Below are 69,483 nucleotides of genomic sequence, written 5' to 3'. Positions count from 1 at the left end.
GGACACTCTATCAGAAGATCAGTGAAATGATTCCAAGCATCAGAAAAAGATTCATGTGGGTTTTGGCGAAAGAAGTGAATCTTTTGAAGCATTTCATCAGTCTTCTGTGGTGGGTAGAACTGTTCCTTGAATAACCCAACTAGTTTTTCCCATGTATCCACAGAGTTCGACTTTTGTGTTGTTAGGCAAGCAGCCGCTTTGTCAGCTAGGGTGAAAGAAAACACCCTAAGCTTTATTTGTTCAGTTCTTACGTTAGGATGATGAAATGTAGTGAGAACTTGTTGTATCCTACATAAGTGTTGATAAGGCTTCTCATGGTCTAAACCATGGAAAACTGGTAGCAAATTAAAGATATTAGGGGGGATTCTAAAATCTCCCGTTATATCTGCAAGAACTATGCAGGATTCAGGTCCATCATTCAAAGCCTTGTAAAAGTCTAAGAGGGGTCTCTCTGCTACTTCTTCTCCCATTGCTACAGATGTAGTGGGTGTGGGTGTGGGTGTGGGTGGTGTGGGTGTGTTGTTGTGTGAATTTCTAGATAGGCAGTTGTTTTTGTGTCTACGATAAACTATCAAGACAGGTTTATGTGTACCAAATTTTAATCTCATACAAATTTTAAGTCTAATATGCAATCAGCCTAAGCATGCAAAAATAGCCTGATTATTGCTAGAAATATAACCCTCTTATAGTAGATTTGAGGATGTAAAGAGGTGTTACCTGGAGCGTCCTTTCTACGCGTAGAAATAGTGCCTTTAACAGCCTTGAAGCACGTCTTTTGCTACTGGAACACTTATACGAGTACTGGTCCTGGTCCAAGAGGTGGATTGTGAAGTCCTGTAAAAAATTTAACCTTATTGGCTTTTTACTGTGGGCTTCGTGTTGGGCTTGTATGTCAGGCCTGTGGTTGGATAAATGAATGGGATTTTGTATTGGATGTGGTGATATCCTAATTTCACTACTAAAATCTTTCCAAACCAACGGCCAAGTCACTTAAGAATTAAGGGAGGTTGTCTGTGCGTGCACGTTCCTTAATATGGAAAAACTTCGGTGAATCTAGGTGTTGTGTGATGGGCTTTGTTAGTAGGTGGGCATACGAGTACTGTATTGTACTCGTGAGGAAATATTACAATTTATGTAAAAAAAATTAAATTATTCTAGTGGAACTAGGGGGCGGTCGCGCCTTGAAACAGGGCAATAAGGGCACGGGTTGCGCCTAGTTAAGGGAGCGCGGGGCGTGCTCGTGATAGGCAAAGTAAGGGTACAAGCGCGCTCTCAAGTAAGTACAGTCGGCTGGATTTTTTCCAGGCAGGTCACTGTGGTGCAAGGAGGTGCATTGTGAACCTGTATCCACTCAGACAATAACATAAAATTTTCTAGAAATTAGGAACAGTACAAACAGTAAAGAATCCGGAAAACAATGAACATTATTTTATAGATTTAATCATGCTAAAGAAAACAAGATGGCAAGCAGCGCCATTTGATACTTATTATAAAACACATTTGTATATATATCTATGTACTATTCTTTGCTATCAATCAATAATAATACTCTCATAACACGATCTATAGCATAGATGAGTCACGAGCTCGTTCCACTATTGCTTCTTAAACACTTAATGAATAAACATGGAAAATAACTAATAACTAGATGATAAGAGTAATATATGGGTGTTGGAAAACAGTAATTTATTATGCTAAAATAGTGAATTAACGATACGAGAAAGGTAATAGTCCACCTATATGATTTAAACAACTATTTAATCTAATCATTGATTTAGTTTTCTTGATCCCTAGTGAACACCAAGTTATCTCTAATCATGACTTCACTAGCATGAGAGATTAGCACTCCCACAAATCTCTTTGATGAGAATTCCAGTTTCTAGTTCATTATTAAGAATTTTATCTCTAAAACTCATAACAATGAACTTGCAACACTTATTAAAACAACAATAAAGATTAACTAGCCATACTCCTCACATAGGCTTCATAAACCCTTTCTATTTGAGGGTTTAACCTCGTTTCATTGGATTTTCTATACTAAAACAATGAAAGGAAGACATAATGTATAGAACAGAATTGAATAGATAACTAAAGCTTTTACTAAAAGGTTTTAATGGAGGCTACACTACAAACTAATTAACTAGACCTAAACTATCTTATTCTAAAGGAGGGTATGGTATATTTTGAGAGGTTAGCCTTAATCTTCTTTATATATGAGAAGATTAGGTTACATTTTCGTGCATAGGCCTAGAAGGGGGACTTTGGGCCTCTAAAAGATCCAATGCTGCTGTAAATTACTTTAGTGCTCTTTTTGTCCACTTTTACATCTCTTACTGTGGCAAGGCTAGGTCTATTGGAAAACTTGTTCTGAGGCAATCATTTTGACATAAAGTAGGCCCAGTTCCGAGGCCCGAGTTCAAAGATACGCCCCTTTGAAATTCTGATGGTTTTTTGTCATTTTTCTTCCTGAATTGACTTTGACTTCCCAACTTTGATTGAGCTTGAAAAAGTTTTTTCTTCTTGATTCTTGGGCTTTAAACATAGAACTCTCTCAGCAATCATCTTGACTCGTTTTCCATGCAAAAATGGTGTCTTTAGTTACATAATCAGCTTCAAGACCTGAAATACACAAAAGCACGTAAACAGTACTAACTCTCATTTATTGTAAACATAATTGACCTAAATATAATATTATATATTAAGGGGTTAAAACTACAATTTTAGGTGTTTATCAGTAAGCTACGTAATTATTCTACTATGAAATTTTTGGGTTTTTGTATTTTTGAAAACATATGTAATGCAAAAGAAAATAGAAATTTTGGCATGATGTATTTGTATTACCTTCTAGTCATATTCCAAATTCGACATATGAAAAAATTAAATAGGTAGATAAAATTAAGATTATACTAATAGTTATACACGTAAGTGCTGAAATAGAAAAAAAATAAAATAAAATAAATATCTATCTATACGAACACTAGGGAGCTTCCTAGTTAGAATCCGTGCGTGATATCTAATGTCGAGGCTATCTCGAGCTACCCTATCTTGCCTCTCGTTAGACTCTCTGAGATCTGGACTCAGGATTAATCGCATCTTGTAACTCGTTAAGAGTTGGAGTGAGACATTCGTGAAAAGCGTCTTGGTCCTCTCTGGAAGCGGTTACTTGTCCTACATGTTGAGGACACGCTGGTTCAGGCGTCGCTGACCCTCGTACATTATGTAATTGGCCTCCAGCGGGCGAATAAATTGTTGAGGACATGTTGGTACACAGTTCACTTTTTGCTTTTGCTTTTCCTTTTGCTTTTTGATTTCTTCTTGATCAAGATAGGTTTTGGATAATGCCATATTTTGAGATAAGGACCTCCATCTCTAGTCTTATGAGTTGAGGGCTTTGACCTTTGACTTTGACATTTGACTTTGACTTTTTTAGCACTTTTTCATAGCAGCTTTTGGTCTTCATAATAAGCGTGATTAAGGCTCCTTTTGGTGCTAAGACGCAACTTTTATGATAAGTGGTCTAAAATTCTCTGTAACCTGAAAAAGGCAATAAAAGCTGTGAGTTCGTTGTCTTTTCATTAAGCGTAAGAAGGGCTGTAATGCAGTAATATAAGGGTAATAAAATGCACATTTGGGAGCTGATCACCACCCCCAAATAGCATCTTTCTTGTCCTCAAGCAAGGATGAGAGAAAAAACTAAGATCACAAATGAGTGATTTATTATAAGTTATACTAATCTCGTTTTGCATAATGTGATTGTATTAATCATATGCAACAAGGCCTTAAACCATTAGGAATTCCCTAGTAGACGAGCTTTAAGCCTCGTGAGAGTTTTCTAGTGAAGGTACTTACAAACTTCTTCTATTTAGTACAAAGGGTCTAGTCCATACATCTCATTAACAGGGAATAAGGATAAGCTCCTTTGAACTTAGAATAACATATGTACAGTAATTCAATCATCTAAAGATAAATGTGCAAAACATAAGCAATGAAATGCAAAAGCAGAGTTGTTTCCGAAACTTTTGGAAAGCGTCCTTAAGGTGGGTTCTCACAGGGGTGTGTTGCAATCACAACTCTCTGCTAGATTCACTCAAGGTTCGTTCTCTCAAATGCAGCGGGCACTTATATTCCTCGTATACTCAAATGATGTCCAAAGAAACCGGGGTCGATTGATCATGCTTGATGCTTACTATCACACCATCCTATTTCTAATTGAGCTAGAGGTCTTTTATTAGGAGTTACGGGGCTAGGGTGATGGTTTAGAAAGAAACAGGGAAGGTAAAACAAAATCTGATAAGTTGAGAAACTGGGTCTTCAAGATACTTGTAACCAGAGAAGAACCTCGTTTTGTTATTTGCTTCCGAATTGTGATACATTCTTTTAGCCCTTTGGCTTTGTGACTCCATATGATTTTGAATTTTGAGAGTTCTAACTTTGCTTTTGTTTCTTTTTCTTTTTGTTTATGATATCATCTCTTTTTAATTTTGAACTTTTGGGAGATACGATTTTTTACTCCTTTGATTTTTTTGGAGTTTTGGTTTTTGATGGGTCTTTCTTTTCTTTTCTTTCTTTTTCTTTTCTTTTCGATGCAAATAACTGTTCTGTTTTTGTACAAGGTCTTCTCTTATCTTTTTTCTGATATCTATCCAGTTCTCAACTCATCAGTTGGGTCAGCTTTTTATTGTGTGTTATAATAGGTTAGGAATTTTTGGTGAAAAATAAAAAAGCTTTTAGAAAAGGTTGAAGGCTCAATAGGGGTAATTATAGGAAAACTATATTTTTAGGTTTTTAACATTTATTTGGCTATATCGATCCAAAAAGGACCTAAATTCTCTTTTAAGATATGGCGTGGTGATCAAGCAAGTGAACATGTGGTCTTTCTATCCGGACATCCTTTGTGTCATCACTCAATAATCATTCAAATGAGGCTTTTGGCTGGATTCTCACAGGATATGGAACTTAATTGTTCTAACCTTGGCTTCGGAAACTTACTGTTATATACAAACAAATGTTGATGCATGCCATTCATGAAAAGATGCAGAAATTATTGTACGTTTATTAGTCTAAGTACGAAGAACGAATCCTTACTCCATTGCTATAATGAGACTTCTAAACTTTTTATTCATCATAGAAAAAAAGAAACAAGACTTTTTAATACTAAACATAAAAATATTTTTGGTCTTTTTCGAAATTTTTTTAGAAAGGAAGAAATATACTATTATATCTACTATATAGAAAATGGCTAGTTTTTGCAAAATGTTACTATACCACCCCAAAATAGAACTATGTTTTGTCCTCAAAGTATGAAGAGATAAGGAAAGAGATTACCATAGAAACATGAGCGAAAACAACGATAAACCTGTATTCGGTTCTTCATGACGAAAATACGCCACCCCCAAATAAGTTTAGGGCGTGGGTTGTTTGATATTGAACGAGAAATACATGGTTTATTATACTAGGGATAACTATTCTACTATAAAATCTTTTTGAGTTTTTGTATTTTTGAAAACATATATGAAATGCATGAAAGAAAAATGGAAAATTTTGGCATGATGTATCTGTTTTACCTTCTACTCATGTACTAAATTCCACAAGAAAACAAATAAAACAAACATATATTAAATATATAATTAAACTTATACTAAACGTCATAATAAAGAAAAATAAAACAACAATAAAACATAATAACTATCTATACGGACAATAGAGCGCTACCTAGTCAGAATCCGTGCGTGACTCGTCTCGATGTCTAGAAGATCTTTCTCCTTGATGACGTCGGATCCTAGCATGTCTATCACTACGCGGGAGCACGTCTCTAATGCTCTACAGTGTTCTAGTGACATTGTGCTAAAAACGTTGCTGCTCTTGCTGGAAAGACCGCTACTCCTCTCTGAGGGTATGTTGTTCTGCTGTTCCGCTATGATGTTCCCCTGAGTTTGCCTGAGCCGGTGGAGGTACGAATGCAGAATCCTCTAGGCTCCATCGAAGAAGTGAATTCTGTCCATAGGCTGAGTGAACTGTCGAGTGGCATCTTTTGCGAGATAATCCACTTTCTCAATAGGGCGTGCTTGCTCGGTGGCTCTAGCAATAGGTGGAAGCCATAATTCCTAGATGCAGTGGGCATAGATAGGACCTATGGTAACATCCTTGACCTCCACTAGGGCGTCTGTGGCCTCGTAACCCCAGTGTTGCATGGTCCTGGTGACCAGCACTAGTAGAGGAGCGGTAGACTTCTTGGGTTTACAGAGTTGCTCCCAAACGAAGGTGACGATGCATAAGCTATTCTTCTGCTCTTGAAGAATCCATAGAATATGGAGCATCGCCTTACCGATATCAGAAGGCTTGGCTGAGCCTAGCAGGTTGTAGGCTGTCCACTAAGATACTGCCAACTGATTCCTTTAGAGCAAACTTTGAAATGCGTAGTGAGACTTGGGGTTATTCGCCCCTACGGGAAGTGTCTCTACCTTCATCACATCAATGGTCTTGTTATTTGGGGACTGTTCCGTCTGAACATAAGCCTTCAGAGGAATCCCCAGAACTCCACTCACCAACTCCTTGGTGAGCTCAATCGAGTGACCATCCTTGACAACCGTGATGCGGTCATCCTCCCCTCTAACCATGCAGTTATAAAATGAAAGAGTAAGAGAAGGAGATTAAGCCACACCTTCCAACAAAACCAAGGGTTCCCATCTTCTTCTTCTAATCTCAGCCTTGTAGTACACTTCAAATAGATCGGAATTGAAGAGGTTTTGAAAATTTTGCTCCGGCACAACTTTAAGAACTCGAGCCATTTAGAGTAAGGATTAATAAAATTGGGATTTTTAGTTGGAATGGGGGTTGGAGCAGGCTGTGAAAAAATTGGGTGGTGGTGTTTATAGGCGAACGGGCGGTCGCGAGCTGGTGTGGGTGGCTAGGGTTAGGGATTTTTGTAAGGAAGAAGATGGGATGTGGGCGGTCAGGTAAGCTAAATAGATTTGATGGCACATGCAAGGCACGTCCTTTTTAAGTGAAAATGAATTTTTGGCTGGAGCCCAAATTAAATTAGGAAATTCTGATCTTGTCCTTAGTGCCTTGCCAACTTCAAGAGCCGATCCGTGCTTCATTACTCTTCCGATCTTGACCCGTGAGGCGCAAAATGATTAGCATCGAAACTGCAACGTAACGGTATAGGGTACACTCACATCGAACAGTGGATGAAAAACAGATGATGGAAAAAAACGAAAAGGAATTGTAGGGAAATATGTACAAACAACAGAAGAAATTTTTTAATTAATTATTATTTATTTTTATTTTGGGTTTTGAATAAGTTTGACTAAAATTTTAAAAGGTGGGTCGTTTTAAGTCAGATCCCCAAGACTTCGAAATTTTTGAAAACTTGAGTCAATCCCAACCAGATGGTTGGATTACTCTCTTAGACCAAGCGTAATGTACTGGAGGATAACATGTGTAGACTTTATGAATATAATTATTATGAGGTTAAAGACAGGGGCAAATTGGTGTTTGACAGTTCAAGCACCAGCCTTCTCTCATAGCTTGTCTCTTACGTGCGTATGAACTTTTACCTAAACCAGGAATGATTTTAGGTATATATGTCCATATCTTCAGCTGTAGTTCTCTAGAAAGTGCTTACACAAGATCATTGAAACTTATCCATCTAGTCTTGCTAGGTGGAGGATTTTTGTTTGTTACAGAAGACATTTTTGAAAGCTTTTTTAGAAAGAAAGAGATTGAGAAAGGGAAAAGATTTTAAACGAAAGGGGAAAGATTTTTAAGAAAGGAAAATTTTGAAAATTTGTACAAATTTGAGTCTTTTAACGTTAGATTCTTCAGACAAAATACAGAGATGGAGGCAAAAGATAGAATTAAACAGAGAATAGTATCACTTTGGGTTACTTTATTTGTTTAATTCTCGTTTGGAGACGCCTCATTTTTTTTTTTCAATCAAAATATATCTCTAACCATATAGAGGCTTTGACAAGAAGATAAAATTATATGTGAATCCGGTATCATTTTGGTTACTCCGGGGCGTATAAGTTTTATTTTTATATCCTCTAGTTTTGAAAACTATGGAGAGATGTTTTAAGAAACTCGTACTCAAAAGTTGTGACTCTAGACGCTACTACTTGAAAACAAACCATAACAAGATGTTTTAAGAAACTCGTACTCAAAAGTTCTGATTCTAGACGCTACTACTTGAAAACAAACCATAACAGATACTCTTTGGTAACTTTTGTGGCGAACCCAATCTAGACAGAGAGATTCAGCTATGTGACCCGGGCTTTTGGAATGTCTTGACCCGGGTGAATAGTGGGGGATTTATTGCGCAAGACATGAAATGTCCTGACCCGGGCGAATAGCTCGGTGATATAGGCGACCCTTAGTAAGCAAAGTTGATCTCAAACACCCTTAGATTGCGTTGTTCTAGGGGTTGGTCTATGTAAAATTCATTGCCCGTTTTGCTTTTGGAAAAATCACATAACTATTGATGTATTGAGAATCATCTATTATAAGCGTGGTGAAAACAAACAATTTTATTAAAGAAATAAAGAAAGAAACATTTGTTTTTGGATTTTTGGTTTTTATGTTCCTAAATTACTATGACAGAAAAATATAAACTATAAAACTACTAAGAAAAATCACTATGACAAAAGTGATCCTCCTAATAGAAGGTGCTTGAAATAAAGTGATTCTAATTGAGAACCTGCATGGGGTTTGGCTTGCCCTAGATTGTGCACTTCCTTGTTTTGCAAGAAAGCGAATCTAGTGAAGATGATTAGCTCTATTGCTAGATAATCTAGTCTCTCCTCTCCTAATCTCTAGTTAACCCTATTTGCATATTTGGTAGCTATTCCAACCAGAGAGAAAGACGAAGCTCGAAACAATTAGAAATCACCCATAGAAGGAAAAAGTTTTCGAAATTAAGGGCTCCAGCTGCTAGCCATCCCATGGTATGGCATGCCTATGGAAGACGAGACATGCTAAACAACCATGAGAGACAACCGTAAGACACCTTCACTCAATCCCCATTGCCCTTTGCTTTCTTTCACATCTCTTCATTGTAGAGGAAAGACTACTCAGCTTCAAAGGTGAAGATTGAAAGAAAAATGCATATATAAAAACAAAAAACGTAAAAATAGAAAATAAGGAAATGAAAATAAAGACAGGAATTGTAAACGATAGGAATAGAAAAGCTATTCTAAAAAGAAGTGTAAAATAAAGAAAAGAAAAATTGTATACTTGCTCCATAGGGGTACACTACTCAAACGGCTAGTAAAAGTGCTAACGTGGAATGTGCAAAATATACTGTGGACTCAAGGTTCCGATACTTACAACCACACCCTCCAAGTGGAGAGGTATGGTTACCTTATTGATGTATTCCCTTAAAGCAAAAGATGAAATGAAATGGGAAAGGAATACATCAGAAAAAAGGATTTAATCCTCGTAGATGGGATGCTTAAGAAGGAGTTTTTAGCGCTCCAACTTCGTTCATGTCACTTGTTGCTTCAAAGGTTGTGTTTGTTGGTTTAGGGTTTGGAATAGCTTGTCATGGGAACACACATTTCTGGGTTTTATCTTTGGCTAACAAGTTCAGAGATTGTTGCATGGATGCTAGGATTTGGGTTTGTTGTTGCATGACAGATAGCATTATTTCGGTGAGCTTATCTGTTTGGACACTAGCTGATGGTGTAACTGGAACTAGGTCTCTTTGGTTGTTAATAGGTGGGTTTTGGTAGTTTTGGTTGAAATGGAATGGAACCAATGCTCTATTCTGATTGTTATAGGTACCTTGTCCTTGTCCTTATCTGAATGTATTTGGTGGTTTGTTGAAACCTAGAGGTGGTTGGTTTTGTAGATTGTTCGTCCATGCGAAGTTCGGATGTTGTCTCCATGGTGCATTTGGTACATTGAAAGTGATAACTAATATTTTTAGTTATCAAAATAGTTATGAGAAGAGGGGAAAACAGTAGATATATGATGGAAAAACAATAAATATAATACTTTCAATATTGTAGGATATAGAGTAGAGTAGTCGTGTTTGCCCACTCTAGTCGTACACTACTTGGATGCGAGTTTAGATTAGAAGTATGCTTCACTAATGAGAGTCAAAACAGTAGATATGATGTGAAAACAGTGAATTTAAATGATGAGTCAATCTTGGATAGGCCCATTTAATTTGTCAAGTTCATCTTACATGGCGAGCTCCCATCAGAGACAAAGAATGCTCGTGCCAAACAATTATGAGCTCCCAGATACACCGTAATCAACGGGCGCTTGTTACGTAAATCCGCAGGCAGACCCCACCTATGGTGTATCACTCCACGCGAAGGCCAACTCATCTTCGACGAAATACACAAGGGTGAATGTGGCAACCATGCAGGAGCAAGATCCTTGGCACATAAAGCAATATCCCAAGGGTACTACTGGACAGGCATGCATATCGAAGCAAAAATGTACGTTCTCAAATGCCATCAATGTCAAACATTTGGCCACAACCACCTAAGCCCAACACGGGAGTTGGTCAACATAGCCACCCCTTGGCCTTTCCACATGTGGGGGCTAGACATCATGGGACCATTCATCCCACAAAAGAAAACATGACTCAAATACGTCCTAGCAGCTATAGATTACTTCACCAAATGGTTAGAAGCAATCCCTCTAGTTCAAGTCAAAGAAATCAACATCATCAACTTCATATGGACCAATATCATCACAAGATTTGGTATCCCCCACACCCTTGTCATGGACAACGGAACTCAATTTGCTGGCTCGCAAGTCAAGGCATTTCTATAAAAATGGCGCATCATTCAAGCATTCTCTACACCTAGATATGCACAAAGCAATGGCCAAGCAGAAGCTACCAACAAAGCAATCAAGGAGAATCTCCAAAAGAAGTTGGAAAGCAAGAAAAGCCAATGGACGAAACAACTCGAGAACATTCTATGGGCATACAGAACAATAGCCAAAGCTAGTACCAATGAATCTCCTTTCACACTTTGCTTCGGAATAGAAGCAGTCATACCATCATAACTCATAATCACAACCACACATTCTGACATTGTCGAATCAGGGGAAAATGACAGCATCTTGGTAAAAGAGGTCGATCTCCTAGAAGAACAAAGGGAAACATTTCCAATATCCCTAGCTCGGTACCACCAAACAATCCAACGATCTTACAACAAGAAGGTCATCCCAAGATCTTTTCAAGCTGGCAACCTAGTTCTCAAAAAGACATTCGCTCCTGCCAAGCTCGACCCAACATGGGAAGGCCCCTATATTGTTAACAAAGTCGTTGGAAATGGCGCATACTGGATCAAAACTCGGCTCGGTGATATGCTTCCCCGACCTTGGAATACAGCTCTTCTCAAGCGATTTTATCAATAAGTTTTTTTTCCAGATATATCAGTCAATATGAATAAAATTTCATCAACATTTCGAGTACAGATGTCATCTTTTGCTTTACATGAGTACCAAGCATCTTGCACTATGCAACCCGACCTTGGACATCACAATATTAGGTCGTACATCGAAGGCGGAGTCAAGAATGACTCAACTACAAAAACCATGCAGTGGCTAATTATCAATCAATTCAACCCAAGGTCCCCCAAAAAGGACCATAAATCAATTTAACACCAATGCCAGGGTTAAGTATGATTCAACTGTAATTGCCACTCAAAGGCCAATTATCAGACAAATACAATCCAGGGGGTCCTCCAAAAGGACCCTAAGCCAGCTTACGACCTCGACATGGTTTAAGTTAGACTCAACTATAATGGCCATTCAAAGGCTAATTGAAGTTCCCCCAAGAAGGAACGACTCAGCACACACACCTAAGGGCATGAGAAAGCCTAGGTGTCAACTACGCAAATATATCAGGTCATACACAAATACTCTACGACCTGTTATAACCAGACGACCTATCAAAGTCCAACAGTTTATCAATTCTGAACACAAGTCGACATACAACAAATCAAAAACAGCAAAAGCAATCATATGCATGCAAACATCAATCACAATCTCAGCAAGTAAGTAATTTAAATATCGCTACTTAAATACAAATTTGGATAGATACTAGAGGCCCCCAGATTATCCCGGGAAACCGACCTCAGTATCCCCATCATAAAAAATATAGTTTATCAGTAGCAAAAACACAAATGTTTAAATATTGTTCAAAAAACCTGCAAACAAAAACTCAAACTAGATAAGCTCAATACTACACAACACAGGAAACTTGCTCTACATTCAAAGGATCCAACTCACAGCCCTCTACAGCAGTAGCTAGCCAGATCGTCAACCACTTTCAACACATCTATGACAACATCATCAGGATAGGTAACTGGAACAGCACCTAGGTCGGAGGGCAGATCAGATCGTCTACTAGCATCTGCAGCGGTACTTTCACCAGTTACCACTGCAGCCCCTCTTTCGACAGATCTTTCCAGGGTGTTGTACTTACGATCCAACTCCATAAAATGATCTATCAGAACGTACTCAACCCCACTCTCCACCAAATCAACTAGGTCATTATACTCAGCCTGAGCTTTTTCAAGAACGACACATTGCTTTTCAACTCACCCCCATTCGGTCTTTGAAGTCTAGCTTTGAAACATCAAGAGCAGGTCGCAACAAGGCCACATTCCCAGGCAGATCGTGCACCTGAGCCCTCAGCCTAACAACCTCAACCCTCTCCACCTGTTGCACAGCCACCAGCTTGTCATAGGCCTCCTTGGTGGCATCCAGCTCTTTTTTGTACAGGTTGGAGATGGTTGTCATATCCCTCAACTTCCTGTACATGGCCAGAACCTAACAAAAAAACAAAATAAGTTAGATCAATAATACTTACAAAGCATAAAGAAAACAAGCTCAGATCAGCAGAGCACTCACAAAGCATAGCGACCAATCCATCTCTTTCAGGTGCACATCCAAACATTTCCCAGAATCCAACTTACGCCTATCTCTATCAAGAACAATGCTCTCCAGGAACCCTCCAGCCACCAATGACTTAAAACTACAGTCCCCATTCTTCACAAACTTCCTCAGCCCACTCGCAGGGTCCTCATACATGACAAGCCTACTCAGAACGTCATCTCCACTTTTGTCACCAAATGCACTCCCGACCCACGACATTTTTGGGCACCGCCTCGAATCCCCAACTTTTTTCTTACCACGGGACTCAGCCACCCCAGCATCAACAGCCAAATCACTCAAGTTCATCTTCTTCAGAGGTACCCGACCTGAAAAAGTACGACCTTCACAAGCACCAGGTCGTTCTTCAGACTCAGTACGGGACCTCTTTGCCCCCTCCGTCTCAACCACTTCAGATTTGGACTCCGGAACGAAGTGGGAGCATCACCACTTCCACCAGCACTTCCAACAACACTACCACTAGCACTTCCACCAGCACTTCCACCAGCATTTCCACCAACGCTACCACCAGCACTTACACAACCCACCTCAGAGCATTTGGATGTAGAACGTTCACCATCACCCACCTTAGAGCGTTTGGATGCAGAACAACTTTCAGCAGCTCCTCCAGCCGTCCTCATTGAAGCAGAACAGCTATCAGCATCCCCTCCAGCCATTCTCCCTCCAGAAACAGGTGCCTTTCTTTGGCTCTCCCTCTCCATTATAGGATCCGAGCTAGAATCAGAGATATCAACAACAACTTTGTGAGCCCTCTTCTTTTGCTCCAGTTTTTTTACAGTTGATTTTCTCTCCTCCATGCCTCTTAAAATAATGTGCAACCTCCCCTAACAAAGCTCGTTTCTCCTCCAAGCTCAAACAAGCAAACATTTCTATAACACCGGTCTCAGTACGACCAAGAATATTAACCTCTGCACAAACAAAACAAATAAGTCAGAACGTCCAAAGTATAATATAACATACACACAATACGACCTAGAACAAACGACATACCATCCAACTGTACAACACGAGTGTTCAACTCCCAACGAGAAGGACAATATCTACCCACAACCAACAATATCTCATTACTCACTCCCACAATAACAGGAGGCTTCCCCTTCCCGACCTAAAAACTAAAGTTTAGAGCAACCGACCTCTTCACAGTGAAATGCTCCAACACAACTGATAAGCAGATGTTATAGCCCCTCTCATTCAACAAATCCAACACATGAAAAATCCTCCAACTGTTCCCTACGAATTGACAAGGGGCTTTTCCCAAAAAATTCAACACCTCAACAGTAAGATGGTAAAAAGGCAACCTTATCCCAGCCTTCAACTGCCCATAACAAACCACTACTCCTCCACCCCAAAGAATGTTGTCACTACTATACAAATTCCCTTCCCCACTCAAGTCGTACATGGCCAGGTTGGCTTCCACCCAACCAAACTCCTCCCTCAAAGAAGCATAACAATCCTCCGACCTAGGCATCCTCGCATCATCAGCTATCGTCTCCAATAATGAAGACGATGAAGCCTCATCACCACTACAAACCCTAGCTTCAACTTATTCAGCACTTACTATTCTCTCTTTCCACTCATCTATCTTAACTTCACCACTTAAACTATCACTGGTCATAGACATTATGAAAGCAAAAAGAAACAAAGAAGATCAAGTTTTTTCAAAGAACGCACCTGGAAAACGAAAAAGCAAAGAAAGGTTGTTGAGTATTTTTTTTTTCTTTTTCTCTCTGCCTTTTCTTCGTTGAACTGGTAGAATGAAGACACAAAATGACCTTTCCAACATAACAAAACCCTTTGACAATGCAAAACCTCGAAGAAAAACAAACCTTTTCGTATTCCCACAATTGCAATCATGACTCGCCCACAAACCACCGCGATTTTGGGTCCACAAATCCAGCCTAACAGTTCCCGCACATTTTTCAAAACCTGATTAAAATAACTAACTGTCTGACACGTGTTGTAAAGCTTTATTTTACCCATACTTTTTCCACAATGGTTGTACACAAAACGTATAAAATAAAGGGGGATGTGTAAGTACCCTCCGTTCTACACTACAGTACACGTGTCCACACACTAAGTCGTAATCCATCAGCTCGTACCAATTCATTAGAGCGTACCAGCGACCCAAACCCAGAATGTCCACAATATCAGTTACAACCATTTATGAAAGCAAATCAGCTAGCGCAATCCTGGAGCTCAGTCAACACAACAATCAAGGAGACATTTACTTTGTAACATCAAAGTAATGGCAAATCTCCATGATAGCACACAAGGTGTATCTCCACTTCATAACGGCCTGGAGCAAATAAGGAAGGTCAGCTCAAGCATCTATAAGTAGAGAGAGATAAACTACCTAAGGCTTAATTCAAGTTTACCCCAAGAAACTTGATACTTAGACAACTCTTATCCCAAGAAGAGTGCAGCCATTCCCTATCACACAAATCATCAGGTCATTGTCCAGTAAACTAACAAATATCTACATGTTGTGTCCTTGATTTATGATTTTTTTTTTTTTTGTTTTATTGAGTTTGTTAGACTTGACTTAGTTAAATAGATATACAGAGGGTTTTTCGATCTGGATCGCTACATCCACAGCCGAAAGTTAGTTTTTTTCTTAATCCGGTTACTACATTTTCATGATAAGTAGAATCAGATATTGGTGTAGGAATCAGCTTTTAGTGTAGGAATCTTTTACTAACATCCGATGACATATTTTATATCTGCAGGGATCTCCTGATGGATTTGAACAGTGAGTTCTGATAATTCTTGATTACTATTATGCTCATCAAATTGGATTTCCCCTCTGAAAGATTATTTTCGCAGATATGTTGCAGTAATGAATTCCATTTTCTCAGCGCAGTGTTCCATGGTGCTTCTTCAGCACCAATTTTTTTTAATATAAGACTTCCATTCCCTTTTACTGTTTAGAAACATAGGATGGCTTTTAACATGGACTTCCTTTTTCGTAATTTACTAGTCATTGTTAGAATTGAAATGACATTTTTTGTTTCTCTCCATATTTTTTCTTCTATTTATTTGTTCCTATCTTTTTCTTTGAAACGTTAATATAGGAATGCACAAACATGTATGTTAATTGAAGTGGAACCCTGTATCGTAATCTTTTGAATACAAAGATTTGGACTAATAACCTTCTCATCCATTGTCTTGCCATAATAATCAGGAAGATGGTTCTTTAAGTTCTGGAAAAAGGGTTTTAGTTTCTGGAATGCCTAAAACACTTTATGAAACTAATGTGTTTTTGGGTGTTGATAACTTGAAGACCTTACTTTTTCAGCTCTGATTCTATTCAGAATAAATTGATCGATTGATAGTTCTACCCAGTGCAGTGAGGAAGTCTCTTTTGTCGAATCAATCAAGATGATATAGGATATATTGTTTCTTGTGCCTAAAGAAACAACTAGCAAATAAGACCGAACTCACTGTGGTGAATAGTTTGCATTGTTAATTGTAAGTAATAATATCTTGAATTTTAAGAAGAAAAAAAAAAAAAAAAACAAAAAAAGGATTCTTAAAACAAGATTTAGTTGGAAGTGCATGTGTTTTAAGGAAGACCTAGGCTGTATGTGATAGTTGGGAGCTACTTTCCCTTTTGTTAGACGCATGTTCACAGCTTCTTACATACCCCGCTCCGCTTAAAGTAGGATCTTCTGCAAGTAATGTCCAACACCTTCACAACCTAAAGTGTGAGATAATTTTGACGCCTAAAGCAACACTAAGTCATTGTCAGTGTTGGTTTAGCGGTGAAGATATCAATGACATTCAAGGTTTACTTGATACCAATGCCAAATATGGAAAGAGAGAAAGGAATAAAGTAAATTAGTGGAGGTTGAACTGGTTGTTGCTCAAGAGTTCCCCAACATTAGAGGAACTTAGGAATGCCTTACGGTTGGAATGGGGAGGGAGAAGAGTTAGAGATAGGAGGTTACAAAAGGATTCGGAGGGATTTGGAGGAAGTGAAGGTTGGATATGGGTAGGGCTGTCAATGGATCGGTTTGGGTCGGATTCTGGAAAATATTATATTTTAGAAAACTGAACCAAACCGATAATATTATATTTCATCTGAAACTGAACCGAACTGAAACCTATAAAATCAATTAAATCCTAAATCAAATCAATTAATTTTGGACACACAAATGATAAAACCTATACAAAATTAAGGGTTTTTTAGACTTTGGTACCACTTTTTAGTACAATATTAGGAAATAGTACCACTTTTCAAAAAAAATTAGGAAATAGTACCACTTTTTTTCTTGACTGTCAGTTGACCGAGTTGACCACAGTCAAACTGACAATATTTTCAATATGGCGATATTACCCCTCTCATGACTCTCACGTGTTTTATGTAATTAGGTTTTGGTACCACTTTTGAAGGTGTCCCAGACACCACGTGTTACAATCTTAGTGGTTGCGCGATGTATTGTAATCTTGGCTGTTATTTTGTTTTTTTGTTGATCCCGATAAATTAAGGAGGGAAACTCCCACAGTGGACATAACAGTTCATCAAAAACCAAACATTAAACAGTCTACAAAAATTGATCAATGCAGAAAGAAAGAGTCGAATTTCTGAAATTTGCAAAGATGAATGAAATTAATCGATACCGATACTGGGGGCGACATCAAGACAACAGAAAATCAATTACAAAAGGCGGTGTCAAATTTGTAGCTGTTGATTTCGACATTGGATCAATAACTTGGAATCGATATCAATATCGAATTATGGCAATGACTTTGGGACAACTCTTGAGGGCATGCAATGTCGATACTGGACTTCCTTCTTTGGATACTCCTGTTTAGAAAATCAATTTTTTGAGATTGCTTGGGAAGAGGGGTTATTAAAGCTTGATACAATTTCTTGGTTTCAAGAGATTCGGTGGAACATTGAGAACTGAGGAAAAACCAAAATCAAGCAGAATGAACTTTGTGAATTGGACTTGACATCAACCCCTCAGGTGAGAACTCCACTCAATATGGAGAACCGATGCTGAGATCAAGATGGAGGGTGTCGCGATACTCAAGTAATTAATCAATTGGAACCAATACTGATACTGGGGGCGATTTTCCAGTCAAATACCAATACCCAAGTTAGAAACCGAATCAATCAACAACATTCCAATTTCGATACCAACCCAATTTGGATACCCAAAAGCTTCATCAAATGGTCTAAAATTCCGATATTGATTTGTATAGAGTTAAATTGGTTTCAAAAGTTAGCATCGGATTTCGATTTGGGTATTCAGTTCTTGCAGTTTATTTTCTCATTTTCTTCTCTAGTTCAATCTCTTTAGAAGAATTCTCCAATCACATCATTCGATTTGAAGAAGAAACTTGAGAAAGAGATGAATTCAAATAACTTGGGTGGTGATGGTTGTTATAACCATTATTAGTAATATAGAAATTGTTGTTAGTTGATAAAGAATGAAAATTGTGAAGATGGGGTGTTTGGAATTATTGGAAATAGTAGTCTGGCCTGTGAGTGATGAAGAGAAATCAAAAGGGGTAAGTGGAGATTAGTTTCACAGATCGAAAAAGAACCCTTTGTTGTTATTCGGAAAATGGTTTTTTTTTATTTGCTGGAAAACTTGGTGTTGGTGTTAGTGTTGGTTTTCGAGGTAATAACCACATTGAGGATATTGTGGGCATTATGAAAATACAAATAGTTTGATTTTGGTCAACTCGGTCAACTGACAGAAATGGTACTATTTCCTAATTTTTTTGAAAAGTGGTACTATTTCCTAATATCGTACTAAAAAATGGGACCAAAGTCTTCCATTGAAAGCGATACAGAACCGCTTGTAGCTTCAAGCACTAAATCATCATCTTCTCCAATTCGTCGATTGGGACGACCTATTGTTGATGGAAGTGGTCCGATTTTGAATCCCACTGATCGGGGTCGATTTTTTCGTGCTGATTTGGCCTTCCCGAATCAAGATCGCAGATGCAATCACACAATTCGAGTTCCCCATGTTGATCAAACTTTTCAGCATAAAGATTTTGCTCCCGAAATTTATTATGATGCAGATCTCGATGCAAATCGCATAAGATATCGTCGAAATCCGTCAGGCCTTGGCCATGGTCAAAGACATATTGATGCTTTTGTTACTCTTGGTCATCTTCTCCAACAGAATTTCGATCGGTCAAAGAGACGATCCTATTTGCCTAATTCACGGGCTGGGCAAACTAATGCTACTAGGGCTTCTAATGTGCAGGCCCATGGAAGACCTCATGATACTTTCAGGGCTACAAATTATATTCCAGTCCAACATAATACTAGGCCTGCCCACAAGAACGTTGTTACTGCTGACCAGGGTGCACCCCATTCCCCTGACCCAGATGATTCGCCACCCCCTTCGCCCCGCTGACAGTCACATTGGTTAGCACCAACTTTTGATCCTCCGGACCCTTCAGATTCTCCATCTAGTCCTTATCCACCAAGGCGCAATAACCACAATAGGCGCAATCAAAGGCGTGGGCATCAACAAAATGTGCAGCATAATGCAGGTAATTTTGATATTAATCATTTATTGCGCATTTTAGAGAAGAATCATATGGATTATATTAAATTAGACGTGCCTGAATTTAATGGAAAATTACAGCATGATGCTTTTGTCGACTGGTTAAATAAGATTGAAAAAGTTTTTGATTATAAAAATTTTGAGGATTCTAAGTGTGTTAAATTAGTGCGACTAAATTAACGGGCTACGCACTTGTTTGGTGGGAGGAACTTCAATTGACTCGTGCTAAATTGGGTTACAACAATATTACTACATGGGATAAGATGCGCCGAGAGTTAAAAAAAAGAATTTATTCCTCATGACTATGAAAGGGATTTATTCATGCGCCTCCAAAACTTGAAACAACGGCTTTAAAGTGTGGCTAGATATACTGAGGAGTTTCTTTTGTTGTGTACACGGGCTGATTTGTCTGAATCCGTCGATCAAAAAATTGGGCATTATTTGAATAGGTTGCGCAAACCACCTCGAGAGGCATTAGCTTTCAAAGATGTTTATAATATGTCCGATGCTATTAAATATGCTCTCAAAGCTGAAGATTTGCTTCGCTCATCCCCTTCAGCTACTGCTAATGCCACTTCTACCCATGTTCCTTCGTCTTCCAAACCTCCTCCTACCAGAGTGGGTCCAATCACATGCTATGAGTGTAAGGAAATTGGACATGTTCGTAGTGACTATCCTAAATGCAAACGTGTGGGTTTAACACAGGATGAAGAAAATCTCACCCATCCAGAAGAAGACGTCACTGAGATTGATGGCTTTTTAACTTATGCAGATTCCGGTTGTCCCCAATTGATTATTCACCGTTCTTTAGTTACTCCAGTTGTACGTTAAGCATGATCCTACGTCATGGCTTCGTCATAATATCTTCCGTACTCACTGCACTTCAAATGGCATGTTGTGTTATGTTATCATTGACAGCGGTTTCACTGATAATATTATTTCTAAAGATATGGTGGACAAGCTGAAACTCAAGGATGAACCACATCCTGAACCTTGCACTATTTCTTGGTTACAGGATGGTGCCACAGTCAAGGTTACTCGCCGTTGTCTAGTTTCTTTCTCCATTTGTCCTAAATACAAGGATGATGTTTGGTGTTCTATTGCACCCATGGACGCATGCCACTTGTTACTTGGTCGTCCCTGGCAGTATGATCTCCTTGTTACTCATAATGGGCATGAGAACACTTATACTTTCACTTCTGGTGGCGAGAAAATTGTTTTGGCACCACTAACTCCATTTCGCCCACCTTCTCAGCCACGCCCACCAGTGAAACCAGGTTTTCTAGCAGGTGGACGTCATTGTGGTATGTTTCTTGCTCTTACTGCGTCATTTCTTGCAAACCCTACTACTATACCACCTGTGTTACAACCAATGCTAGAATCATATTCTGATGTTTGTACTGAGCCTGCTAATGGAGGATTGCCCCCTTTACAAGATATCCAACATGCTATTGATCTTATTCCTGGAGCTCCCCTCCCTAATTTACCACATTATCGCATGGCTCCTTCTGAACACGCCGAGTTACAGAGGCAAGTTACTGAGTTATTAGCTAAGGGATTTGTCAGAGAGAGTATGTCTCCTTGTGTTGTGCCAACTTTACTTACTCCTAAGAAAGATGGGAGTTAGAGGATGTGTGTTGATAGCAGGGCTATTAACAAAATCACTGTGAAATATCGTTTTCCCATTCCACACTTTGAGGATATGCTTGATTCATTGCATGGTGCTAAGGTGTTTTCCAAGCTTGATTTGCGATCTGGATTTCATCACATTCGTATCCGCCTTGGAGATGAATGGAAAACTTCCTTTAAAACAAAAGACGGTTTATATGAATGGTTGGTCATGCCCTTTGGTCTTTCTAATGCTCCTTCTACCTTCATGCGTCTTATGACTCGTGTTTTGAAGCCTTATCCTAATAAATTTTGTGTTGTCTACTTTGATGATATTTTGATTTACGTTCTTCCGAAGTCCGAACATATCAAGCATATTGAGATTCTTTTGGGTGTTTTGCGTACTGAGAAGCTTTATTTACAACTTAAGAAATCTTCTTTCATGGTTGACTCTGTGGTATTTTTGGGTTTCGTGGTTTCTGTCGATGGTATTCGTGTTGATGATTCCAAAGTAAAGGTTATTATTGAGTGGCCTATTCCTTCTACAATGACTCAAGTTCGTAGTTTTCATGGTTTAGCTTCTTTCTATATAAGGTTCATTCATAATTTCAGCAGTATTATGGCTCCTTTAACTGCTTTGACGTGTGAGAACGCTTTCAAATAGACTCCTGAAGCTAATAAGGCATTTGACTTGATTAAGAAGAAGATGACTTCTGCTCCTATTTTAGTTTTGCCATATTTCACTCAACTCTTTAAGGTAACATGTGATGCTTGTAAGTACGGCATTGGTGCTATTTTGAGCCAAAATGGCAAGCCGGTTGCTTTCTATAGTGAGAAACTTACTGGTGCTAAATTGAATTATTCTACATATGACTTGGAGTACTATGCAGTTGTCCAAGCTATACGACATTGCATCATTATCTTATTCGTCGTGAATTCCTCATAAAGTCTGACCATGAAGCTTTTCGTTATCTTAATACTCAGAAGGATGTCAGTACTCGACATATCAAGTGGAACTCTTTCTTGCAGAAATATACTTTCCACTTACAGTTTCAGGCTGGAAAGGATAATCGAGTTGCTAATGCTTTGAGTCGTCGCTCGCATCTCTTGGTTACTCTCCGTACCTCTTTGTTTGGTTCTGGTGAGTTATGCGACTTATATGCTCAGGATGCCTATTTTGGTCCTATTCATGCCGACTGTTTAGTACATCATGGTGTATCTGGTGAATTTTTTCTCCATGATGGTTTCATATTTTGGGGTTCATAGCTTTGTATTCCCGTTTCTTCCCTCCGTGATCAGATTATGTTTAAAATGCATGCTGGGGGGTTGAGTGGTCACTTTGGGATCATAAAGACCATTGCCTCTATCAGGGAGAAGCATTTTTAGCCTACTATGCGTAGAGATATTAACCGATTTATTGAGTGATGTTATGTGTGCCAAATAACAAAAGGTAAGCACACTAATACTGGTTTGTATACTCCACTTCCGATTCCCGACAAACCTTGGGTTGATGTCTCCATGGATTTTGTGTTGGGTTTACCACGTTCTACACACGGAAAGGATTCTATTTTTGTGGTTGTGGATCGTTTCTCCAAGATGGCTCATTTCATTCCCTGCACTCGTACTACAAATGCTGCACAGGTTGCTCATTTATACTTTCGTGAGATAGTTTGTTTGCATGGTTTACCTCGCACTATCACTTTTGACAGAGATGTCAAGTTTACTAGCTATTTTTGGAAAACATTATGGAAGCTTTTTAAGAGTAAGCTCCAATTTTCTCTGACTTTCCACCCACGTGATCGATGGGCGACCGGGTTGTAAATCGTAGTTTGGGTGACCTATTGAGGTGTTTGATTGATGATAATCCCAAATCTTGGGAGTTTGTTTTAGCACAAGCGAGTTTGCTTATAATAACTCTCGCAACCGCTCTACGTGCCTTTCTCCTTTCATGATTGTAACCGGAATGACTCCTCTTATCGTTCTTGATCTTGCTCTTATTCCATCGATCGTTCCGTTTGTGCATCTGCAGAGGAATTTGCTTCCCGGTTCACCTTATTCATGAGGATGTCAAGAAGTGTTTAGAGAAATCTTATGCCATGTACAAGACTAATGCGCAAAACACAAGCGCTTTGGTGACTTTCGAGGTTGGTGATTTGGTGATGGTTTATTTGAGAAAAGAACGTCGGCCTTCATCTCACAAGTTAATGATGCGACGATTTGGCCCATTTCCCATTGTCGCCCATCATGGAGAAAATGCTTATGAATTGGACCTCCCTCCCGAGATGCGTATATCTCGCACTCATAATGTAGCAGATCTCACTCCTTTTGTTGGCGATAGTATTCCACCTATTCCCCTACCTGTAGATCATAGTATTGTTCATGCTACTGCTATAGATCGGATTGAAACTGTCATTGATTGTTTCTACTACTACGACTCGCCAGGGTACTTATGATCGTTATTTGGTGAAGTGGTGTGATCGTCCATTCTCAGAAAATTCATGGATTTCTGATGCTGCATTTCAACTCATGGATCCTACTTTCTATCATAAATACAAGGACTTAATCTCGAGGACGAGCTCTTCTTAAGCTTGGGGGATTGATGCGAGGACGCAATAGATTATCATGTGCACAAACACATGCATAATGCTACAGTTAGAGTTTATCTTTTATTCTACTTCTATTTTAAATCCTTAGTTAATTAGAATTAGACTAGCTTCTATTTTAGTTTCCCAAGTTCTATTATGATTAGGATTTGTTAACTAGTTCTCTATATAAGCAGATGTAAACCTTAAGATTTCCAGACTTGATTTATTATTAGATTGAATTTATGAAATTCATTTTTATTCATTAAACCCTAGTTTTGGGTATTTTTATACATTGTGTATCTATTGTTTTTGCTTCCACAACAAAGATACATCAGCTTGTCTGATTAATAGGCTTCGTACATAACAGGTGGTGTCTATTTGAAACCCCAACATTTGGACGGGCTTTTTCAATATCTTTAAGTAAGTCCTGATATTTTTAGCTTTTATGTCCCAGTGGCCACTGATCAAGTCTTGGGGGGTTGCAAACATGGGGTTTATGGTTTTGGGGTTAAAAACAGTAAATTGTTATACACTTATGCCTCTAAGAAGAAAGTTTGTACTCTTATTTATTTATTTGACAATGGCAAACAGTGGCAAACAATCTGTTGTAATTCCCAACTACAAAATTCAATGGCAATTTTTATTAACTTTACTGATTTTATGCTCTTACATTTAAAATGACACTAAGATAGTAAGATCCATTCTCTTTTCTATGCAATATATGCCGAGTCTATGAACTACTGAAATCAAAGTATATATGTAATTTGGTTGTTGCATGTAACCGACGTACTTTTATGTGAATTTTAATATGATTGGTTTTAGTTGTTGCTTATAACTTATTTCTTTGTTATGGCTAAATGCCTAAATCTCTGTCAAAGTCAAGCATGTTGTATGCTATCACGTAGACTATTTCTCATCCTTGACATGCTTTGTTTTGCAAGAGGATATTTGCTGAACCTTTTGTTGCATATGGTATAGGAATACATTAATTTTTTGTATAATTTGTTCTCTGACTTTTGATGATTTGCTTCACTATGATACATTCTTCTATTTAACTCTTCATGTATCATTTTTCTAATACCAAATACATTTTCTGCTGCCCAGACAGTTTTTGCGACCGATTTGCAGTCCCGCAATATTTTAGAACTTCCCAAACCTACAGGCGTCGACTTTCGTGCTTCGTAAGTACCCATCTTGATTGTATAAGTTATGTTGGTTTTCTTCATGCAATGTATTGTTTGTTTTGTTTATGTGTTTATTTGTGTAATAGTACGCAGCTATAGTGATGGAAGATAATTACTAGAGTTTTCTTGTGGACTTGCATGCAACTTCCGATAGGTTTAGTATTTAACGGAGAAGTAGGCTATGCCTGCTTTTCTCGTTTTTCTGTTTTAGCATTGCCTACTGCAAATACCACTTTCGATATTCCTGGACACCAAAGTTGAGTACATACACCACCACCCACTACACTCTCGTCATCTGCTAGTCAGCCACTGGACTTACTTGCCATGACACCTTCCACCATTCTATCTCTCCTTTTCCCATAAACACCTATGAAGCACGGATGAGGAGTTGATGCGGAGGCAGTCTGAAATCATCATCCTTCTACTATTTTTCCTAGTTTCCAAAGGGAGTGCATTTTATGTTGTTTAATTATTATTGCTCAAAACAAACATTTTAATATCAATTCATTGACTTAATTAATACACGTTTTCTCGTCTGTGACTATAGTAAATTTGATGTACGGATCAATGAAGGTATATTGGTATTACGTAATTTAAGTTATGATAATTAAGTACGAGGTCCTGTGGGCCAAGATGACTGTGTTATCAAAGTGTGTACTGAAAGTGCATTGTTATCCATGTTAATTGGTCGATGGGTCGGCTAGGTGAGGTTGGGCAAAGCTGAATTATTAAGGTGATTCCATCGGGCACTCGTCAAATTGGATTGGCCAACCCCTCAAAAAAAAAAAAATTTACATATTTGTCATTTTACAAGTTTGCCATCAAAGCCCAAGCCCAGCAACCAATTCAACTGGTATCGCCAAAACGAACCCTCCGGGTCGTTTCTGTTTACACTCAAACGACATGGTCATGTCGTTTGACTGTACACTCAAACGACTTGGCCAAGTCGTTTGAGTATACACACAAACGACATGGTGCACACTCAAACTACGTGGCCAAGTCGTTTGAGTATACACTCAAACGATATGGACAAGTCTTTTGAGTGTTACTCACACTAACACTCAAACTACGCGGCAATATCGTTTGAGTGTACACTCAAACTACTCGGCCATGTCGTTTGAGTGTATACTCAAACTACATGACCACGTCGTTTGAATGTACACTCAAACGATATGGCCAGGTAGTTTGAGTGTTAGTGTGAGCCATGTCGTTTGAGTGTATACTCAAACTACATGACCACGTCGTTTGAGTGTATACTCAAACGATATGGCCAGGTAGTTTGAGTGTTAGTGTGAGTAACACTCAAACGACTTGTCCATGTAGTTTGAGTATACACTCAAACGACATGGCCGCGTAGTTTGAGTGTACACTCAAACGACATGGCCACGTAGTTTGAGTGTTAATGTGAGTAACACTCAAACGACTTGTCCATGTAGTTTGAGTATACACTCAAACGACATGGCCGCGTAGTTTGAGTGTACACTCAAACGACATGGCCACGTAGTTTGAGTGTTAGTGTGAGTAACACTCAAACGACTTGTCCATGTAGTTTGAGTATACACTCAAACGACTTGATCATGTAGTTTGAGTGTACACTCAAACGACATGGCCGCGTAGTTTGACTGTACACTCAAACGACATGGCCGCGTAGTTTGAGTGTTAGTGCTCTCAACACTCAAACGACTTGGTCACGTGTTTGAGAGTGTACACTCAAATGACGTGGACACGCACTCAAATGATTCCAAACACACTCAAACGATTTCAATTGAATTAGAAAAATTGAAATCCGATTTAAAAAATTGGGTTAGAAACAACACAATTACATCAATAAAACTACATGCACTCTTTATCTGTTATGACATAGTATCTTTATAACCAAGTTAAAACATATAATCAAACATGCTAAAATCTAAAATAATAATTTGTTTCATATCTAAACTTATTATTATTATTATTTTTTCAATTGTGAATCATAAACTAGTTTGGGGTTTGGAGTTCAGAGTTCAGGGTTTAGAAATTTCGTGACATAGTATCTTTATAACCAAGTTAAAAAATGTAATCAAACATGCTACATGTAATCAAACATGCTAAAATCTAAAATAATAATTTGTTTTATATCTAAACTTGTTATTATTATTATTTTTTCAATTGTGAATCGTAAACTAGTTTGGGGTTTGGAGTTCAGAGTTCAGGGTTTAGAAATTTCGTACCAACATATTTCACTTAATCATTTGAAATAATAATTTGTTTTATATCTAAACTTGTTATTTTTAATTTTATTTTTAAAATTGTGAATCATAAACTAGGTTGGGGTTTAGGGTTTAGAGTTGTTTACAAATTTCGTACTAACATATTTTACTTAATTATTCAAAATAATAATTTGTTTTATTTATAAACTTATTATTTATTATTTTCTTTTTCAAATTTTGAATCATAAACTAGTTTGGGGGTTTGGGGTTTGGGTTTAGGGTTTAGGGTTTACAAATTTCGTACCGACATAAAAAAAAATTAATTTCAAACATATTTCACTCAATTATCCAAATCTAAAATAATAATTTGTTTTATATCTAAACTTGTTATTTTCCATTTTTTTTATTCAATTGTAAATAATAAACTAGTTTGGGGGGTTTACAAATATATTTCACTCAATTATTCGAAATATATCAAAATTTCAAATATATATAGAATACTCATTCACTCAGTTTAGAGTTTAGGGTTTACATAGAATACTCAAGTTTCTCTACATACTCAAGTTTCTCTAAATGGAACATGAAGATGAATAAGAAGTATTTGAGGTAATGTTTGAGGTATAACAACAAATTAGAGAAGGAGAAAATATAAGATATGTTGAAAGTGAAGAAGTGGAACAAAATGTTGAAGGTCAAGGTGAAGAATTTGAAGATGCGACAAGTCGAGCAAATGAAATGCCGAGAAATCATCGTCGACGACAAAGTGCAAACCTAAATAATGAGGTAACACTTGATTAAAATGAATACAAAACACTTGATTGATTGAATGAATGAATGAATGGATGCAAAATGAATGAATGCAAAACCCGAGCCCAAACGACATGGCTGGGTCATTTAGGAACACTATCAAACGACATGGTCGTGTAGTTTGAGAACACTACAGAACGACATGGCGGTGTAGTTTGAGAACACTACAGAACGACATGTCCGGGTCGTTTGATTACACTATAGGACTACATCGCTGGGTTGTTTGGTAAAACTATAGAACGACTTCTCCAGGTCGTTTGGGGACACTATAGAACTACATGGCCGGGTCGTTTGGACCCTCTATGAAACTACATGGCTGGGTCGTTTGGACTAAATTTAATTAAAAGTTTTTTTTTTGTGACTTTGAAACTAAATGCAAATTGTTTGAGACTCTTGTTTTATTCTTCTATATGAAGAATTCTTTGCCGCTATCCGGGAACCGATCCTCTGCAAACTCGAATGATGTGGATTGTCAACCGATTTTAAGTGATACAACAGAAATTTTTACTACGGAAGAGGTATGATTGAGTAGGCATTGATTTCATTTTTTTTAAATTTTATAAATATAATTTTATTAGTGTATCAATAATAGTTGTTGTTTTTTATGTGTTTAGGTCTTTCATACACGTGATGAGGCAATCGGGTTGGGCAACCGCTAGAGGAAAACAAGTTAATGTTGTTGTGGTCATTGAAAAGTCGGAGTGTGCCAAAAGAAACCGAAAGTAGCAAGATTGAATTTGGCTTGCGAGTGCTCGGGTGTGTGTCGGTCACACAAGAAGGAAGGCGAAGAGGGCTAATAAGAGAAGGTCGGGAACCAAGAAATCGGGATGTCCATTTAAGTTAAAAGGTGTTTTCCAACGCGGCACTATCGATAGTTGGAAAATTGTCGTTCTTAATGGTGTTTACAACCATCCATTGGCGAAGACCCTTGAAGGACATGCATTTGCTACTCGACTAACCGTTCCAGAGTTCGAGTATTTGTCAGAGATGAGTAAGTGTGGAATAAAACCTAAACAAATATTGGATTCCATCAAGAATAGGTATCATGATAACATCTCTAGTATATCCCAAGTCTACACTGCAAGGCAGAAGGTGAGGAAATTGGATATGAACGATCTCACACAATTGCAGAGATTGCGTGAGTTGTTAGCAAAAGAACATTATTTTGAGGAGTTGAGACAGGATGAGAATACCAAGGAGATAACGGGATTGTTATGGGCCCATCCAGAAGGTGTTAAGTTGGCTCGGACTTTTCCAACAGTTTTCATGTTAGACGCTACCTACAAAACTAACAGGTATCGGTGGCCTTTCGTACAGTTTGTTGGGGTGACTTCAACGTGGAAATCTTTCACCGTGTGTCAAGTGCTGCTTCAATCTGAAACAACAGTCGACTATGAGTGGGCCCTGCATCATTTTAGTGGCTTGCTTGGTGACATAAGCCCATCGTGATCGGTGGTCCGGCAGGGGACTTAGCCCTGATGAGTGCCGCTGACAGAGTTTTCCCTAACGCACACAAGCATCTATGTAGATGGCATATCGCTACGTGCGTCCTTTCAAAATGTTACGATATTTTTCCAACTACAGAACTTGTAGAGAAGGCCCCCAGCTCGTGGAACATGGTAGTCAAATCGAAGATGAGGTTATTTTCCAAATAGATGGGATGCTTTGGAAAAATATTACGTGGTTGAGTACTCAATTTTGTTTGTTATTTGCGAGACTTGGTTTCCTCACGGGGATCGATTCGTATGTTGTTGGACTGACCAACACATTCACTTTGGGGAGTATAACGACCAATAGAGTTGAAGGGTCTCATGCTTTCGTGAAGCGTGTACTAGGAAATGCAAACCGTCATGATTTTTGAGTATGTTTAGCTTAATCCACCCGATTCTAGATATCCGGATGTCCGAGATTAGAGCTACCTTCGAGAGAAGTATGATTGTAACTTCGGCACCACCATCGATCCCTTTGTTTCAGAAACTCGAGGGCCTTGTCTCACGCAAGTGTTTAGACTTGTTATTTGAAGAAATAGATACCCGCGTAAAAAAGCGTGTTAAAGATGGAGAGATAAGGTGTTGGTGTTATTTGCGCGACGAGCCATGGACTGCCATGTGCTCATGAATTAATTGAGTTTGAAGAGCAAGAGCGGTCCATCCCTTTGATTTCTATCGACCCGACCTTTTGAAAAACATTGTCCGCTTCTCCAATGTGTCGGTGGGTGTTGGTCCCGATGTTGCACCTTCATGGACTTGTTCATGAATAGGTTTGCAATGGTTTTGAAGAAGAAGCGGGTTATGATTAGGAAGCTTATGGAGATTGCCGTACCGAAAGTACATGGCTAGTACCGCCTTGTGAGGAAGCAAAACCAAAGGTCGGCCGAAGGTAGCTGCAGTGAAAAGCTTCAAACGGAGATGATAACTCTTCAAAGGGAGATCCATCTCATTTTGAACATTCTCAACGTGACCATGAAGAGTGGGTCTCGTCCACAACCAAACACTACCCACCCAAAACACCCACACTACACCAAGAAAGAAGTCTTCTCCAAAACTACCAACCCAAAACATCCACACCACACCAACAAATAAGCCTTCTCCAAAAACACCAAAAACAACCACACTAAGAAATAAACCTTCTCCCAAAACACCAAAAACAACCACACCACGAAATAAGCCTTCTCCAAAAACAGTCACACCACGAAATGTGAGAGATGACTTAGACTTTGGAAAGACGAGGGGTCCTAAGGATTACGAGTTGGATATTCCTGAAGAAATGCATAAATATATTGTTAGAGTCCATGACCCTGTTGGCGTTGGAAACTGCGGTTATAGAGCTTTCTGCATTGCATTAGGAATAAGTCAAGAAGAATGGCCACAGATGAGAAAGGAGTTGTACGAAGAGCTTACTGACAACCTCCCCTTTTATTATACTTTGTACAATCAAAGTGAGGTTTTTTATTCGATGAAGGAAATCCTACATGAAGAAGGTTACGCACCCTGAAATAAGTGGATGAGCATGCCTTTTGCTGGATACTTATTTGCTTCAAGATTTAATGTTGTCCTTATGCATTTAGGAGCTCGTCAGTGCTTCCTTCTTATGCCGCTGAGAACCCAAGCAAATCCTGAGAGAGTGACCCAAGTGTTGGGTAGCGCACATGTTGGTGGAAATCATTTTGTCAATGTTGAACTTGTTGAAGATTGTCCGGTTCCTCCAGTAATGCGCCAATGGTTTAGAGCTCGATATGATATTACTGAAAGTTGGAATTTGGCCTTGACAGTAAGGCAATTGCAATTTATAGCATTGAACATTCCCAATTTAATATGGGAAAAGGAGTTCGTTGAAGACCCAACACTACATGTTATCGACTAAGTTGTTTGTATGTTGTCGATATGATATTTTGATGTAATTTGTATTTTGATGTAATTTGGAACAAGTGTAATTTGATTTGATTTTTATGTTATCAATGTTAGGGCTTTTATTTGATTTTATTTGGAAATCGAGTAATCGACTAAGTTGATTCGGACGGCAATCGAGTGATTTTGAAATCGAGCAATCGACTAAGTGATATATTGATGTAATTTGGAACAAGTGTAATTTGATTTTATTTTTATGTTATTTGGAAATAATGTTAGGGCTTTTATTTGATTTGATTTGGAAATCAAGTGATCGATTAAGTTGATTCGGACGGCAATCGAGTGATTTGGAAATAGAGCGATCGACTAAGTTGATTCGGACGTCAATCGAGTGATTTTGAAATTGAATGATCGACTAAGTTGATTCGGATGGCAATCAAGTGATCGACTAGTTGATTCGGACGGCAATCGAGTGATCTGAAATAATGTTCGTATGTTGTCAATAATGACCGAAACTACACGGTCAAGTCGTTCGGCTTTAATCCCAAACGACCCAGCCACATCGTTTGGGACTAAAGAAAAATGACATGAACAAGTCGTTTGGCCTTTAGACCAAACGATGTGGCCATGTCGTTTGGTATAAAGGACAAACGATGTGGGTGGGTCGTTTGAGATTAAAAGAGAACGATCTGCCGAGGTCGTTTGGTATAAAGGAAAAACGATCTGCTGAGGTCGTTTGGCCTTTATGCCAAACGATGCGGCTGGGTTGTTTGGAAAAAAAAATTTTCAAAATTCATTTTGTTTTTACAACACTTTCATATTCATCAAATTCCACTTTTCCATTCAAACATCAAATATCAAACACTCGCATTCATCAAATTCATCCATTCATATTCATCAAATTCCACTTTTCCATTCAGACATCAGATATCAAACACTCTCATTCATCAAATTCATCCATTCATATTCATTAAATTCCATTCAAACATTAAACATCATTCATCCATTCAAACATCCAACATTCATGCAAACATCATATCTATCAATTCATTCGAAGTTAACAAAATTACAAACCCTAAACTGAAACAAATTACATCCATCAAACTAAATTACAAAGTTACAAACCCTAAACTGAAACAAATCAACTATAGCGCCCACCAATGTACTTGCACCTAGTCAAGTTGTACGCCTGTTCGAAGGAGGACCTTGCTTCCTCTGGCATATCATTCCCAGCCAATTGCAGACCTCTCTCTAGCAAACGGTTGGTTTCATCGATGAGGTCGCTTACGTAAAAAAGAAAAATCAAGATAAGTTACCAATCGAATGCAAAAATCACGCAGTTAGAGAAACTCAATTAAAAATCACAATACTTACAATCGGTGAACAGGTTAGGGCAAAGGTGTCTCCAGGGAGGGATGAATAGGAAGAAGCTCAGGGTTCACCAAAACTACATGAGAATTCCTCGCATACCAAGTCATGTAGTTTTGATGACACTCCCATGGATAAGACGAAATAGGTCCTCGGTTGCAGAGTTGGATCACGTGATTCTGCCACGACTCCTAGTAAAGTGGCCCAATATTGGTCCAGCTCACCTCATACCCGCATCCTGCCACAGTTCTTGTTCTCCAATTTGGTATTGGAGGATCTTTAGGTACAAGTTGCACGTGACCCAACTGACGCGCCACCCTTGCGGCAGTAAAGCTCGACAATGTTGAAAAACATAGCAATCCCTCAAAAATGCAATGTCATCGATCGGGTTTGTATCTCGATATTTTTGTAGGGATGCCAAACAACTGAAACAAAAAAATCAAATGTGTCATTAACAACTCTAATGATCAATTACTAAAAAATAAATATAAACAAACTTAAATACCAAATTGTCATTGAATTTAATACTTACATTGAACTCATTCAAATCATCAATTATCGCTCGATAAAACTGCAATGCATACGTTGTGTCGTAATAGTGTAGAGCGACTGGGATGTGTCTATTAGCACGCGGCTGAGACGAGATATAGTTGAAGTTTGGGACTGTCATGAATACCGGAAAATACTCATAGATCCATGCCTAGATATACACAAATAGTTAACATATTGATAGAGTAATAAAATTAATATTAAAAAAAATAAACTCTAAAATACTCAAGTTTTACCTGTAGAAGAGTCATATATCCCGTAACCCCTTTCACCTTCGCACATGTGGCGGCCCCGAGACCTCTATATAAAAAAGCGCCAAAATTGCTGCACCCCATGCATACTCTTCTATCTCATCAATTTCAACAATGGCCTCGAGATAACATATAGGCACTCAAATCCCGGACTTGTCGAGAAAAAACGGCACATCCAAAGAAAAAACGGAATAAAAGCTCTAACGAACCGTTGAACATCCCGAAACTTCGAGGCCTTCTCTACCACATTCCCAGCTGATTAATCACATATAGGGCTATCATGAACCTTGGTCGCAAAATGCTTCCAGATGAATTCTAGCCTTACTTTTAAAGTGAACCTGCTAGCTTCCATCTCCGCCCTAATCAAATCAATAGGGAGCCCCATACCAAGATGTAAGAGATTTATCCATTGTTGTAAGTTCACTCATTTTCCCCCCTTGCACGCTCTTCCTCTAATTGTGACTCCACAGATTTGGACAACATCGTCCAAAGTCACAAATCATCTCCCCAACCGCATATGGAAGGTGTTGGTCTCCGGATGCCACCTCTCCACAAACGCAGAGAGATCAATGGTGGATCCATATGCTCGTGATAACCTTCCACGAGATCAAACAACCCAATCCTTCTCAATCGCATCAAATCTCGGAGACCTTTCACATTCATTTTGAAATTCCATTGGGATAACTTCGCTAAGTGTGAAACACACTTCAACGCTCCGCGATCCTCCTAAAACAACCGAGCACGCATTAGATATATATGAACATAAACAAAAGATTTTGTAAAAGAAAATTAAAGTACACAAGAAAAACAAAATATTACCCTTCTCTCCCAAACATCGCGAGCGACATGCACCGCATAGTCATACAACAACTCTAACTCATACGGGCCTCCCCCATACACACCTCTTTGAAACTCCAAATCATCATTGGATTTTCTTACGAAATCCAATACCGGAGGTGCTTCTTCCACTGGTGGTATGTCTTCTACCACATATTCTTCAACATCATCATCCTGCTCATCCTCCTCCTCACTCTCCTCCTCACTCTCCTCACTCTCCTCTTCTACTATACTCTTCCCTTTGTCCATATTTACATCTAAACCTACATTAGTATCACTATCTACACTATCTACACTATCTTCACTAAACGAATCAACCTCAGGAACCTCTTTTTCCAAATGGTCCCCTCTACGCGCTGATGTCGTTAAGCCGTCTGCCCTATGTCTTTTTCTTCCAACTGCATCACCGCTAGAGGAACCGCCACCAAACAATTTCTTAACACCCTTGAATGTAGTTTTCGCTACATTCTTCACATTCTTTGATCGAGGACCCATCGCTACAAAGAAAAATAAAACAAGTATTAGTAAACCATATTTAAATAAACTATATTTAAAGAAACAATGTACAAAGAAAAACACTAGAAAAGGGAGATCATCCCAGTCGTAAAACTAATATACTTATAAGCTTGCTATAATAACTCCAAGTATATATGAAGAAATAGAATGAGGCATTACGCTATCCAAATTCTATCGAATTTTGGGCAGAGTTTCCTTTGTTTGGTCAACATTTTGTATACTTAAACCTGTCATAACCTGGAAATCAATAATGACATCCTTCCAACAACCATATGTACATATAACCTAACTTTTACACGACAGTGAAAATGTATATATATACAAGACTGTTTTTGTATGAACCGTCATTTATGTACATCAAGTATTACAACAAAATAACTGGACTCTCTCTGCAACAAAATGAACTTGACTCGTCCCTCGTCAAGCATAGGGAAACCACCTTGATAAGATACATTCAATGAAGTTTGAAGGAAGGGCAAGCAAATCAAAAAACACCACAATGCCCTAGGATAACACACTCGGCTTTTGGGTCTAGTTATATGGCATTGCTAACATCAATTTGGATAGAATCAGAGCCTAATGCTGTCATATGTGCTTTTGGGTCTAACATTCTACACTGGCAGGGGTAGTAAAATAGGTAAGTGTTTATAATATCTCAAGCTCGGCTTTTGCTACTTAACTTCTCCTTAAAGAGAAGCCAACTACTCTGCCAACACCCAAGTATAGATCAATCTTAGCTAAATATATGTACATTTTAAATCCTATATGTGAAACACAAACCATTACATTTTAAAACGCATGCTAAAGAATTCATAAACACAATAAAGAGATAAATATACAAAGTGAGTGAAGTCCATTGGTCAGAATTAAAATAATGAGCCTCATAATTTAAAACATTCAGTTTCAATTATTAGTTCAGTTAGTAGTTACCTTCGAGAAAAATCACGAGAATATAGCTTTTACGACTAAGGCTTCAAAGCTGGGAAAGCGATATTGCTAGCTGCTCATCGACACATTCACTTCCACACATGCTCCAACAGATGCAGCAAGCCTGCAGACTAAGCGATGCTTACACTAAGTAGAAAAGAAAAATTGAATCAAAATCCACATGATAAAAAAAAAAAAATCACATAGACAATTTCCGAGTTATGCACGCGAAAACAATTTTCTCTGTGTCCCCTAGTACTACATTTCTAATATGCACCCGTCAATCATCTTCACCAATTTACCCAAAAACATAACAAAGAATCAAAGAGACACATATTAACTTCGAGCAAAAAAAAACAGCATATGGTAGTACGAAATGTACGAGAACCGAGAAATTCTCGCGATAAATTGATGACAAACCGACTTGGTTGCTTTTTGAGAGGGTTAAAGGTCGAGCATGTTGGATGGTCTATAGGTCTTAAAGCTTTGAAAACCTCATTGTGTCCTAACTCATGAGAAAGTGGGTGTGGGTTTGTTGGACTCTGTTTAGCCTTCTGATCCTCCGGTCTACCATTTGTAAATTTGTTTCAATATAACCCACCCACATGGGAATGGGCGGGCTAATTAAGCATCTAGTTCAAATATAACTGTTCAGCCACAACAATACTATTTAGAACACAATGGCATGTGCCAAATTGCAATTGTCATTATTCCATCAACATTCGAAAAAACAAAACAATAGCTTTCTTTAGTTTAATTGGCATATGCAATGTATAATGTAATGCTTTATATTACATGGTTGGGTCACTTGTATAAACTGCAAATTCATTTGAGCTTCAGAACAAATATTCTACTTCTCAAACAAACTCAATTACTAACACACACTTATAAAACTACAAAAAAAAAAAAAAAAATGGTGAACAACCCATTTCTTAATTTCACGTTACCACTCACACATAAAAACTAATCTTTCAAAGCAAATAAAAATCTTGTAGAAGCTAATAAGAGATTCTCGGTTTCTACACCAAAAAAATTGGTGAACCCAAAGACAAGAATAGAAACATTACAGAAAATGTGAGTAGAAGACATACTTCGAGTGTAATGTGAGAGGAAAATAACAGTTATATCTAGTGCGCCATACCTGGATTGTGAGACGATTGGATTGTGAGAAGATGTAAGCTGGCTATCTGGTGAAACTCCTGCGCAAATCAAGTCACGGGAGCTATCATTTACAACTCTAAAGGATTCTAACGCCACTCAATAATGCAATCAAGACTATGACATATTCACAATTCCTTCAATCCTTTTAAACTCACCTTTGTTGAAAATGCGAGGGAGACACTCAAACCAATTGATAAACAAGTTGATATACCTCCTAATCCTTATTTACTCTATAGTCATCCTTATCATAATCGCCTCATACATTATACCAAATCCCAAATACACGAAATTCTTTAAATTGGTAAAACAAATGATTTTCGATTAAATGCAACTAAAGGGAAATTAATGATACCATTTATCATCATAACAGTTGAATGGTGCTAAACTAAACAAAAACTCTACTATACCATCATCGTTATTACTTATTACCATCAAAATGTATAAAAAAAGATAATAATATACACTGATATCATTTCTATTGGTCGAAAAAAACAAACTATACGTTAAATAACCACTATACAAATAACACTACTCAAAACCTAGGGTAATTGAAAAACTAGCTTGTATAACTTACCGTTAACTTAACGGTTTGAATAGCATTACTCTTCCTCGTCATAAAAATTCAACTTGGGTGCTTTCTTTATCATGATTTGCGTGCAATATGATTTCTTTATCTTATATATCGTTAAAATAAAGAATTATGTCTCCCGAGATTTTTTTTAACTAATGGAGCTCTGAGCTACTTTATTCTTTCATCTTGCACCAACCGGACACATGCAATAACCTTTGGCCCCAACCTAGACTAAGGCTAGTATCAAGTATCAACTGTCAAGACTTCGATTCGAGCCAACTGAACTTCAATATGTACAACAGTACAAGCTCGGTTAATCAATAAGTTTTAGTTAGTGTGCCTGAGCCTCCCGTCGAGCCAATGGCACAAGAAGAGCCCATACAATATCTAGCTTAGTATGTTCATGAATCATGATCCTTCTCTTTTTTTTCACGTTCAGATTTCTATATTCACCCAAAAAAAATCTGAATTCTGCTCATAGTTTGGTTAGTTAATTACTGTGAGATAGTACCTCCAGCAATTAAGAGCAATTTTTGGTGTAGGACTTGAATGAGAATCGGGACCAATATGGAGTCAAGAGAAATTGAAATTGAGTTGCTAGGGAACTGCCAAGTATCAAACCATAAGCAGAGAAGTAAATGCAAATAGCAGTAGCAGATTACATACAAAGGTAATAATCGGAAGAAATGGGAAAGAAAATTCAAGAGTAAAAAAAGTAATAGCAGTAGCTATTTCACCAAGGAAACACAACACATCCACACAAACTAGCAAGCTGATTGAATTAAGGTGATTGAAGAACTTAATTAAGGTGACTTACTTGAAGCTGATTGAAGACAGAGAAGTTGAAGAACTTGAGAACCAACACGCCCAGCAACTCACGAGAGGGATTGAAGCTGATTTGATCACAATGCTCTGTTGGATTGAAGGATCGCGAGAGGGATGTTGTCGAGGGTTTTGGGTGAGAAATCGCAAGAGAGATGACCGGTTACAACAAGTTTTTCCGGTTTCGCGATTAGGTGGGGGGTGTACATGGGCTTTTTGTTGGGCTTTGCAATTTGGGCTTGGACTGGAGGCTGCCCAATCCAATTCTGGTGGCGCCCAATACAGGACTCATTATTAATTAGTTGTCTAAGTTTCTGTGATATATCTGCAATTTTTTTTGCAAAAGTAGGGAACTGGATTGCTGGATGGGATAGTTTTTTTCATATTACGAACTAAAGTGATGGAGAGATAAAAAATAGTGCAACACTCCTGAAATAATAAAAATGGGCTAATGTGGATGTTTTGACTGAATCTGGTTTTACTTTAGCAAATTTTGGTTGGAATCAAGAGAAAGTGGCCAAGTTTTCTCTCTTGGAATCCTAATTGGAATCAAGAGAAAGTGGCCAAGTTTTCTCTCCTGGAATCCGGTGAAGCTGGAAAAGAGGGAACGGTTGTTTACTATTAAAGTCGGTTGTTTACTATTAAAGTCTGGAGCATCCAACTAAAACTAATTGGCAAGGAGTGGAGGGACCCCAGGAGCTCTATACTAAAAGCTATACTTCAATTATCCCACGTGGGACTACACTAACATCTCACTACACTAACATCTCAACAGTCCCTCACATGTGGCGTTACTTGAGCCTCACATATGGACTAACATATTTGGCTGACATGGCGTAAATGGGCCCTTTGGGCCAAATACAATAGCCAACTCTAATACCATGTTAAATCTCAACAGTCCCTCACATGTGGTGAGCCTCACATATGGACTAACATATTTGGCTGATATGGCGTAAATGGGCCCTTTGGGCCAAATACAATAGCCAGCTCTAATACCATGTTAAAGGTTGTAGTCTCCAACTCAAAATCAATTGGCAATGAGTGAGCGCCTAGGAGCTATAAACTATTAGGCAGGGCTTTAATCATACCAGGTGGGACTATATTAACATGTCTACATTTATAATGGAGTGATATCAGTGGTACCTCATGAGTGCTGCAGATCCGATGAGGAAATGGCAATTGCATTATAATATGGGACAAACAAGTTGGTTCTCATTAATATCAAAAGTATTCCGAAAGAACGTGATGAACGTATAATTGTAAACCTCCTTCACATACAAGAATAGCGAAAAGAGAGGTACATAATGATTTTAGTTTAAAGAAATGCTCAAAAGAATGTTTTGTCAGTTTGTATGGATATTGATTCTGTTCATTTGCAAATGGTGTAGATATTAGTTCCAATTTTTGGATTCAATTGTTAATAAGAAATAGGAATCTTATGGAGTTGAATGTATTAAATGACGAAATATTAAGATATGGATGTTGAATCACGTTGGCTTCATTTGCTTGCTCACTTCCTGATTGTGCTTGGTGTTAGCTTGTAAGCTTTAAATCTCAAACCTGGGGAGTTTAATGTTGTACATGCACTTATTCTTTCACATTTTGTGATCATCCTGTTTCTTGTCGTTTGTTATTATTTGTCAGCTGATGAGAACTTTTGAGAGTGCAGGTGTTTTTGCCATAAAAAGACAATTGATATGGGCTACATATGTTCAGTTTGTTTGTCTATATTCTGCAAGCATCACAAGAAATGTTCGACCTGCGGGTGAGTATCTCTCATTGTCTACAACTTTTGTTTTTAAAGGATCTTGAGTGACCATTGCTGAATGATAAGCTCTTACTGCATTGGTCTCCTAATTATTGTTGGCTGACTCCCAGTGATCAATGACTATAGTGTCGACTGCTTACTGATCTTTAGAGAAATATTATGGAATCACCTGAATTTTAGTTATTAGACTTTCTCTTAATACACATCTTCCTCACTTCAGCTTCGGGAGCCACTTTCTCTTAATATTAAGTACTTGTCCATGCAATGAGAAGCATTAACTTGCAATTTTGCTTTTGTTTGCCTTCCAAATTTGAAACCTTTCTATTCATTATTCCAAATTGGTAGGTATTTCCACCACCACGATTGTGCCAAAGAGGACGGACGCAAATTCTAATAAAACTTTTCAAGCTTTGATATGGCAGAAAAGTCTTGATTGGATTTCCATCTTTTGTTGAAAGGATTTTGGTGGTGGGTGTAGAACCAGAGGATTTAATTCAATTCAGTGTATATTTACTTGATTAAATTCTAAGAGATTATAATTTGGTTTATATAGAGGTTACAATAAATAGAAACAAAACAGTCGGTAGCTTAAGAAACACGGGGCGCGGGTCGTGCTCTATTTACACTGGAGTTGAGCGCGGGTCGGGCTCAAGTTACTGGAACTCGCTCACGCCTGAGGCGCAGGTCGCGCTCCATTTGTACTTCATCTGAGCGCAGGTCGCACTCTATACATGAAAACTAATATACAACTTTCTACACTCCCCCTCACGTTAGTGCATAGATGTCAATCATACCCAACTTGACAACTGAGCTGCCAAACACATTGTGAGATACACCTTTGGTAAGAACATCAGCTAATTGCTCCTCTGAGGTTACGAACGGAAAACGAATAACTTTCCTGTCAAGATTTTCTTTAATAAAATGACGATCAACCTCCACATGTTTTGTCCTATCATGCTGAACTGGATTATTGATAAGTGCTCAAAAGTAATGATTTATAACCCCAATTATGTGTATGTTAGTCTCCATTTTATATTTAAATATTCTAATATGATGCAATTTGAGTTTTTGTAGGTCAAAGAACCTAAATATGAAATATGGAGGGAAAAAAAAGTCAAACAAGTAAAAAAGGAGTCACTGGGAATTACAGCTAAAGGCCTAGGACAAAAACGTCATATTTGTCTCCATAAGTGCCAAGCCTAATGGGACTCTAAAAGAGGATAATAATTGAGTTAGAAGAGTCTTCAATCTGATCTCAAAGCCTTAATTTCGAATTCATAGGAAGATAAGATCAACATGGAAAAGAAGTCAGAGTTTCACAAGAATTAGGAAACTGAAAACTGTCAGAAGCTGCAGCTTGGGAAATAGCATATAGGGCAAAGTGGGCCACGACCAACTTTGGTCCAACTGAATTTAACTTTTCCAGGATTGCTTCTAGAATGATTATAAAGAGTTTGACACCAAATAAACATAGGATTTGGATCTCTATCCAAACGAGCATGTAAGCCAATATATAAGGCACAAAAACCTCAGTTTACATGATCTAGGAAATTTAGTGTTTGCATCTTAGATCTAGAATTAAGAGAGAAGAAAGTTCAGACCTTTTCACCATTAATAGCTATAAAGATTAATCCTTTTCATATTGTGTTCATAGCATAGTATGAGGGGCTAATCTCCCTTCTCTTGGGAGGGGAGATGAAGCCTTTTTCGTATGTTTTAGTTTAGTTCTTCTTCTATCATGTTTTAGTTTAAATCCCTTATTGAGTTTCTTCTTATTCGTCCATTGATCTAATGGTCCTGTGGAAGTTAGGAGGTCTTAGGGTAATTCAAGATTGTGTAGAGCCAAATACCAAAAACCCTAGATTCTTTTCTTATAGTTTTTAATGTTCTAGTGTGATGATTGGATTTTTTATGGCACCTCAATTAGTTGTATGGTTAATGCCACATGTGGATTTTCCATGGCACCTAGAGTTGTATATTGAATGCCACTTAAAGCACAATTTGGTTAGATAGAAGATATCATTGGAGATTGAAGAAGTATTTGATGAAAAGATAGAAAGCACGTTGAAAGCCACATATTATCATCATGGTTATGAGCATAAGGTTTGTAGGTATGGTGAGTTTCTATTGGTGATTTATATTAAGCATGATAGATAGATCTATTAGACTAATTCTATGATTTTGGTGGATTCATCTCTCCCAAGATATTCTTTCTCTTGATTCATATTCATATATTTAATTTAGTTTAGTTTATGCATAGTTTAAATCTCAAATCAAATCAACCATATATTAATTATTACTTAGCCACATCTTTTACTTGCATCCATTAGAGTAATTTAGATTAGAAATTTTTATTATCATCAACTAGTTATTTATAGTAGGATTGATACCTTGCTAGCCACTATACTAATTAATCAATATTTAATAGGCTAAGTAAGTTTTGCAAAAGATACGTAACACAAACAACGACACAAATAAATACGTATTGCGTGCATTTTCAATGGCATCGCTGCCCGCTCTAAATTGGTTAGGTGATAGAATATTTAATTTAGATTAATTTAATTTAGGAATTCATATAGTATAAATTACATATTTAGCATAATTAGATTAATTTAGCATAATTCAATTATATTTGCATAGTAAAAAGTATTTTCATAAAGTTTTGTATTTGTTTAATAGAAAAGAATAGTACAGAAAACGTATTTATAAATTTCAAAAAATTCTGAAATTTTACAGAGTTGATTTGTACAGTATCGGTAATTTATAGGAATTTTTTCAAAATTTTAGTACTTGTCTTACCTGGGTAACTAACATCATCTTTGCAGTACCCCATTTTCAGTTTTCAGGACACAAGCATCTGTAAAAACAGTCGAGCAGAGCTAATTGAACATTATCAAAAATTCTAAATTTTTTACAGGAGAAACCTCGATTCATCATAAGCTTCCAGTAAAAAGTTGAGTATTGTTTGACCTGTTTTGACCACCTAACTAGTTGCTTGTTTTTAGTGTGTTTCTGCAGCTTTTTAGGACCAAGGTCTCTGGAAGAACAGTGGAGAAGAAGGACCTGTAAAACTTCAAATAATCTGAACTTTTTACAAGATCATCCCTGACACGTTAGGAGACTCCAGTAAACATTTCGTGATTTTTAGTGCTATTTTACTTATTTATTCAATCGATTGATTACAGTGTGTGCAGAAAACTTCTCACTAGACTCTGCAGGATTGAACAGTAAAGAAGAGGGACTTACCAAGCTCCGATTGCTCTGAAATTTTACAGGCTACTTTCTGGACTTATCAGGTAGCTTCTATAAAAATTTCAAAATTTTTGGACTTGTTTTGCTTGCTGTAACAATAAGTGCTTCTCTTCCACCGTGAATCCCCTGTTAGCGGTTTCATAATTAGCATTAATAGTTAGCATCATATAGTTTGATAATATAATTTAGTTAATTAAGTGCATATTAGATTATTTTATATAGCTTTATTATCTAGTACATGAAAACTTGGTTTTAAGTGATTCACCTCGTGAAACGTTTAATCGAAAGAGCTAATTCTTGTAACAATCTTCCAATTCTGGTTTTGGAGGAGACCACACCATCGAACTTCGGGATCGATTCTCGAATCAAAAACACACACACCACTAGTAGACTTAGAAGATACACCAGAGAGAGTACCATTAGCCACCATGGCTGATCAAAGAACTCTTAGCACCTTGTTTCAACCTATCGCAGTTCAACCACCGAACTGCATAGTGATGCCCGACAATAACAATAACTATGAGATTAAGCCCACCATTCTTAATATGTTGCCAAGATATTATGGCAAAACAAATGAAGAACCGTATAATCATCTGAGTAAGTTCTTGAGCATATTAAATACTTTTAAACCACCTCATCTTTCCCCTGAAGAGACTAGATTAAGGTTGTTCCCATTGACTTTTGAGGATGCCGCACTACGTTGGTATAGATCCCTACCCTCTAATTCTATAACTACTTCGGAGCAACTATCACAAAAATTTATGAAACAATATTACCCTTTACGTAAAACTGAAGCCATGCAATTGGCTATTTCAACCTTCAAAGGAAAACCTAATGAAGAGTTTCATACAACATGGGATAGATTTAATGATTTACTTGTCCGCTGTCCACATCATGGTTTTGACATACTTAACATCGTACATTACTTTATAAAAGGTCTTTCACCTATGAACCGTCAGTTAATTGAATCAATGAATGGAGGAAGATTTATTAGTCTTACTCCTGATGAAGCATACACTTTTTTGCAACACTTTTCTGAGAGTTCTAAGGATTGGTCCAATAGTAGTGACCATGAGGACATGGCACGGGTATATGGGGGGATGAGTTTTAATAAATCAGGTATGTATGAGGTTAGAAATGATAGTGATCAAGAATTAAAAGCTACACTAGTTAGTTTAACCACAGGAATCGAAAACTTAAACAAGAAATTTGATTCATTCACTTTAAACCCTCCAAGGAATAATCAACCTCAACAAGCAATGAGTGTCAATCAATTTTGTGAAAATTGCCTTACTACAGATCATGACACCTCAGTTTGCTCTATGTATGTTACTCAAGGTATTGATGATGTTTGTGCTTTTAATACATTCAAAAGACAGGGTTATCAAAATAATTTTAATAACAACAACAATTATAACCCAGATCTTAGAAATAACTCAAACAATTCATGGAGACAAAATATGTCTCCACAGCAAAACCAATATGGATTTCAAGGTAATCAAGGGAATAATAGGCAACAATACGTAAATAGAGGCGCAGTAGTACCTTCTCGTCAATATCAAAATCAACAACAACAAACAAATATGAACAGAGAATTAGCTATTGATCCTATGGCTAATCACCAAACCCAACCCAACACCATAGATGAAACCATGAAAGCTTTAGCCACCAAAACCGAGAATGAATTCAAAAGAATTGACCAAAAATTCGATGTTATGACTCAACAGATGAGCCAACAATTCAATCAGATAATAGCTAGTCTATCTGAGAGACCCAAAGGAACCTTACCAAGCCAACCTGAACAAAATCCAAAAGGTAGAAATGTTTATCAAGTTGAAACCACCCCTTCATCCGCATCCACAGAGGGAGTTAACTCGATATCTACCCTTAGGTCAGAAAGGAAAATAGATAACAAAGTTGACATACCTGATTCTGATGAAGTTGTTATAACAAAAGATCATCCTTTCTACAGAACAAAGCCGTAGTAAAACATAAGGACCCCGGTAGTCCTACAGTTACGTGTAGAATAGGAGACGACTACACTGATCAAGCATTATTGGATTTAGGTGCTAGTGTGAATTTGTTACCTTACTCAGTTTATAAACAGCTAGGGTTAAAAGACTTGAAACCAACAAATGTTAGACTACAGTTAGCTGATAAATCTATTAAGATTCTACGAGGAGTAATAGAGGATGTGATTATCAAGGTCTCTAATTTTTATTACCCCATTGATTTTATAGTTCTTGACATTTTACCTACAAATGGAAACCAAATTCCTATCATCTTGGGTAGACCATTCTTAGCTACAGCAGAAGCTTTAATTAATTGTAGGAATGGGAACATGTCTATCACTTTCGGGAATATGAGAGTAGATGTAAACATATTTACACTATTTAGAAACCCTGACGATGATACGGAAAAGATGGATGATCTATGTGTAGTACACACAATAGCTAATAAATGTTTTAGAAACACTCACCACAAATATCCATTTTTATCATGCGTATCACAATTAGGCACAAATTATAACAAGGATAGTGTTATACACCAGACTAATGCATTGCTAGATGCAACCCATCCACTAGACACTGGTCAACCTCATGAAAAAATAGAAGACATTCAAGCATCTTTATGTCAAGCTACTTTTAATTGTAGATGTATTAAAGATTTAATTAAGATGGCTCGCCCTCTACTAAAATGTATAGGCCACGCATGGAAAAGAAGGAAGATAAAAAGAGCAAAAATTGGATTACAAACAAGTTTTAAGTCTAGGGAATCTGACTATAAAAGACCCATAAATTTATAAAATTACCTAAGCTAGTTAGGGGGGTAACCTTAAGTTTCCCCCCTCTGTGTCGACTGGCGACATTAAACGTAGTGCTTATGGGAGGCAACCCAAGTAGTTTAAATAGATAGTAGCTCACTTTAAAAAAAAAAAAAAAAAAAAAAAAAAAAAAAAAAAACACGTGCTGAAAATTCAAAATTCAAAAAACCTCACCTGAACTCACACTGCTTCAACTATATAAGAGAAGATTTTTCCTACTTCCACTTCAACTCTCGTTAGCTTTATACTAATTCCATTTTAACTAGGATCAGAGGACTTACGATAGTCCAACATAACCCAAAAGACTAAACATTTTCGTACAAAGAAAGAAGAGAGAGTCAGGTAGTCTATAAAATTCGAGTTCAGAAAGGAGTAGAAATCTACCCAGCGTCAGGAAGCTGTAGCTTTGCGTTTCTGACTAGGAGAGAAGTGGAGAACTTCTGAAACTTCTCCTATAAAGCTATACTTTGTAGCGTCTCCTGAGTTCACTATTTCAATACGTTCTACATCTCTTTCGTTCTGTATCTCATCGCCAAAACATGTTAGAAGAAATCGACCCATACTCTCCATATTTCACCGCTTTCACCGCAAATACCTATCAAATCATAAACCGACCATGGGCTACAATGAATTACATGAACTTAGGTACATTCCAGACTATTGAATTCACCTAAATCAATCTCTCTCCAGATGCCAAGATCATACCAGAGAAGTGCTACCAAGATTTGTTTAACAACCCTTTAGGACATTACTTCGGAAATCAACTAGAAGTTAGAAACTGGACTGGTTTGCTTTATACACCAGAAGACACTTACTCTCCTCAGATGGTTTGTGAATTCTATTCTTGTCTTCAAACCTTCAGTACTATGGGATACTTAGTAGGATCTCTTAAAACTGTGCACTTATGCATAAGCCCCGAAGTGATCGCAAGGATGTTTGGAGTGGAAGATGAAGAGATTAGGCGTGAACTAACAGGATTGGTGGAGGATATGAGTCGAGGAGTCAATAGGAACTTTCTAAACCAAGAACCAAATAATGGGGCGCTCACCTATTAGAATCAACTAGGACCAGGTTTGACAGTAATAGATCGCAAGCGCATCCCTATAAACACCTTTGCTCGGAACCGTGCCTTAGCTTTGATGTGGATCTCTACCAATATCTTCAGTGATCCTAATCTATTTTCCTCTGATAAATATAGCCTACACTTCCTAAAGGCTTTGGAGAACGGTGAATTCTACAACGTATTCTATAGAATGCTAACACAAATCGTATACGTCTTTATTAGGAACACCAACAAGCTAGTGCTCCCCGTTTTTATTTGCAAGATGGTACGTCACTTGTGTCCAGGATTAGAGAATCACTACAAAGATTGGATCCCAATTAAAACAGTCAATGCACTACACATCACTCTTAGGCGCTCTAGACTCTTGGCTTGGGATTATAAGGTTAAATTGGACATCAAATACGGAAGAAAGTTATTGTCGAGGTGTTATTGGAGTGATGAAGATATTTACAAAAATTGTAGCGACAAGGAAGTTTGGAAGATAATTTTTTAGCACATTGATAGCACTGACAAGGTTAAGGAAGGAACATGAAGTATCAAGAGTATGCAGAATTAATTTATCTTTAGTCCTTATAGTATAGTATAGTATTAGGAAGTAGTACTAGTAGTAAGTTTATTTCCTGTTGTGTTTTTATTCTTTTCTTATTTTATCAATAGTTTATTAATGTGATTATTATTAATTTTCATGAATAAGAATTCAATTTATATGAGCTTAGAAGTGTTATATGATGCATCTGTATCACTGCGCGAACTAGTGAGGTGAAATTCCTCTCTGTTTCGGTCAAGTGAGGTAGAATACCTTTGTGTTTCGGAACCAAATCCTACTTTAAGTATCAATCTAGTTAAATGGGCCTAAATACCATAAAAAAGCCCAACAACTAGGGCCTTAGAAACAAAAAAGAAAAAAACGATCTTCTTCTTCTTCCAAAATACCACCACCACTCCCTCATTAATATAACCACTTCACCACACCCATTAATAGGGTTGCAACCTTAAGTTATACCCCCAATAATCGTTATCAACACTTGCTAATCGGCAAGAGCTGTCGCTTAGTTCACAATCGATTAGATTCCGATTTCATGGTGAATCTACTTTCCCAAACAGTAGTGATTCCAATTGTGTAAACTCTCTTGATGGCGTGGTGAATCTGTTTCGCTTTTGATAAGGAAAACAAAACCAGAAATTATAAAAGAGAGTTGAGTTAAATTCAATAAAGATTGGGTTTCTGTCTTTTTGTTTATTTGCTGTTAAAGGAGGAGAATGGGAGAACGTGAAGGTAGTCAGGGGGTATTGGCTGTGAGGAAGGAATGGTGCCGTATTAATAATTGTTAGGCTTGAAAGATTTCGGAGAAAGAAGGTTTTTGTACAGGATGATTTATTACTGAGCAAGTATTTCCAGTATTGTTCCTATGGTTTTGTTGTGTCATCTTACCCTCTGTTTGGCCATACACATTACGCCAGCTCGAGGACAAGTTTGTAAATAGTTGAACATGACGATCGAACGAAAGATTCATGCTGAACTCTGTTATGGAGAGTTGTTTGATAACAATACCATGAACGGATTTTTTACACAAGAATGCGAAAATCGGGGTTGGGACTGTCACTTTTATTCTAATGGAGACAAATATCATGAAGGTATTGTCCGACGTTTCTACGACTGCAGAATCGATTATGAAGAGGTGAATGGGAAAATGGAATTGTATTGGGATAATGACTCTGAACCCACCATCATCACCCCTGATTTTCTAGTAGAAAAAATGGGAATTTCAGCACACTATGGACCACAATCAAAGGCAAAACAATCATGTGATTATCGAGTTGTGCTGGGAGAAAGAGTAGAAGTCGATTCTACAAACTGTGTCCGAGTTTGCTCCCTTCAGGTGAATCAAATTTTGACATATCGTTGGATTTGTAATAATGTGATTGGGTCGAGTAATTGTTCTACAATCTATGAACCTTGGTCATATCCTATTTATGTTAATGAAGAGGGATAGCAAAATTTGTTTGGGAAAGACTTTAATGAAGAATATTATGGAAAGGAAAAATGCAAATCATGGGTATCTCATCCTTCCAGCTTTTATCACTAGGCTTTTGTGCGAGTTAGAATTGTTTAGTGGCGAAATAGTTGAGGCGGAAGGATTAGAACTTAACGAAGGACAGATTCCCAGGCAGATTTTACACTATCCACTTGGATTTTGGGATCCTAGTTTATTGACAGACGAGGGTGAACCAGTTTTTGGTATGACACCAGCTCATCACGAACCTGATTCCCCACCTCCTTATTTTGAAAACACTAGTGTCTTTGATGCTCAGATGGATCCGAATCTGTGAGACATGGGTTTAACATTATTTAGGGGTATGCACAAATTGTATAATTATCAGAAAAACAAGGAGGAGATGAGTATTCAGCGACATAAGGAGTTGATGGAACATATTATTATGCTCCAGAATAACAAAGCTGAAACATCAATTCAAAATAGAGGTCGTCCAAAATCGAAATAGAGTTCTTTATCTAGGATTATGTATTCCAGTACTTCTTCATATGATCACTTATGTACTTGATTGTCTATTATGGTTTTATCACTTTTATTTGTAGGCAGAGACAAATCTTGTATTCCGTGCAACAATGAAATTATTATTATAATAATAATAATTATTATTATTATTATTATTCATTCTTTAAATTTTTATTTTTATTTTTCAATCATGGCATTTGTACATGTGACTCTTACATTCCACTCTAATACATTTTCTCTGTCTTTTTAGAGACGTATAACTCTACGAATTGAGCACATGACAAATATTTAGTCGTTGTAGTAATTATTGATCCTTATAAATCATCACTCATATTTGTTTTGTTAAGGATATAAATTCTATAGATTTTAGTTGATGTAATTTTGCAAGCATTTAAGGTAATATCTCTCCTTATCTCTCCTTCTCTGATTATTTCAATTATGGTAAGCTTTCAGTTATTTTATTTAGTCATTGAGGACAATGCCTAATTTAGTTAGGGGGGTGAGAATTAAAATTTTGCAATATTTTAATTACAATATTTGGAAAGTTTATATGTTAATCATGGTGATTCTATGTGAAAAGTATATTTTTATCGTTTAAACTGGCTAATGAAATTGGAAATTATAAGTCATGACCAGGATTAGTAAGACTTTTAGACTAAGTTTCTGATAAACGTAAAAATGATAGTTTACCTACGAAATGAACGATAAAACTCAAAACGTAAGTAAAACTAAACGAAATTACGTGCCTATCTAGTTTATCAAAGATTGTTCTACTCTCTATCTATTGAACAGATATAGTGGAGTAGGAAGTTCGTTCCACTCTTAGTTCTTTAACATAGTAATGTTCTCTAAGTATAAATAATCTTAACTAAAGTCTAATGAGAGATTTACGAATTATAAACTACGATGAAATCACCCACAAGATACGACTAATTAACTACGGAATGTTGCGTTGATTCTATGATAAGGAATTAGGGGGGATTGATTCCACCTTAACTCAACTTAACTTACTAACGACGAATCGTCGTAATCCAAATTGAACTGCTATGCAGAACAATTGGTTCTTCCTAATCCCTAATTACACATGACACTTCTACCAATTCATAACTAGCATGTGAACGATTAAACCCATTCTCATGGTGAATTAATCGTTTCTAGAGTGGAATAGAAATTACGACGACTCTATGATAATCGGAATCAAGCTTTCATCAAGGCTTCTCAACCCCCCTCAAATGGAGGTTTAGCCGAGAATCATTCCGCAATCATTTCCATATAAATCTAAACTAAACATAATATCAAGATTCCAACTTTACTAATTTAACAAACAATAATTGAAATCTAATTAATAACTAAGACATGATCAACAACAAGAATTTTAACTAGATCTATAACTGCTATTGACAAAATTGAAAGGACTAATAATAATACTAATTTATTTATCTAATCAATGAATAACAATACTTTTAAAGGTTTAATCTAAAACAAGAAATGAAATGAACTAAACTTAATTAAAAAACAATTAAAAACTAGATCTAGAAGCTATTCTAATGGTTACTTTCTATCTTAAGCTACCAGATATCTTAAGAGTTAAGTCTTCTTTGTTGATATGGAGGAAATCAGATCCAAAATCGTGCATGGGCTTGGAGCCATGTTTTGGGCTAAAGAATCAGGCCAAAAACCCAATTCCTTCAGTCCACACACCTTTTTTTAGCTAGATTCGGCTTCAATATAATTTTCATCCACTTATGCTCCTCTGATTGGGCCAAGGCTTGGACCATTAGAAAGCTCTTTCTGAGCCGGTCGTTTTGACATAAGGTAGGCCCAAATCCGAGGTCTGAGTCCAAATATACGGTCTTCAGAAGTTCTGCTGACTTTGTGCACTGTTTCCGCCCGCGTGGACTTTGACTTTTTACCTTTTGACCGGGCTTTACAAAGGCTTTGTCTTCTTGAATCTTGGCCTTTAATCACAGAACTCCTTAGCAACCAACCATTGCTCCTTTATATCATCAAAGTGGCACATTTACGCATTACAAATGACTTTTTGAGCCCTAAACGCATAAAAACACGTAATCAGTATTAACTCTTAATTATTACTCACATAATTGGTCTAAAAGTATGATTATTAAGGGGTTAAAACTACAGTTTTGGGCTCTTATCAGTTTCTATTACTAGAAATAGATCCAACTGATAAAAATCTTAGTCTAGAGTAAGTTCATATAATACACCACTAGAGGAATTTCAAATGAAAGAGCAACTTAAACTTCTACCAAACTAGAAGATTAGTACAGAGACTTTACCTGTGAGACTTGAGCCTTTCAATTTTAATTTCTTGGAGAGTCTTTACGTAAATCTGAGTCCAAGTTGACTCAACCATTTTTCTGTGCTTAAATTCATTGTGTAGTCTCATTCATTCTTGATTTGGTCAATCACGAGGTGGCATCAACTGGGGAGATAGCTATTAGGTCTTATAGTCTATTCAAAGTGGAATATCATATTGATAAGTCAAGTAGTGAACCAATTAGCCTTTATCCCACCTAGTAGGATTATCATGTTAACCACTTTTGAGCCTTATATATTAAACCTTTTATTCTTAAACCAATCATCTCAAACCCAACTCCAGATAATGAGTATATCCCATATTGTTAGCCTTATCCATATTTCTGAGGATTTCTAAAGAACTAAAGAGAAAGCTAGAACGAAGAAGATTTTTGAAGGAAATTTTACCAAAGTCAAATGAAGAAAATCATTCTTTTTGCTCAAAGAAAAAAAATAATAAAATAAAGAAAAAAAAAAGAAATATAAATAATTGAGCAAAAGTAGTGATAGAGTTCAAGTGTTGTAGTCTACAAGTGAAGAAAATTTCCAAGAAAGTCAAAAGCACAAAGTCTTTAGTATATTCTCAGAAATTTTTGAATCATTTTTACCCTTTTCTTGTTAACCTGTCCTAAGCCCTGTTTTAATACCCATACTTATCACTAAAGTATGATATGAAGTTTAGAATATGTGAGAGGATGCTAAAGTGAAGGACCCGACACTTCAAATGTGATTGACATTCTTTCCATGAGACTTTATTTATATATTTGCAAATTTCCGTCTTTCTGACTAAATATGTGGGATGTTCTACTTTTTACTCATTTCCCTGCATATGGAGGTAAAATAGAAAACTTATCTGAGAGAGATTTCCTTGTGAGTGTATGAAATGGTGAGATTTGAAGTCAAAATACTAATCCAAAGGTAAGGTAGAAATTCTGTTGCTTGGAAAAGAAAAAGGAATCAAAATGGTTAAAAATGAATAAGCTCTAGTTAGAATGATTAATCAGTCTTTTCTATCTTTATGAATAGAACCTTAGCCTAATGTTTTATGATCATGGGTGTGATAAGTAATAACCTTTTGATTTAGACATTTTAACTGAAAAAGTTGTTTTCTCTAGATTTCACCATAGTTCATATGTAAAATTGATTTTGTGGGTATATCAACTGAAAACCCTCACGTGGCTATAACTCGTCCTTTAAGGGTAACTTAAAGGTTTAAGGCCTAGTTGGACTCATCTAATGGAATAGTTTTTGAGAATGCTGAGTTGTCTTGTGGGGTGTAGTACGTGGTGATGAATGACATTGGAAGAATTGTTGTCAGATCCAGCCATTGCAGAAAAAAATGAAAAATTTGGGTTTTAGGTTTAGGGTTTGGAAAAAATTTGGGTTTGAGATTCAAGGATTCAAGGATGGTTTGATTAATGGTTGTAATACACAACGGATTTCAATGGTTTGGCTCTGATACCATGTAGAACCAGAGGATTCAATTCAATTCAGTGTATATTTACTTGATTAAATTCTAAGAGATTACAATTTGGTTTATATAGATGTTACAACAAATAGAAACAAAACAGTCGGTGACTTGAGAAACACAGGGCGCGGGTAGCGCTCTGTTTACACTGGAGTTGAGCGCGGGTCACGCTCACGTTACTGGAACTCGCTCACGCTTGAGGTGCAGGTCACGCTCCATTTGTACTTCATCTGAGCGCAGGTCGCGCTCTATACATGAAAACTAATATACAACTTTCTACAGTGGGAATACCTACCAATTCCTTGAGTCATATCCCGTTCAAGTTATAGAACTTTAAGGGAAAGTTTCCAAATTTTCCTTTCAAACGAGCACGGATGGAGGATTGCGAGTGAAGATTATTAGGTTAGAAACATTTGGCATACCAATAAATCGGATAAGTAATGGATAATTATCAATGACTTGCTTGGTGGTATTGAGTATTGACAACTCCATGCTGCACATGCGAACTAGCTAATGATTTAGAGATGTAGTGATCTTGATTTCATTAAATTTATGAAACTATTTTATGCTTTTAGTTGATTAGAAATTTCTTCATTCTATCTGTTTGCCTCCTAATGCATATATAATTGCCTAAGTTACATTGACTTAGATTACATGTTTGTATCCGACACGGATACAAAGTGTCTGGCACGGCGAAATATCAAGAATTTAGGTCTATATGTCCCATATAACATATGTCCGTATGTGTCCAATTTGGATACGTATCGGACGGATTATTTTTAGAATATGGTGTCCATGTAACAAAGACAATTTCTATCTCCTTACAATTTTTTTTTCTTTTTCTTTTGTGCTCTCTCTATTGCACATGGCGCAGATCTGTTTTTGGCGAGGCTCATCCAGAAGCTACCTCCACTCCAGATAGGAAGAAGAAGTTAGGCGCATAAGCATGTTTTCAGATAGCCTTCTACATGCTATATACCCTTTTACAGTTCTACCTGCAAAGCTCTATTATCAAAACTGGCCATGTTCAAATTCAACGGCTCTTTTTCAGTAGTTGTTTTCCAGGCGTTTGTCATACCTGTCTTGCAGCTTTTTCATCTGGAAATTTGTTGTAAGATCATCATATTCCCCACAATTTTTAAGATTGGAAGATAGCGGCCTGAGCAGTGTTTTATGGTATTAGTACCAGAAGGGCGAGCAGAAAAGGACATTTGATTGATGATTTATTAGTGTATGGATCGAAGATTGAAGGCTCGGCTTTATCTTCATGAATTGCATCATACAAAATGTATTAGCTAACCAATTGCCAAATAGTGGCTACAGGTGAACTCAATTGGAATCAAATATATTTTCCTTAGTATATCAAATTTAATTTTGGAGGATTAATTCTTGTAGAATCCTCATGCTGCTCCTGTGGTGATAAGCTTCTTAGTTCTTTGCAAACTGCCCAAAACTTATCGTTACAGATTTTCCTTCACCAGAATAAAAATTAAACTGTTGTTCCATTCCAACGTGACTAAACAATTACTGCGAATATAAACAGAAAAGAAAACATTGCTTTGGTTCAGAACTGGCCATGAATAATAATAGAGGCTAAATCATCATCATCAACTTTTTAAAAATTCAAGACAAGTAATGAATTGTCATTTGTCAATGGTGGAGGTGAGGTAAATGTAATTGTTAATAACTGGGTCATAGTTTCACTTACAGCTCAAAATGTCGACATCTACATATCGATTTGAAAATTGGGCATATATCCAATATATCAGTGCTACAACGCCAAAATATCGTCATATCGTCTAATAGTTGTATATATATCGTGCTATTCCCCGAAACTTTGTGTTTCAGTAGTATAAAAGCAGGAACAAGAAGTCAAGAACAGTGTCAGCAGAAGAGACAATGGAGAGCGTGCACCGTTTCTCACAGAGACTGTTCCCAATCTCTTCATTACCTGACAAATGCTTCAAAACATGCAAATCTAGTACTATCCTCAAATACTCAATCTTCTTGGGTTCTCATTCATGTCACGTACTACAACAACCCACTGGACCCTTGTCCAATGGCAGGTTTATAAGTAATAACAGAACTTACAGAAGCACTTCTACTACCCGGAGAGCAGGTGGTTGGTTTCTGGGTTTGGGAGGAAAGAAGAAAGAAGCAATGCTACCTGATATAGTAAAAGCAGGCGACCCAGTTCTTCATGAGGCAGCACAGGAAGTGCCCGTTGAGGAAATTGGGTCTGACAAGATACAAAAGATTATAGATGATATGATTATGGTCTTGCGAAAAGCGCCTGGTGTTGGTCTTGCTGCCCCTCAGATTGGTATTCCTTTGAAGGTATACATACATATCTCGACTTTTGGTTTTTCATTTTTAGAGTATGACATTTAAAAATGTATGGTTAAAGATGACCCAATTTTAGTTCCCTTTTGAATCCACGTCGATTAGAAAAGCCCAACTGTAGGGGACATTGTTTTCTTTTTATGTTTTTGGAAGTTTGGAACATTGTTTATGTAGATTGTGTATATCTCAAATGCTAAGTGAAACTGAGATTCACTAAATGTTTATGTAAAGTTATGGGACAATGCTGTCGAGACTGTTTTCCCTGGAGGGATATAAATTACGTTTTACTTACAGTGGTGACGTGATGTTAATTACATACGTCTGCATTGTTATTATTCCGGAAAAGAAGAAGAATTAATAAAAGAATCTGAAGATGACAATGAATAACTTGGGAATTTATCTATATGAGCAGTTAGAAAATACATTTTCACTTAAATGCAATGTGGTTTACCTTTCTAACTTTGTAATCAGAGTGTGAAATTATGTTTGATTCGCTATTGTAATTACTCTACATCAAAGTTAAAATATTAGTTAATTCTGGTCCTTCAGATTATTGTATTGGAAGATACAAAAGAATATATTAGCTATGCTCCTAAGGAAGAAAACGAAGCACGAGACAGACGCCCATTTGAGCTCTTGGTAAGTTTGTCTAAGGATGAAACTAGCGTTCATTTTGTTCCAGTGTCAAGAACTGGATCTTCCATCTTCTTCTGGTTTATTCTTTTGCAATTTTCTTGAACAGGTCATACTGAATCCCAAGTTGAAAAAGAAGAACGATAAAACTGCACTCTTCTTTGAAGGGTGCCTGAGGTAATGGGAGCGAAGTCTGAACTATATGTCTTTTGACGTATTACGGTTGCGTGTCCATTTTTTTTCCAATTTTGAAATTTATCCATGTCTTGTATCTAGACATCTAATTAAGTTATTGTTGTGTTATTTTGAATAAAACAAGAGGTGAACTTGGGCTTGGGCTTGGGCTCTCTTTGATCCCTTATCTTCTTTTTAGTAGACCATTTTCTTTAAACTGTTTCCGGATAAGTTTGGAAACAGAATTGGATATGGATTGGGAAACAGATGTGATAGACTTGTAGAATCCAATTCTTATCGAAACCGGATCGATGCCCTATCCGGATCTACTAAGTGCTCCACATTTTCCTCTATAAATACTCCTAGAGCATCAGCTAATAAAGTGTGCAAAAACTATTTTCTATACTAAGTTGAGGGCTTTCATAAGATCGAATCGTGGTTCTTCTTTTCTTCTTTGGTTTATCCGCGAGAAACAAAGGAGAGTCTATCCGGCTGTTGTATCCCGGAGGTTGACGCTTTGTCCATAATAAAGAGGAACGCACGCCAAAACAACCTTAAAGAAAGCGTTTGATCCGTGCCTCGGCCCGACCTTATTATTCCGCGGTTTGTTCTTGTTGCGGAATTGTTACCAACAATTTTAAGGTTGTTTGACGATGAATACGAAAGGTTAAGGTTTGTTTATCGGTTTTCGTTTATGGATTAAAAGCGATTAAAAGTTCTTGCTTATGCCACTAAAAAAGATCGAGAAAGGGAAACACGTTTAGGATGTGTTTTTTGTTCATGAGATATTGACTGTACGTAAGACGTTATCTATTTAGAATCACATGCTCAAGACATGTTCTATTCTATTTTATTAATGGTATTGATTACCATATATCGTGAAACTCACTTATTTAGTTTTGGTCCATGAACAATATCTGAGTTTGGAATTTGGAATTCGGAGATTGTCGAAAAAGAAGAAATAGTTCGAAATTCGGAATGGTGGGACAGTTCTGACGAAAATGGCTATAATTTATTGTTCGATGATCGGATTCACAATCCGCTTTTTGTGTTAGAAAGCTAACTCAGAGATGTTTCCAACGGTGTATGGCTTGAAGCCTAATTCGTCCAGAACTGATTCAGTTTTACAGTTCTTTATGGGCCAATTTCTCGTCGAATAGCGAAACGTGAAAATCCGATTTTTCAATTGGGATAGGTATCGTAATTCCTTACCAAATCTATGAAATTCTTTGTTTTATATTGTGAGATGGATTAAAACATAGAATTACATGCTAGGGTTTTTAATTTAAGGAAATTTAAAACCTAAGTCTATATGTTCTGGTTATTTATCTAGTAAATATGTTGTGGCACTGGGTGTTTGTTAACATGCTTTGAAAGGTTTTTCATTGACTAGATATAATTGTTTGAGATTAATTTCTCTTTTGTACATATACGACCACCAAGGTTGGTGTCTTTGTTGGTAAGGGATATGCATGTAAGGAGATATTGAAGTTTGTTGATCCCACATCTAGTAGTAATGGAGCTACGTACACTTCTATTGATATAGAACCTCACACCTTAAATAAGGTCCAACTGAGGTTTGGGCCAAGTGATGGCTAAGGTTGGGGACATGATCGCTTGAGTGAGACATCCGTGAGGGTACCATGGATGGTCCCTAGACTTGGCCCCGGGTCATGCCCTTGGTGAGACAAAGCCGATGGTTTGGTTAGACCGGTTTCGGTCCAAGGTGGAGATTGTTAGGTGTATGGACCGAATTGGATGTTGCTGATCTTAATAATATTTTCCTTCTACTTACATGATTTCTTGTTCTGTTAATGTTGGCATGGTAGATTATGTCATATTAATAGAAAATATGTTAAGAACATGAGCATACTTGGTTTAATTCCTAATTTGGATAGTGATGATTTTGCACGGTGGATCTTGCACTAAGGCCAAAATCACAAAGGAGCGTCACAAGTCAGTTGAAAGAAATACAAATCTGCTAGACTTGGTATACACTGATATTTGTGAGCTTGAAGGTGTTCTGACTAGAGGTGGTAAAAAATATTTTATTACGTTCATTGATGGTTGCTCGAAATTTACATATGTTTAATTGCTGAAGATAAAAAGTAGTGTTTTTATACTTTTAAAGCTTATGTACTTGAGGTTCAAAATCAGCATGATAGGAACATTAAAGTAATTCAAAGTGATTGAGGTACTGGATATGGTTATGCTGATTTTAATCTTTTTCTTGCAATCACATGGTATTATTCATGAGATGACAGCTCCTTGTTCATATGGAATGAATGGAGTAGATGAGCCGTAAAGAACGAACACTTAAAGGGATTAATTGTTGTTATGTTGCTTAGTTCGAGCACCCTCAAATTTTTGGAGGAAGCCGTTTTGATTATTAGCTATATATATGTTGGATAGAATTGCTAATTCTAAGATTACACTTTATGAGCTATTGAAGAACGTAAAAGCCTAATTTGAGTTACTTCATAATATGGGGATGTTTGGCTTTTGTAAGGAAGCATGATCCCAAGATCTCAAAGCTTGAGAGCAAAGCTTATGAGTGTGTTGTTTTAGGCAATGCTATGGAGAGCAATGCCTATGTTTTTCTAGATATGAAGAGTAATGGTTTTGTTGATCATCTTATATTGAGTTTCTTGAAGATAGATTTCCATATTTATCTAGAAATAGTGGGGGTGCTAGTGGGAGTAGTATCTTCCAAGGCCCCTAATAATGATGTTTCTGACACTGACATATCTAGATTGCATGATAGAATCATGGACACGAAAGATGAACCTAGAAGATATAAAAAGAGCTTAGGGTCACTAAGGTTTTGGGACCCGACTTTGTCATCAGACTTTGGAAGGAGATTCCTCCTCCATTGAAGAAGCTCTCATATCTTTTGTTTTCGAAGTTTTGGAGAGAAGTCATTCGAAAGTGATATTGATTCTCTCATGGAAAACAAAACTTGGAAACTTGTTGATTTGCCTATTGGTTGTAAAACTATAGGAATCAAATGGGTTTTAAGGAGAAAGTTTAAAACCGATGGTTCAGCGGACAAGTTTAAAGCAAGGTTGGTTATCAAAGGTTTTCGACAGAGAGAGAACTTTGGTTTCTTTGACACATATTCACCTGTTACACGGATAACATCCATTAGAGTATTATTTTCTGTTGATGTTGTTCGTAATCTTGTTATTCATCAGATGGATGTTAAGACAACCTTTCTAAATGGGGATTTAGAAGAGGAGATTTACATGGATCAGCCAACAGGTTATGTGAACCAGGTAATGGTAAAAGGTATGCATTACTTAAGTCACTTTATGGGTTGAAACAGGCACCTAAATAAAGGCATGAGAAGTTTGATAACTTTATAATTACCAGTGGGTTCAAGATAAATGAAAGTGACAAGTGCATTTATTATAAGTACTCTGATGGGATATGTGTTATTATATGCTTATATGTTGATGATCTACTAATCTTTGGTTCCAATTTACATGTTGTAAAATAAACCAAGAACCTATTGTCTTCTAACTTTGATATGAAGGACTTAGGTTAGGCTGATGTAATGTTGGGAATCAAAATTACAAGAATGTCTGATGGCATATGGTCGGATCACCAAACTACATTGAGAAAATGTTGAAGAAGTATAACTACTTTGATTGTGTGACTGTGAGTACTCTTTTTAATTCCTGTGTTAAATTATTTGTGAATAATGGTGAACCTGTGAATCAGAAGGAATATGCAAGTATCATTGGTAGTTTGAGATATGCTACAGATTGTTTAAGACCTGACATTGCCTATGTAGTAGGTGTTATTTGCGTATACTAGCAAGCAATAGATTCGAATTGGAACATCCTTTCGAAAACTCCGAGGTCACCAAAGCTATGTGTTTAGCATTGGTGGAGGTGTTGTATCTTGGAAGTCCAAGAAACAGACCATGATAGCACAGTTTGCTATGGAGTATGAGATTATTGCTTTGGCTAGTACGAGTGAAGAAGTTAGTTGAGTACAAGGCCTTCTTACTCATATACTAGTCTAAGATAGACGGTATTAATTACAATGATACTTTGTTGATAGCATTACAGCTATTACTGGGAGAGTCCATATTATTTTGATTTTGTGAGATCTCAAAGATAATCTTGCGATTCACAAACCAAAGCTCGCCCGAGAGATACAATGTGGATCGCTTCTACTAGCATGGGACCGAAGCCAATTGAAAGGTGAACATCTATGATGGTAACCCAACCTAGGGACTGGAGATCCCAAGAACTAGGTTCAAAGGGAAGAACAAGTCATAGAATGTTGGTTGTGAGACATACATTGTTACTTATCTGTCCCGTAGTTGGATAGTAAAATGTATGAAATCTCGCAAATGATAAATAGAGGTTGAGGTTTTCCGGGAAAACTCTTAATGAAGTTCTATGGTCCTTATGGGCGGAGTGTATAGCTACAGAGCACTCTTGATAGACTCACCTAGTGAATGTGAAAGTAGAGGCCGCTTTCTATGAGAATGAGGTATCGATTCTCTAGATCATTCACGAATCCAGAGAGAAATGGGGCCTTTAATGTGCGAACATGAAAGGAGAACACCGGATATGTTGTGCGTGATTATAACTTATTGTATACTCAAGACCTAAGTTTAAGACTTAGTCACTTATGGTTCTTATACTTTGAGTAATTTTCACTACGTAAAGGTTTAAGTCTTGACACCTTTATCTATGCATAACATGTTGATAATCGATATTGATTGCCCTTAAAGTATATTTGTTTTTATCAAAAATAAGTGGGGATTGTTGTGTTATTTTGAATAAAACAAGAGGTGAACTTGGGCTTGGGCTTGGGCTCTCTTTGATCCCTTTATCTTCTTTTGGTAGACCATTTTTCTTTAAACCGCTTTCTGATAAGTTTGGAAACGAATTGATATGGATTGGGAAACGGATGTGATAGACTTGTAGAATCCAATTCTTATCGGAACCGGATCGCCCTATCCGATCTACTAAGTGCTCCACATTTTCCTCTATAAATACTCCTAGAGCAAAGCAGCCTAATAAAGTGTGCAAAAACTATTTTCTATACTAAGTTGAGGGCTTTCATAAGATCGTAATCGTGGTTCTTCTTTTCTTCTTTGGTTTATCCGCAGAAACAAAGGAGAGTCTATCCGGCATTGTATCCCCCGGAGGTTGACGCTTTGTCTCCGCATAAAGAGGAACAGACGCTAAACAACCTTAAAGAAAGCGTTTGATCCGCGCCTCGGCCCGAGCCTTCTTATTCACGCTTTGTTCTTGTTGCAAAAGAATTGTTACCAACAGCTTATTAATTTTGCAATTCACCGATTCGCGATTAGGCATATAAGGAACTAACCGGGTTTAAAAATATACTTAGAAATTCCCGTGTCTTCCCACGCCGATCGTGCCCAAATGTCGCCTATGGCGCACCCGTTTCTTCTGCATGAACTTGTACAATTCTATGTAAACAAATTTAAGGAGGGTTTTCATTACAAAAACAAATTCTTTGGAGATTCTTAATATTGTTCTTGTTTCGGCAGTAAACTGCTTTAACACAACGAGAGCAATGGTAAAGAACGCACTAAGAAACAGAGGAATTTGATGTTGGGGGAGATGAAACTGAACCAAATAATGGCTGCCTACGTACCCAAGATCTATTCTCTAGGGATCAAGTTTCAACGTAGTTCCTTATGAAAAATAATGTGGTATTTATATAGGTAGATTAGAGAGTCCTTGTAGCTCAAGTAATCTTGTAGCTTGAGTAATTGTGATAGAATATAACTGTCAACTGATAATTATCTCTTTGATAATAAATAAATCTGGACATAAATTAATGTACATTAGTGGCAAGCCATGTGGCTAAGGTTCATCCTTAGACACATGAGTTAATGGGCCTGTACATCGATTCATGGTATTGCGAATTGGGCTTTAGCCCTGTCGATTAAATGAATAAAGTGGAGACCCCTACTAATGGATGTTTGCCACGTAGGTGGGGGTCGAAACACCGCCCCCTCTTTGTCATGCGAACAAAGTTCACATGGCAAAGAAGAGAAGATAAATCACGGAAAACGTGAAATAATAAAAGAGTAAGCGAAGTGTATAACAAAGTGTCGTGTGAACGTAAACTGTCACAGCCCGAATTTCTAAACAATTAAAAAAATGAATATTTGAAATATAAATATCTCAAACATCACTATATTCAATTGTCTAAAAACCCAGGCTATGACGGGTGGATACTACACATGTCAAAACCTAAAACCCACATCATAAAGAATCTTAACAACAAAAATCTCCAAAATTCTTTTTATTTCTTTATGAAAGTTTATCTTCTATCCAAAAACCATCAATATAACATTCTAAGAATAACAGGTCCTCAACATCATATTCTCATTCCATATGAAAAGGAAACTACGTTATTACATACTTCCAAAGAAAACAGACCTAATAGAATAAACTCCCGGACTGCTCCAGGCAAGAATCCCAATCACACGCCGCAATTCCACTGCCTTCCACCTATGTTCCCAAGAACACACCCACGTTGCCAAAACAAAGCAAACATGGGTCAGCAAAATGGAATTTGCTGGTATGAGTAGACTAACCACATAAAATCATTATCATACTTTAATTATCCAAACAACCACTTTAACTCTATCATAACCTAATCATTTTCAGCTTGGAAGACAGGTAGTTCCGTCATCTCAACCGGCATAGTTCTTCCCAAGCAAAACTTCTATTATCTTAACTCCTTCTAATATCTCGTTTTAATATCTAAATACCGGAAGTAAAACTTACCGATATCCATCACCAGATAAGGGTAGGACCGCGCCCTCAAGACAAAAATGTTATTAAGTTCTACCCTCCTGCAAAAGAAAATTAGAACTTGCATATATCATATGTAGATATCCTATGTATTCAAAAGTAACCCAAACACTCGCATAATCAAATAATACAACTAACCCGCAAGGCTTAATACCTTAGTTCCTCTCTAGGGCCTCAAACAATCCTCGGTCATTCATGGCACATTCAATGAATACCCGGGTCATTCATGGCACATTCAATGAATACCCATAGATAACGCTAACGGGCCATTTATGGCACATTCAATAAATGCCCACCTAACATATGACATCAACAGTCATAAAACTAAATTATGAAATTTTAGGCGTGGAGAGTTCTAAAAGAGGGGTAATTTTGTTTACGCATTATTGAACTTTATTTCATGTATTATTTCCGAGAACGAAGAAATATCTTGATTCACGTATTTTTTGTTTACGCGTTATTAATTTCATGAGTGTATAAGTATCATAACGTTGTATATCATAAAATACTGCACAATCACATATTAGTTAATACACGTACACACGTATATATAGAAAGGTCTTAGCTTAAAGCCAAGCACGTTAATAGTCCTAGACTTATCCTATTAGACCGAATCATAATTTTAGGAAAAAGTCAAATTTTCGGGTCAACTGGTCAAAGTCAACCCTAGTCAAAGTCAAAGTCAAAGTCAACTCTGGTCAACAGTCAAAGTCAGAGTCCACTCTTGTCAACAGTCAAAGTCAGAGTCCACAAACTCTTCTAACCCAAAGGCCCATAGTCTAACTTAAGCCCAAAAACTAAAAGTCCAAAAGTTAAAACATAAGAGCCCACACGATTTTGGCCCAAGCCCAAATTCGTTTTTTCAATGCTCATCTCCTTCCTCCCCAAACTTCCACCACCACAATAGCCACCACCGCCATCCATCTCCAAAATAAACCCCAAGGGTTTTGGTTCATGGAGAAAACCCCATGTACCTATACCAACAAAACGCACTTCCTTTATAAATCAAAAAAAACGAGGTCGACGCCATTAATGGTCGCCTAGAGCTTCACAAAATTTCCACCCAAACTAGTATTTAACCCTTCCACCAACCCTTTACTTCCCGACATCAATCATCATTCTAACCTGCATCAAAACCAAAACAACCAATGTTCACATAACCCATCATGGAAAATTCTTTTTGTCGCCATTAAAGCTTGTTCAAAGCTTCAAGCTTTAATGCTCCACTCAATCGACAAACCTCATACATTCTACACTATCCCACTTCTCAACAACAACCCAATTCAAGCCGACAAATCAAAAACAACCAACAGCGACGCCCTTAGTAGTGTCGGATGCGCGAGATTCTTCGACAGCCCCAACACCACACCACCAATGTCAATCTCGACAAAGACCCAATCCACTCAACAACCTACTTCAAACACCACACCCCCAACATCCATCAACAAAATTCCAAACCACAAGAAATCAAAAAGAATGCAAACAAAGTGCAAACAAGGAAAAAAAAACGATTTCTCTATTGGGCTTTAATCCGCCCTTAACGCCATAAAACTTGGACAAGAAATTCCACTTTCCGAAGTTTTAACCAGTTTAACCAGTTTATAACGACAGTTTAACAAGTTTTCACATCAACAGATCGAATAATAATGACAGAAAGAGCAGAAACCATGAGTGGAATCTTTGAACAGTAAAGTTAGACGTGAATAGAAAAACTAATCTACTCACCTGTAGCGCTCTCCGAGTATCAGCTAGCTAACAGAAAAAACTCTTCCTTTTCTTCTTTCAGTAAAACTCCCATTTTTTTCTAAAACCCTCGCTGTGTTTTTTTCCCAAAAACTCTACGTGAGAAAACTTCCCGAAAAACAAGGATTCAAACTTATCTACTTACTTACGGGCTTTTATCCGTAACTGCTGGGTACCCTATATCTGTTTTATCTATTTATTATTATCTTTATTATTATTATTTGGAAAAAGAAAGAATAAAAACACGGGGTGTTATATAAACGATAAGAAAAATAGGCAAACGGGAAAAATTCGTGAATTAGCGGAAATGAAAAAATGTCAAATGAACGTGTACGGGACGCAATGACGTAGTTAAAATAAAAGATAGCCGAAAATGCACAGATAAAATAAAATTGCAAACTAATTTGCATGTAGGTATCGAATGTGGAATTAAGTGAAAATGGTGAAGTTAAAGTTGGTGGGGTAGGGCAATTAGAAAAAAAGAATTGGCTAAACAAGGTGTTTATAACTAACAAGGGTGTGAAACATGATATTTACTAAAAACAAATTTTGGTAAAAACATATGCACGTGCGCCTAATAATGATTGGAATTGGTGTGGCTGTGAAACTTAACCGAATTGGAAAAGAGAGAGTCGGAGAGAGGCTAGTGTCCAAGTATAAGTCGGACTTGAATAGGAATTGCACATGGACTAGAATATTTGACTAGCACATGATTATAGGAGGATTTAAAGAGAGAAAAATTGGAAACAGAGACGAGTAAAAGGGAAAAACGAATCTCATCTCTCCAAGCTCAACCCCTAGATAATAAAAAAGAAGAAGCGTATTATTATGAAAACGAATACGGACTGTCTCCTCATATGATATATCGTCATAGTCGTCATCTTTTACTTCTCTCTTTCGTTGTACAAGCTCGGTCCGAAACTATCAAGTCTTCAATTTTAGTGGTTGGAGCCGGAGGTCCGGGTTCACCCGCTTTGTTATATCTTGCCGCTAGTGGTGTTGGCGGTTGGTATTGTTGATAATGATATGGTCGAAGCTTAACAATCTGCACCGCAGTGGCATCCATGCTTACACCATCGCCCATCAGCTCAAGTCCTTCGCTTCACACTTGTTACTTGAATGCGCGTACTGTAAAAAAAGCGTTTTGCATCTTGCCCGAGACAAGAAGATGTGACAGCGATATACACAAGCCCCTCGACAAAAAGAATACTAATTTTGGTTTGTTTGTAGTGACCCCTCAAGATCGGCCGGTGGAGAAGATGGGGAGGTGGCGATACCCGATGGCGCCAAGATATCTGAAGTTCATGTTACAACCAAACAAGATACGGTGCAAAAATGAAGAAGAGGGGCACCGTGACTGCTTTGCCTTAAACTAACCCGATAAATCCAGTTTTTGAACAATCGACCCGTTTTTTCCTTTTTTGTTGCAGGTAGAAACGACCGCATTACTATACGGGTGAAATATAATCGAAAGAAGAAGAAGACGATGGACGATCGTGAGATTTGGTGAGGTGGAAAGAATGTGACAGATACAACGAACGTACGACGCCACGGCGATGGTCACTTAGAGAACTACGGAAAATACTAGTACTCGAGAGATTTGAGATGGACAAAGTGTATGCATTTGAAATGAAAGTCGAAGAAGATGAAGTAGTAACGGCTTACCCACAATTAAGTTGCGGGAGTGCAAGTCCGTTAAGCAAAGAAATTGCGCAATTATTGAGTTATTTTGGGCTGCCGAAGAAGACGGAGAAAAGTTCGGAGAATAGGACAAAGCGGTGGCAAAAAACTTCGACAAGTCAGTATTTTTTTTTTTTATCAATTATCATAAAATTTTGGTTAAGTCTGAATGATTGACGAAAATATTTGTATTTTTGTCGTAGGTTGAAACGGCGGAATTACGAGCAAAAGATATTGACGAAAAGATCACAATGCTGAGAGAAAAAAATAATAATAATAATAAAGAAGCTAAATAAAGTTTTCACTTAGAAAGTTAACGTAATGCGAATTTTTACCGTACGGAGAAACGACGGTTGTACAAGCCTCGGAAAGTTTTGCTCAGAAAGTTCGGCTTAATGCCTTAAAAAAAATAATGACGCTGACGAAAATTGTCGTTCGGAAAATTTATCGTAGAAAGGTTGGCAAAATGCCTTAGAAAAAATAATGAAACTGTCGAAAATTTTCGCTCGAAAAATTTTTCGTAGAAAGTTCGGCACAATGCCTTAGAAAAAATAATGAAACTGACGAAAATTTTCGCTCGGAAAATTTTTCGTAAAAAGATCGGCACAATGTCTTAGAAAAAATAACGATGCTGACGAAAATTTTCGCTCGAAAATTTTTTCGTAGAAAGATCGGTACATTGCCTTAGAATAAATAATAAAGAATTTTAAAAAATTTTCGCCGGAAAATTTTTCAGAGAAAGATCGGCACGACAAAGGCCTTTAGAAAAAATAATGAAGTCGACGAAAAATTTTCGCCGGAAAATTTTTCATAGAAAGATCGGCACGCGTGTCTTAGAAAAAAATAATGACGCCGACCAAAAATTTTGCGCTCGAAAATTTTTCAGAAAAGATCGGCAATGCCTTAGAAAAATAATGATTAAAATTTTAAAATTTTCGCCGGAAAATTTTTCAGAAAAAGATCGGCACAAAGGCCTTAGAAAAAATAATGACGCCGACGAAAAAATTTTTCGGCCGGAAATTTTTCAGAAAAGATCGGCACAAATGCCTTAGAAAAAAAATAATATTTACGGACGAAAAATTTTCGCCGGAAAATTTTTCAGAAAAGATCGGCACGCGGTGCCTTTAGAAAAATAATGACGTACCGACGAAAATTTTTCGCCGGAAATTTTTTCAGAGAAAGATCGCACAAAGGCCTTTAGAAAAAATAATGAAGTCGGAAGATAGTTAACCGAAAGCGCTAGCGAAACGAATGCAGATTACGAAGAAGAAAATGAAGATTTAATCGAACAACCGTAAGACAATTGACAGAGACAATTTATTAAGTAATTGTGTGAATGTAATACCATAGAGTTAAAACTTCTTTTGATGAAAAATAAAAATAAAGATGAGTTTGCTATTGAATATTGTTGTTGTGTCAGATAACATACCTGCGGAATACTGACAATGTTGTAGATTTATGTAATTGAAATGAAATAGAACGAGACGCCCCATGTAGAGAAAAAAAACCCCAATGCGTGCCTTAATTTTGCAAAATTAGGCTAAGCGAGCATAAAAACGTTCAAACTTAGGCTGACGAAGTTAAACGTGGTAACCTCGTCAGATTTTGTCGGAACGATAGTAATGGACTAAGCGAGCGTAAAAGCGTTCAAACTTAGATTGACAAAGTTAAATGCGATAACTTCGTCAGATTTTGTCGTAGCGATATTAACGAACTAAGCGAGCGTAAAAACGTTCAAACTTAGACTAGCAAAGTTAAACGTAGTAACTTCGTCAGATTTTGTCGTAGTGATAGTAATGAGTAAGCAAGCGTAAAAAGCGTTCAAACTTAGACTGACAAAGCTAAATGTGGCAACTTCGTTAGATTTTTTCATAATGATAGTAATGAACTAAGCGAGCGTAAAAACGTTCAAACTTAAACTGACGAAGTTAAACGTGGTAACTTCGTCAGATTTTTTCGTAATGATAGTAACGAACTAAGCGAGCGTAAAAACGTTCAAACTTAGACTGACGAAAAGATGATTGCAAAAGTGATGTGTCTTGACCCTTCGCTTCTAACGGCGGCGGAGAGATAAGCTAATGAATCTGCATGACGTAAGTCATTTCGGTAGAGTGATAGAGATGCTATCAAATTGTCGAAAGCAAGAGTACATATCAAACTAAGATAAGCCGTCATACGCCATCTCTTGCTTCAAAAGACCCACCAAACCGATTGGCAACAAGGCGAATCCATGTATAACCGAGCTTTCGCCCCTGTCAAAGCCGTTCTCAAGGCACAAATGGCGCCTCATACTTTCTTCGTTTTTGAAGCGACGAAGCCAAGTCGAACAGATTTCCCAATCTTTTCTCCGCCGGGTTTAACAAAAACACATCCAATTCCAGACCCAGATTTACTATGCAAGCCATCTGAGTAAACAATCCATATGTCAATGGGATTAGAAATTGCATTTTCATGTCGGTCTTCGTCGCCCCCAATTAGCGGCGGCAGAATGTCTTCCATAGATTTTTCCATCAATGTAGCTGCCAGCTATATGCCACTAGGTTGACCCGTTGAAGGACTTGTTAATATAGGAGGACTAACCAAGTATTTCTTCAGTTGTTGCAATGCCATCTCACAATCAATGTTCCAAGTTGCCGCCCTCTTGAAAGTCTAGAAGAAGGGATGACAACGATCGGGATATTTAGAAATAAATCTATGAAGAACGGCAAGCCG

At 37.3% G+C, this 69,483-nt stretch overlaps 2 protein-coding genes and 1 long non-coding RNA gene across 3 annotated transcripts; 2 read left to right on the top strand and 1 right to left on the bottom strand.

Annotated features, from left to right (window-relative positions):
• The first annotated feature begins 23,993 nt into the window (after positions 1–23,993).
• On the top strand, positions 23,994–54,793 carry LOC147488048 (uncharacterized). Its single transcript, XR_015201512.1, has 4 exons — positions 23,994–24,067; positions 24,752–24,828; positions 39,846–39,941; positions 54,258–54,793. It is a non-coding gene; the product is annotated as an uncharacterized LOC147488048 (long non-coding RNA).
• On the bottom strand, positions 33,670–38,468 carry LOC147488049 (uncharacterized). The gene is made up of 5 exons (XM_086571016.1): positions 38,172–38,468; positions 36,764–36,821; positions 34,162–34,676; positions 33,939–34,068; positions 33,670–33,701 (listed from the first exon to the last, which is right to left on the bottom strand). Exons 3-5 carry the CDS (start codon positions 34,672–34,674, stop codon positions 33,670–33,672), a joined length of 675 nt encoding a protein of 224 aa, XP_086427142.1. The 5' UTR covers positions 34,675–34,676; positions 36,764–36,821; positions 38,172–38,468.
• Positions 54,794–55,265: 472 nt separating the features above from the next.
• LOC147488047 (peptide deformylase 1A, chloroplastic-like) lies at positions 55,266–56,686 on the top strand. Its single transcript, XM_086571796.1, has 3 exons — positions 55,266–55,720; positions 56,276–56,365; positions 56,469–56,686. Exons 1-3 carry the CDS (start codon positions 55,283–55,285, stop codon positions 56,538–56,540), a joined length of 600 nt encoding a protein of 199 aa, XP_086427922.1. The 5' UTR covers positions 55,266–55,282; the 3' UTR covers positions 56,541–56,686.
• Positions 56,687–69,483: the final 12,797 nt, after the last annotated feature.

The sequence above is a fragment of the Coptis chinensis genome, chromosome 7 (assembly GCF_015680905.1).
Source record: "Coptis chinensis isolate HL-2020 chromosome 7, ASM1568090v1, whole genome shotgun sequence".
NCBI lineage: Eukaryota > Viridiplantae > Streptophyta > Magnoliopsida > Ranunculales > Ranunculaceae > Coptis > Coptis chinensis.
Note: the sequence above shows the minus strand (reverse complement) of the source record. Positions and strands in the feature narration are given on the sequence as shown.

Excerpts from the sequence above, each read along its gene's own strand:
- LOC147488049 (XM_086571016.1), bottom strand. The coding sequence starts at position 34,674 with ATGGGTCCTCGATCAAAGAATGTGAAGAATGTAGCGAAAACTACATTC. Across the intron at positions 34,069-34,161 it reads GCGATGTTTGGGAGAGAAGG|GAGGATCGCGGAGCGTTGAA; the intron begins GTAATATTTTGT and ends CGGTTGTTTTAG. Across the intron at positions 33,702-33,938 it reads GTTGTTTGATCTCGTGGAAG|GGCGGAGATGGAAGCTAGCA; the intron begins GTTATCACGAGC and ends TGATTTGATTAG.
- LOC147488047 (XM_086571796.1), top strand. The coding sequence starts at position 55,283 with ATGGAGAGCGTGCACCGTTTCTCACAGAGACTGTTCCCAATCTCTTCA. Across the intron at positions 55,721-56,275 it reads AGATTGGTATTCCTTTGAAG|ATTATTGTATTGGAAGATAC; the intron begins GTATACATACAT and ends CTGGTCCTTCAG. Across the intron at positions 56,366-56,468 it reads GACGCCCATTTGAGCTCTTG|GTCATACTGAATCCCAAGTT; the intron begins GTAAGTTTGTCT and ends TTTCTTGAACAG.